At 31.0% G+C, this 55,088-nt stretch overlaps 10 protein-coding genes across 10 annotated transcripts; 5 read left to right on the top strand and 5 right to left on the bottom strand.

The window, feature by feature from the left end:
* The first annotated feature begins 921 nt into the window (after nt 1-921).
* Nucleotides 922-1,493, top strand: LOC129912394 (cuticle protein CP14.6-like). Its single transcript, XM_055990609.1, has 2 exons — nt 922-1,076; nt 1,167-1,493. Exons 1-2 carry the CDS (start codon nt 946-948, stop codon nt 1,360-1,362), a joined length of 327 nt encoding a protein of 108 aa, XP_055846584.1. The 5' UTR covers nt 922-945; the 3' UTR covers nt 1,363-1,493.
* Nucleotides 1,494-9,883: 8,390 nt separating this feature from the next.
* Nucleotides 9,884-10,421, bottom strand: LOC129912396 (flexible cuticle protein 12-like). The gene is made up of 2 exons (XM_055990611.1): nt 10,267-10,421; nt 9,884-10,201 (listed from the first exon to the last, which is right to left on the bottom strand). The coding sequence occupies exons 1-2, from the start codon at nt 10,395-10,397 to the stop codon at nt 10,006-10,008; spliced, it is 327 nt and encodes a 108-aa protein (XP_055846586.1). The 5' UTR covers nt 10,398-10,421; the 3' UTR covers nt 9,884-10,005.
* Nucleotides 10,422-12,467: 2,046 nt separating this feature from the next.
* LOC129912395 (flexible cuticle protein 12-like) lies at nt 12,468-13,060 on the top strand. The gene is made up of 2 exons (XM_055990610.1): nt 12,468-12,621; nt 12,720-13,060. The coding sequence occupies exons 1-2, from the start codon at nt 12,491-12,493 to the stop codon at nt 12,913-12,915; spliced, it is 327 nt and encodes a 108-aa protein (XP_055846585.1). The 5' UTR covers nt 12,468-12,490; the 3' UTR covers nt 12,916-13,060.
* A 4,214-nt stretch (nt 13,061-17,274) lies between these two features.
* On the bottom strand, nt 17,275-17,692 carry LOC129912392 (flexible cuticle protein 12-like). Its single transcript, XM_055990607.1, has 2 exons — nt 17,536-17,692; nt 17,275-17,480 (listed from the first exon to the last, which is right to left on the bottom strand). Exons 1-2 carry the CDS (start codon nt 17,664-17,666, stop codon nt 17,282-17,284), a joined length of 330 nt encoding a protein of 109 aa, XP_055846582.1. The 5' UTR covers nt 17,667-17,692; the 3' UTR covers nt 17,275-17,281.
* A 3,551-nt stretch (nt 17,693-21,243) lies between these two features.
* Nucleotides 21,244-21,809, top strand: LOC129912393 (larval cuticle protein 65Ag1-like). The gene is made up of 2 exons (XM_055990608.1): nt 21,244-21,397; nt 21,464-21,809. Exons 1-2 carry the CDS (start codon nt 21,267-21,269, stop codon nt 21,660-21,662), a joined length of 330 nt encoding a protein of 109 aa, XP_055846583.1. The 5' UTR covers nt 21,244-21,266; the 3' UTR covers nt 21,663-21,809.
* A 1,868-nt stretch (nt 21,810-23,677) lies between these two features.
* LOC129912391 (flexible cuticle protein 12-like) lies at nt 23,678-24,238 on the bottom strand. The gene is made up of 2 exons (XM_055990606.1): nt 24,084-24,238; nt 23,678-24,019 (listed from the first exon to the last, which is right to left on the bottom strand). Exons 1-2 carry the CDS (start codon nt 24,212-24,214, stop codon nt 23,818-23,820), a joined length of 333 nt encoding a protein of 110 aa, XP_055846581.1. The 5' UTR covers nt 24,215-24,238; the 3' UTR covers nt 23,678-23,817.
* A 3,066-nt stretch (nt 24,239-27,304) lies between these two features.
* Nucleotides 27,305-27,865, top strand: LOC129912389 (flexible cuticle protein 12-like). The gene is made up of 2 exons (XM_055990603.1): nt 27,305-27,459; nt 27,524-27,865. Exons 1-2 carry the CDS (start codon nt 27,329-27,331, stop codon nt 27,723-27,725), a joined length of 333 nt encoding a protein of 110 aa, XP_055846578.1. The 5' UTR covers nt 27,305-27,328; the 3' UTR covers nt 27,726-27,865.
* Nucleotides 27,866-29,721: 1,856 nt separating this feature from the next.
* LOC129912388 (larval cuticle protein 65Ag1-like) lies at nt 29,722-30,300 on the bottom strand. The gene is made up of 2 exons (XM_055990602.1): nt 30,146-30,300; nt 29,722-30,079 (listed from the first exon to the last, which is right to left on the bottom strand). The coding sequence occupies exons 1-2, from the start codon at nt 30,274-30,276 to the stop codon at nt 29,881-29,883; spliced, it is 330 nt and encodes a 109-aa protein (XP_055846577.1). The 5' UTR covers nt 30,277-30,300; the 3' UTR covers nt 29,722-29,880.
* A 3,921-nt stretch (nt 30,301-34,221) lies between these two features.
* LOC129912386 (flexible cuticle protein 12-like) lies at nt 34,222-35,083 on the bottom strand. The gene is made up of 3 exons (XM_055990601.1): nt 34,922-35,083; nt 34,664-34,866; nt 34,222-34,589 (listed from the first exon to the last, which is right to left on the bottom strand). Exons 1-3 carry the CDS (start codon nt 34,949-34,951, stop codon nt 34,388-34,390), a joined length of 435 nt encoding a protein of 144 aa, XP_055846576.1. The 5' UTR covers nt 34,952-35,083; the 3' UTR covers nt 34,222-34,387.
* Nucleotides 35,084-44,110: 9,027 nt separating this feature from the next.
* LOC129912385 (flexible cuticle protein 12-like) lies at nt 44,111-44,502 on the top strand. The gene is made up of 2 exons (XM_055990600.1): nt 44,111-44,238; nt 44,310-44,502. The coding sequence occupies exons 1-2, from the start codon at nt 44,111-44,113 to the stop codon at nt 44,500-44,502; spliced, it is 321 nt and encodes a 106-aa protein (XP_055846575.1).
* Nucleotides 44,503-55,088: the final 10,586 nt, after the last annotated feature.

The following is a 55,088-nucleotide window of genomic DNA, read 5'->3' as shown; positions in this document are numbered from 1 at the left end:
CGTTGCTTGAAAATTTGTTTCATTTCCAGTTATACAATTTATAAGGGAAATGAAGTTACTTGAAAAACTTCAAAAATGTGAATTTTTTTTTTTTTCATCCCTTAATTTTTTTTCAACAGTGTATTTGAGGATTTTATAAATAAATATCGATTTTACACTCATTTATATGGTTCAGATTAGTTCTGGGAACTCTTACATTTTCATTCATTTTTAAAATAGCCCACGTAAAACCATATCGGCCAAGAATAACCTAGTTCAGTGACCGAATTAATATTATAGAGATAATTTCTCTGCAATATATCTATTTATATTTTTTTTTTTTAATACAAAAACCAATAGAAACAAGTAGATAACGTTGATCACTTTAAACTAAATAATTTAATCTTTTGCAGATACTACTGGTATTATTATCATATTGCATAGGTACCGTTTCATTATGCAAATTCATATTCACAATATTCAATAATTTAGATGTCGAATTCTTTTGGTTTTTTTTTTTTTTATAAGGATTTGTTCATTACACTTATCGTTTCAGCATTTAATTTTGAGAAAATAACAATTTCTTTTTTTTTTTTTCTTTGATATGGAGAATAAAACACAAAACTAAATATAAGAAAGAACGGTAAAAAAAAACAAGAAAATAATAATCAGGATCAATAAATTTGCATTTCTTTTTTATTTTTCATATAAATTTGCATTTAAGAACACGTTTTATATTAGAAACAAATTCTTTTTTTTTTGGTTAATATTTTGTCTGTTTAGCTAAAGTTCATATTCAAATGCATATACTATTTTGCATTTTGCACTTTTTTCTAAAATAATTATGAATTAACTGGTTTAAGTCTTTTATTGCAAAATCACTTGAGCAAAAGTATAAAATGGATTGATAATTTCAAATTAATATCATTCAGTTATCTCAACGACAACTAAATTCTCAATCACAAGATGAAATTCGTTATTGTTTTCTCCGCTCTCTTCGCCGTTGCCATGTGCGCTTCAGTGCCACAGGATTCAGCTCACGCTGAAGTTATCCGTTATGACAACGACAACATTGGAGTTGAAGGATACCACTGGGCGTAAGTGTTTTTGCTCAAGTGTTTACTGTTAAATTTTAAAATGGAGTTTTTACTAAATTTTTAAATTTTTTTACTTTTTTCTCATTTCAGTCTTGAGACCAGCGATGGCAAGTCTTTCAGCGAAGAAGGATCTTTGGAGAACGTTGGCAAGGAAGATGAATCCCTTGTTGTTCGTGGACAATACAGTTACGTCGGACCCGATGGTGTCACTTACTTGGTCAACTACATCGCCGACAAGAACGGTTTCCAACCACAAGGTGCTCATTTGCCAGTTGGCCCACAATAAACTGATCTTGCCATGACAACTAGGACATAGTGCGTCGTTGAAATGTATTGATTGATCATTCGTTATCGATAATCGATTGGTATTTTTGACGATTTATTGAATAGTTTTTAATAAAACAAAACTGAATTAAATTAGTGTTTTCTTTCATTGAGCTAAATTTTGAATTCAAATTAAAAACGTGTGGTAACCTATAAACGCGTATTTGATAATACAGTTAATTTTCAGTATCAAAGAAAGTTGAACTTAGATTTGAAACAAGGATTTCTGTCTTTGAAACGGTAGTTTCTATCAAGATACTTAAAATAATGCCTGTTGTCATCCTAGTTTGACTGATCTTACCTTTTTTTTTTCTTGTTAACTACAATTCCAACTATTTTTGTTGTCAATGACTCCGATTAAACTCGATGATAGATTCTTGTAATGTCAATGTCGCAAGAAATTGACCTAATTTGCTAGTGCCTTCTTATGTTAACATCGATCTTAAGCTCTATTTCTTCCAAAATAAGATTGAAGAAAGGGCTTGATGGTACATTACCTTACCGAAACTGTGTGATGGTAACTCCAAAGATTGACTGTTCTTGGTGTATGTCACCCAATAGATCTGGATCAATTTTTGCGAAAATCTGGGTTCAGTCGGACACTGAGCTGATGTAACATCAGTCTTATTTTAGTTTTAAATTCTCTCTGTAAGCTACAAATTTTTGGCTTGCTTACAAAATTTTTTCGTTGTTTTTACTTGCGATATAATTGGTCCTATAGGGAAAGTTCAGGAATAATCAGATATGACATTACGATGATAGAGAATGCAGAAGTGGATCTCGCAATTCTGTCTGTCTCTATCTCGAGCTACAGCCTAAACCATTGGGGCGATTTGCTTCAAACTTGGTAGTTAAAGGTTTTTGGTGATTTCCTAGAGGGGCAATTTAAATTTTTTTTTAAACTAAAATCAACGGTAGGTACTTGTCATATGATTAAAATGGAAAATGTTGTTTTTCTCAAACGATTTTAATAAAAAAATACATGTAATGTTGCAAATAATATCGTACTTTTGAAATAAAAAAAAATATTTTTTAGACCGTTATTAACGGTACCTACTTGCCATAGAACAGTTTTTCTTGAAGTCTTACTTTTTCGTAAACGACACCACTGATTTCAATGCAAATTTTTGTATAAAAAGGTTTCAATAACTCTAATATTAAAAATAAGAAAAATGTATAAAAAAAAAATATTTTTTTAAATAAAAAAAAAGTTAAATTTTTTTTTGAAAAATCAAGTTTTTGAAAACGGCAAAATAAATTGTATTAAAACTTTCGTTTTTAGTTGTTGATTAATATTGTCCTCTTAATGGCTACTAAATGATTTCCTGAAAATTTTTTTAAAAATTTTCTAAAAAAAAAACTAAATATTTAAAATAATCATTTTTATCAAAAAATAACAAAACCGACTTCCATTAATCAAAACTGGGTTTTATGGTTTTTCTAATAGTTCCTATGGCTAAAACTGAACGAAATTAAAATGGGACCACATTGCAGCCACCACCTTTCCACTACAAAAAGAATTACCAAAATTGGTTCAATTAGTCCAAAGTTATGAGGTAACAAAAAAAAAATACAGACGAATTAAATACTTCGTTTTTGGAAGTAAGTAAAAAAGACGGCTCTAACTATTTTAAAAAATTTTTATCTCAAAGTTCCTTGTTGTACAAGAAATAGTCGTCAAACCGTTAATAAGTAAAGAGTTAAAATACTCACAACGCCGTTAATATTGTTTCAATCAACTTTTAATTTTGACACAATATTTTTGAGATAATTTGAATACAATTAAAAAATTTAAAAGAAATCTAAATAAAAAATTTAATGGAATTAAGAAAAAAAAAAGCAAAAGTGGATTTTCGGGGAAAATTATTTTCAGTTTTTTTTTTATTTCTTAGAAACATGATATTTATTAGAACAAGGTTATTTTCATTTGACTAAAACTTTTGTACTAAATCAATTAAAAAACGAACAAAAAAAACTTTTTTATAAATTTCATCTTTTAAACTTATTTTTACAAAAACTATTTGATGAAACAACTTGAGTCAAAAAAACAATATGAATAAATTATTAGATTTACAAAAATTATAGCACATTTTTGTAGATGCTTTTGTTTTTTTATTAACAAAAAAATTTCTGCCGGCTAATAGAAGAAAATATATCGTGGGCACAACGCCAAAACCACGAATCTGCAAAATTGTAGTTTTGAGAAAAACGGCTTCAAAGTTTTGGAAATGCATGCAATCTTATGGGAACTCGTGCTACAGAAATTAATATTTTAGGCTTTTAGGCAACAGATGGATGATTGGGGTCGAAGCAGTGGATAGAGGGATCGATAACAAGTTAAATGACGCATTAAAGTGAAAATTTCCATAAATGCAGATTCGCGGTTTTGGCTTTGTGCCGACGATATGTTTCAAAATATTTTTTTAGTCATTTGATATCTATTTGATGTTAAAAAAGTGCCCAAATATTTTTGGCCAGGTTTTAAATCAAAATACCGCACTGTGCATCGCTAGTAAAAATTTCTGATTTATTTATGCAACTTTGAAGTCGATTTGTTTTATAATTTAATTGATCTGTTAAAACGTTATGTTGAATAAGATCTTATACGTGAAATTTGTTTGTTCACTAGCTTCCTTAAACCTTAACCTCTCCTATGTTGGCTGGCAGTGTGTCTTCATTATCCTGAATGATTATCCTCAGAAAGGTGCCAGAAATGCAACTTGAATACTTCCACAATTTTGTGTTTTTTTTTTTTTTTTGACAGGATTATCTGTTTCGAAGACCTTCGTTCCAGTTTTAGAACTTGTTAGAAGTTTTAATTTTTGACGTGATAACGTCTTATATATCGATGAACCATGACAGCCACCACAAAAAAGTGACGCCATTTTCTCCCGTTCCACTCTCGCACTTTCGCAGGGCGGCAAAAATTTCAATTCAAAATTAAAAATAAACTATTAGAGATACAAAAATCTTCTATAGCTTATTTGAAAGATAATAACCTAAAGTTCAATACATTTGAAGGCTTTTTAAAAATTCTTTCATTTAATAGGGTAAACAGGGGTAAAACGGAAAGATGAAATTTGGGCTAAAATCTAAACGCAAAGTTGTAGAGAGTTGATTTTTGCTATAGATAGATGAGACTAATTTAAGAATAACTGCATTTAAGAAAAAGTTCTAAAATATTTTGAAACTAAGCTATAACGTTTTGTTTGAACGTTGTACACGTGTTGGGGCTATGACAAAATGATGATTTTGGGTAAGGAAATTTTTTTTGAAAATTCTAAAGGTGCCAGGTGAAAGATGAGAGAAAAAAAAATTAGGGGTCTAATACGGATTTTTTTCAAACACTTTGCGTTTCGAAATATGAATTATTAAAAAACACCTTCTTTTTAATGGGGTATTTTTGGGTAGTTTTTGATTTTTAGCTTTTTTTTGGAGAGTTCAAAAAATTCAAACTTATGGGTAATGTAGGTTTTGGCCTTATGCATACATGTGCAAAAATATCGTTCAGTGAGTTTTGACTGAATAACGGAAGAAACAAGTTTTTAAAAAACACGTTTTTTGATCGTTTTTAACCGATTTTCATCGTTTTTTGTTTTTATCTTTTTTTCTGTAATAAATACAGGAATTAAGTTTATGGAGTAATGATAGACCATGACCACGAATACATGTGTGCGAAGTTTCAATCATTTTCGTAAACACAATTTTGAGATAACGGTAAAATAAAATTTTCAAATTCAACAGGTTATAACTTTTGACCACGAGCAGATAGAAATTTTATTAAACTTTTATGAGCATCCTGATACAATTACCTTTCATTTGTTATATCACACATAACGGTACACTAACTACAAGCTACACAATGTTAAATCAAGAAACTTGCAAAAAACCTCAAAACACCAGTGGAGATCTGTTGCCCCCCGAACAGCCACCAGTGTGGGAAGTACCGTAATCTCAGTCTGGAAATTCGACATGGTTGACTTTAAAAAATTCTAACTTCTCTTGTAGGCATCTTTTAAACGAGATTGATACGTCATATGAAAGCTGAAATAATAAGCTTTCACATGGTATAGGTTGTCAAACAAAAAAATTGATTCCATAGCGTGAGAACATAAAAATAAATGTTTTTTTGCTTTTTTTAATGAAATTTGATCGAGTTCAAAAAATTCTAGCTCTTTTTGTAGATGTCTCATAGACCTGATCGATATATATATTTTGAGATCAGACAATAAGCTTTCAGATGGTATGAAATTTTATAGGGTGTTAGGGAAAAAATGGAATTAATGATGTGAGAAGATAAAAATTCATGTTTTTTTTTGCTTTTTTTGATGACAATGATTGTTTTCAATAAATTATTACTTTTAAACTTTTTGCGCATTGTAAAAATTTAAAAATAGTTTCATTCTTAAGAAGAAATACTTGGCTTTTAAATTGCATAATTTTTTTGTAAGCTTTTAAAATAAAAAAAAAATAAAATGCACGACTGGGTCGCACGAACTTGCTCTTAGAGTTAAAGTTGCTTAAATTTTTAAGACTTTTTATATAGAAATTTGGAAAAAAAATAAAATTCGTTTTTTAAAAAAATAAAATAAAATCTGAAATTAAATTGCCCTCCAAAACAAGTATGCAGTTTTGATTGATATATTAAGGTGCATTTTTGGACAAGAAATTTTTAAAATCGTTAGAGCCGTTTTTTAAAAAACTAATTTTTTATAAATAATTTTTTGGAAAAAAAGTTTTAAAATAAAATTGGTATGCCATTTTGTAGAAATCACTAATCAACATCAAAAAACAAAATTTCAAAAAAATTCAATGTCACGTTTTCGAAAATTTGATTTTTCAAAAAAAAATTTTCAAAATTTTTTTAAAAATCCAAAAATTATTTTTTTGGAAATTTTATTTTTGGTTTATATTCAAATTACATAAATGCTTCTTCACAAAAAGTTTCGTTGAAATCGAATAAGCAGTTTCGGAGATAATCGGATTTGAAAAAAATGGTTCTATGGCAGGTACCGTTAATAATGATTTTCAAAAAAAAATTTTTTCATTAGAAAATAGACCTTAGCTTAAAACTAACTCTTAAATTTTTTAAACAAAATCGTTGGAGCCGTTTTCGAGATATTTAAATTTTACTAAAATCGGTATATGACAAGTACCGTTATTTTTGGTCGAAAAAAATTAATTCCAAAAACCCCTCTGGAGAGTCGCCAAATAACGCTACATACCAAGTTTGACATTAATCGGTCCATCCGTTTAGGCTGTAGATCCTTATACAGACAGACAGACAGACTGACAGACTGACAGACTGACAGACTGACAGACTGACAGACTGACAGACTGACAGACTGACAGACTGACAGACTGACAGACTGACAGACTGACAGACTGACAGACTGACAGACTGACAGACTGACAGACTGACAGACTGACAGACTGACAGACTGACAGACTGACAGACTGACAGACTGACAGACTGACAGACTGACAGACTGACAGACTGACAGACTGACAGACTGACAGACTGACAGACTGACAGACTGACAGACTGACAGACTGACAGACTGACAGACTGACAGACTGACAGACTGACAGACTGACAGACTGACAGACTGACAGACTGACAGACTGACAGACTGACAGACTGACAGACTGACAGACAGACAGACGGACAGACAGACAGACGGACAAGTTGTATGTGGCAAGTTGCATGTGGCAAGCTGCATGTGGCAAGTTGCGTGTGGCAAGTTACATGTGGCAAGTTGTATGTGATAATTTCCATCTGGCAAGTTGCCAGAGTTGCAAAAAGCTCACATTTCAGCTCAGCTCAAATTTGAGCTAGGTACCATAGCTTAGCTCATTTGAGCTGAGCAGGAAGTGAGCTTAGCTGAAAGTGAGAGTCACAACTTCCAACGCCTATATCTAGAAATTTTTAAGAAAATGAAAAAATTTGTTTGATGCCAAAAGGTAGCGGGGACTCTAACCTACATATGGGTACAACTCTCATCCCTGTAGGTCCACGCGTTCTCAAACCGGGAGAACTTAAAAGAAAAAAAACAATAGGCACGATTCTGAAAAAATAAGCATGATGTGGCGGTTTAACATGGAAGGCGATTTTTAAAAAATTTGACAATGTGCAAAGCGTAGGCCCATGACACAAGCTATCATTTGACATCACTCCCGAAAATTGCTCTCAAGCGGTTTAGCTTCCAGGAGCGTTCAAAGATTCGGGGATTTTTCGAAAAAAAATTTTACCAGAACTTTCAAACGCGATTTTCTCGGAATTTTGAAAAAAATCGAAAAACCGGATTACACCACTATCGGGTAGCTGAGAATATAAGCTTTCATATGGCACCACTCCCCTGTCTCTAGATCAAAGCGTTCCAACGCCTTTATCGCGGAATTTTGAAGAAAATGAAAATAAAATTTTTGATGCCAAAAGGTAGCGGGGACTCTAACCTACATTTGGGTACAACTCCCATCCCTGTAGGTCCACGCGTTCTCAAACTGGGAGAACTTAAAAGTAAAAAAAAAAATAGGCACGATTCTGAAAAAATAGGCATGATGTGGCGGTTTAACATGGAAGGCGATTTTTTAAAAATCTGACAATGTGCAAAGCGTAGGCCAATGACACAAGCTATCATTTGGCATCACTCCCAAAAATTTTTCTCAAGCGGTTTAGCTTCCAGGAGCTTTCAAAGATTCGGGGATTTTTCGAACAAAAATTTTATCCAAACTTTCAAACGCGATTTTCTCGGAATTTTGAAAAAAAATCGAAAAACCGGATTATACCACTATCGGGTAGCTGAGAATATAAGCTTTCATATGGCACCACTCCCCTGTCTCTAGATCAAAGCGTTCCAACGCCTATATCGCGGAATTTTGAAGAAAATGAAAATAAAATTTTTGATGCCAAAAGGTAGCGGGGACTCTAACCTACATTTGGGTACAACTCCCATTCCTGTAGGTATACGCGTTCTCAAACCGGGAGAACTTAAAAGTAAAAAAAATAGGCACGATTTTGAACAAAAGGCATGATGTGGCGGTTTAACATGGAAGGCGATTTTTTAAAAATCTGACAATGTGCAAAGCGTAGGCCCATGACACAAGCTATCATTTGGCATCACTCCCAAAATTTGCTCTCAAGCGGTTTAGCTACCAGGAGCGTTCAAAGATACGCTGATTTTTCGAAATTAAAAATTTACCCCAACTTTCAAACGCGATTTTCTCGGAATTTTGAAAAAAGTCGAAAAACCGGATTGTACCGGAATTTTTTTTTATGATAAAAAAAGAAATATTTAACTAAAAAAATATAAACATATTTATTATTAAAAAAAAATAAAAAAAAAGAAAACGAAAAATTATCTGTTTTATTTATAAAAATATCCATGTGTTAAAATAATTCCATTAATAACTAGAACCAAACATCTTAAGCTATGGTGTTTTATAAAAGTTTAAAATTTTCAAATTTCATTATACTTTCCAAATAAAAATCAATGTATCCTCTCACCCATCACAGCTTACTTTACCTTAGCTCACCCAACAGCTCAGCTCAGCTCACCGACAGTTCAGCTCACCTAACAGCTCAGCTCAACCATCAGCTCAGCTCACTTTCAGCTCAGCTCAAATGAGCTGGAGCTATGGTACATAGCTCCAGCTGAGCTGAGCTGAGCTGAGCTGAGCTGTGAGCTGAGCTCAGCTCACTTTTGAGCTTTGTAGCAACCCTGCAAGTTTCATATTGCTACTACTAGTGCTGAAGCACACACAATTCTCATAAAATTACCATACCCCACATTTTATGCGCAATTCATTTACTTTCGTTAAGCGTATACCGTACGTTCTGAACCGCACAACATGTGTAAATTTCACAGAATAAATTGAAAAATACATGGACGCAAGGAGGATGAAAGAATTAATTTATTGTTCACTTGATATAAATGTAAAAAAACGAAGTGTGGATTAATTAATTTAATAATAGAAATTAAAAATATCAAATGAAATTATTTACATATACTGAATGAGAAGTATAACTTCAGTCGCGTGTACATAAGTACACACACTCTTTTTTTTTTTTTGTACGAATGCATAACTTGATATATAGTACCTATATCGCAAGTAATAATATAATGAGAAAATAAAAAAGGATTTTTTTTTAGCTTTTTCTTGTAAATTATGATTGTTTGAACAAGTAAACGCTTCAATTGACTCATTTTAAACAAAAGCACACAACCTGTTTTCTGACGACGTTGTCACGTAAAATTATCGTCCGTAAACCAGCCTTACAGACAACCTCTTTTTTTTTATAAAACCTTTCGTTTATTGCTTCCTTATCAGTATTAGAAAACGCATTAGAAATTTCCAAATAACCACTAATAACATAATAATAAAAATAAATTCTTTCTTAAGTGTGTTGAAAAACTGCACATGCATGTCTTCACTATGAAAATTGAGCTTGGTGATAGAAAGACGTATTTGTTCAGTTTTTTTATTTTTTATTTATTAAAACTATTCAATAAATCGTCAAAGAACCAATCGACTATCAAAAAACGAATGATCAGTCAGTATACTTCAACGACGCACTATGTCCTAGTTATGATGGCAAGATCATTTATTGTGGGCCAACTGGCAAATGAGCACCTTGTGGTTGGAAACCGTTCTTGTCGGCGATGTAGTTGACCAAGTAAGTAACACCATCGGGTCCGACGTAGCTGAATTGTCCACGGACAACAAGGGATTCATCTTCCTTGCCAACATTTTCCAAAGATCCTTCTTCGCTGACAGACTTGCCATCGCTGGTCTCAAGACTGCAATAAGAGAAAAGTACAAAAATTTAGTAAAAACTCAATTTTTGAAATCTCAAAATACTTACGCGTATTTGTATCCTTCAACTCCGATGTTGTCGTTGTCATAACGGAGGACTTCAGCGTGAGCTGAATCCTGTGGCACTGAAGCGCACATGGCAACGGCGAAAAGGGCAGCGAAAACAATAACGAATTTCATTTTGAAATTGAGAATTTAGTTGTCGTTGAGATAACTGAATGATATCGATTTGATCATATCAAATCCTATTTATACTACCGAATAAGTTATTTTGGCAGGAGAAGACTTAAACCAGTTAATGCCATAACCACTTTAGAATAAGTGCAAAATGCAAAATAGTTTGCATTTGAACTTTAACTAAGTAATAATTGTTTTTTTTTATATATTTTGTTTCCAAATCGAAACTTGTTTAAAAATGCAAATTTATAATAAAACTGCAAATGCAAATATTTTAATCCTGTTTTGTCATTTTGTGTTTTTTTCTTTCTTTAAGCATTTTTATCCACATGCAGTTATTTCTCTTTATTTCAAAGGAAAGTTTAAATTACTTCCGTTGTCTAAAAATGTATGAATATTTAAATAAGTATAACACAATTCATAACTAAAACAAAAAATAAAAAGAACTTAGATAAATTATGTATGGACAAGAAATGTAATATAGTTATTTGATCGTAAATCAACCGTTTGGTGTTAGATTTGAATTAATTCGGGTTGAATTAGTTTTGAATGTCATTTAGCATCTGTTACACTTTTTGTGTGTTTTGAGGATATAAAATGTTCGAAATAGATCCATCAAAAAAAATTAAAATAGTATCACAAAAAATGGTGTAGTAGTGCAATGCAGTTAATAGAGGCGTACCTTGAGCTGCCCGGGCCCCGGGACAAGGCTTATGTGGCGCATTTTTTTATTTTATTTTTCTTTGAAAGAAAATTTAATGTTCTTTTTCCTGGTTTAATCTCTTTTAAGTGACGAAAATGTATCTGTTCAAAGAGATAAACTTGTATTGTTAAATAACATTTTATAGTTTTTTTTTTTTTGCAAGAAATAAGACTTGCATTTTACAGTCGATAGTAACTGGTCAAGAAAGGAAAACAAATTCCTAACTATTGTTAGCTTTTGTACCAACAAATGGTTAACACAATTGTTTTTGTTGGCTAGAATAGTTAATTTCTATTGTAGTTAATACGAAAGTTAACACATGAATAGGCTAGATGGATATTCAATAATTAATAAAAAAAAAATTTGGAAATCGGGAACTGCCGCGGTTAAGCTATTGCATTAAATTTTTATCAACTTATGCAACTATAATTATTTATTTATTTTTTATTTATGTCGTAGGTACTTATTTTTTTTTCATAATAACGAAGAAAAAATAATAAAAATAATAAAATTTATTTTTTTCTTTGATATTAGGTACCTAATTCAAGTTTTTTCTTTGATATTAATTCAAGTTACAATAAATTTCAAAGAAAAAAGTGGTTGTCCATAAAATCGTCAAAAATAAGCCTTACCTATATTTCTTCGAAAGAATCAAACCATAACTAAAGCCTATGTACAGTACATATATGATTTGTAAAAACTATAAAAATGATTTCTTAAAATCACTCATTTAGTCCATTTTTTTATTTGACAACTTATGATAAATTTCATATTATTGAAAAGCTTATCATTTCACCTTTAAAAATTTGCTTCAACCTTATCTGTACGACACTTACAAAAATAGTTACAATTTTTTAAAGACAACCATGTAAAAATTGAAACTGAGATTACGGCAGCTGGTGTCAGCAAACGATCTCCCACAGGTGTTGTTCTCGCTCTTCTCTATCCATGAAAGCTTCGTACAAACGTGCCGTAAACATACACGTTAAGTGAACCACCCAAGTGGGTGGCGTCAAGTTTTTTCGTAACGAAATTTCTTGATAAAAAAATAAATAAATAATTATATGCAATAGCTTAGAACCAGTTTTTGGTTCTAAACTAGTAGCGCATTAAGTTATTCTAAATTTTTACCAAAAAAAGAAAAGTAACTAATTTATATTCAAATCAATTATAACTCGTAAAATTATATATAAAAATGCAATATTTATTATTAGTTTTTTTTTTTTTCAAAGTTGTATTTTATTTTAGTGCACAACAACAATGACTGGTTTTGCCAAAATTCTATAACTTAATATATGCGATTTGCTATAGATACTATTCAGTATAAAATGCAGTGCAGTGATAGTTAGTGTCATCATTCAGTTATCTCAACGACGTTAACTACAATCTCAAGATGAAATTCGTTATTGTTTTCTCCGCTCTCTTCGCCGTTGCCATGTGCGCTTCAGTGCCACAGGATTCAGCTCACGCTGAAGTCCTCCGTTATGACAACGACAACATTGGAGTTGAAGGATACCACTGGGCGTAAGTGTTTCGAAATGTTTAACACTTAACTTCAAATTGTTCAGCACTAAACTTTAAAATGGTTTTTAATAAATTTTTAACTTTTTTACTTATTTCAGTCTTGAGACCAGCGATGGCAAGTCTGTCAGCGAAGAAGGATCTTTGGAGAACGTTGGCAAGGAAGATGAATCCCTTGTTGTTCGTGGACAATACAGTTACGTTGGACCCGATGGTGTCACCTACACCGTCACCTACATCGCTGACAAGAACGGTTTCCAACCACAAGGTGCCCATTTGCCAGTTCCCCAACAATAAATTGACTAAACTTATTTGAAAGTTGCATCGTTGAAAAGCGTCTGCTGAGACCTGATTGATCGATTTATGATTGATTAGGATTAAAACACTGTGTTAACTAGTCAATATGTGAATACCTATAAGAAATATAAAAAAAATTCCTTTAAAAGAAAGCTACTTTTGTTTGTGTTTTTTCTTTACTGAAAAAAAAATGCTGTATTGCTTACAGCAAAATCAAAATGGGGCTCAGGAAAAATACCACCAGGTCTGAAACTTTCACCCATTTCCGAGATGGAATTATATATCTCATGAAAATAATATTCTTGAATGATCACAAAATATCAAGTGCTTTGATTAATTGATCAGTAATAGAAGTTACATAATTTTTTTTCAAAAAAAAAAAAAAAAAAAAAAATATATAACGCATACGCCAGAGTGACCCAAATTTACATAATTGGATATAGTTGAAATCCTCCTTCATTCTTTAAGACTTTTTTATCAAATGAAAGCAGATATAACAACATTATTGGTTTGATGACAAATTTTGCAGCCTAATAAATAGCATTACCAAAAATAATAATCATTTTTTTCAGAAAAAAATAGTCTCATATCTTAATGAACAAAAATAAGTCAATTTTTTTTTGCTGCGCTTTTACGGAATGTGACATAAGTTTATGTAAGATTTTTGTGTAATCTGCTACGATCACTCTTCCTGGAGTGCAGTGTCGAAAAATCACAATTTTTTATTTTCCCTTATTTTGTTGGCTAGTGAACATTGTCCATTTTGGGCTCATCAGTTAGATCTGTCGTACCCTTACTAAGACGCCTTATTTTGGTCGATGTTTACCGACACTATATAAAACGAAACGCTTTATAAATTTGGAGTTGAGGTCACTTGAACTTTAAAATTGAATTATATTCAATCGCTCCACTTAAAATAGAAATAATTTAAATAATTTTTATTATTTTTGTTATTTTTTTCTTCGTTATTATATCAGCCTGACCACGGGCATACATTTTTCTAAGGTCTGAATTTAAACAAATTCCCTTTGAATATTAGAATTCACAGTATATTCATGCTGTGAGTTTTATATAGTGTCGGTAAACATCGACCAAAATAAGGCGTCTTAGTAAGGGTACGACAGATCTAACTGATGAGCCCACTGTCGTGCCTGGGCGAAACGCTTTATAAATTTGGAGTTGAGGTCACTTGAACTTTAAAATTGAATTATATTCAATCGCTCCACTTAAAATAGAAATAATTTAAATAATTTTTATTATTTTTGTTATTTTTTTCTTCGTTATTATATCAGCCTGACCACGGGCATACATTTTTCTAAGGTCTGAATTTAAACAAATTCCCTTTGAATATTAGAATTCACAGTATATTCATGCTGTGAGTTTTATATAGTGTCGGTAAACATCGACCAAAATAAGGCGTCTTAGTAAGGGTACGACAGATCTAACTGATGAGCCCACTGTCGTGCCTGGGCGAAACGCTTTATAAATTTGGAGTTGAGGTCACTTGAACTTTAAAATTGAATTATATTCAATCGCTCCACTTAAAATAGAAATAATTTAAATAATTTTTATTATTTTTGTTATTTTTTTCTTCGTTATTATATCAGCCTGACCACGGGCATACATTTTTCTAAGGTCTGAATTTAAACAAATTCCCTTTGAATATTAGAATTCACAGTATATTCATGCTGTGAGTTTTATATAGTGTCGATAAACATCGACCAAAATAAGGCGTCTTAGTAAGGGTACGACAGATCTAACTGATGAGCCCACTGTCGTGCCTGGGCGAAACGCTTTATAAATTTGGAGTTGAGGTCACTTGAACTTTAAAATTGAATTATATTCAATCGCTCCACTTAAAATAGAAATAATTTAAATAATTTTTATTATTTTTGTTATTTTTTTCTTCGTCATTGTCCATTTTACTCGTTATTCAAGATCTTAAATCTATTTATTATTTATTTTTAAGGAAATTCAACCCAGTTATTTAGGTTTTAGGCGAAAATTATAACAATACATAATACCAATTTTATGGAATTTCACTGAAGTGTATTATGAACTTCAGTAAAGCCAAGTGTATTAAAAATAGTAGAATCGTATCGACTTTTGCAATCCAGTAAACCACTGCATCCAAACTTTAGCTGAAGCCACAAATTTTTTTCAGATTTTTCCCCATTGACAAAACTAAGAAGAATCTCAATTTTTTTTATTTTAAATCAATTTTTGAAAACGCACCAATGCATTTTTTGAAAATTTATTTTTAGGTGTCGATTAATATTTCTTTCAATGGTGTACCTACTAATATTTTTTTTTTTTTTTAATTTTAAAATTTTATTTAAAAAAAACAGCTCAAACCATTTTTATTTTTATTTTTTTTTTTTTAATAAAAAATTGTTTCTGCACATTAAATCACAACAAAAACATTACTGTTAAAAAAAAGAGCCTAGTTCTCCTTTGTTGAAATTCTAAAGCTTGGTTTTAAATAATTTGTATCAATTTAATTTTGATTGTTTACTTGACAATTTTTCTTTTAATTCCCGATTTTTAAAGCTATTTGAAAAATTGCCAAGTAAGCAATCAAAATTTAACTGATACAAATTTAAAGCCAAGCCTTAGAACTTGGAATACCAGCTCTACCATTCTACCAAATTACAAGATTCTACAATAAATCAGAAGTGCTTTAAGATAATTGATGAAAATTCAATAAGTAAAATTTTCAAATTTTAAATTTTTTATTTACATTTTAAAAACAAATGCTTTAAAAATTTTCTTCTATAAGTTTTTAATTAAAAAGTCCAGTCCTGTATTTTTTTTTTTTTTGCATTAGTGTATAAAGAATGTATTTTTGAGTCAAAGTACTTGGCTTTAAATGATTGGGTCGATTCACTTCAAACCAGGGTTGTAAAAAAACGTTTTTTGCAAATAAAAACATTTTGCATTAAAAAAATGTTATTGTTGCTGAAAAATATTTGTATTGAAAATTAAAATTTTATTGCAACTGAAAATTATTTGCATTAAAAATAAAATTTTTATTCCAAATAAAATATTTTGCATTATTTTGGGCATAAAAGAAATTTTCTGCATTAAAAAAAAATCAATGCAAAATGTGTTCATTAAATATTTTTTTAATGTTCGTCGAATTTCTTACAATTTTGTCTATTTGAAGATACATAAGGTTCAATATTATAGTTGAAAGCTAATTTATTGCCAAATAGCCAAAATTTTGAGATACACAACGAATATTTAAAAAAAATATGAATTTTGAATGCATGTAGTTTTTTTATTCCAGAAAATTTTGTATTTGTGGTAGTTTTTTTTTTTTTTAATGCGAAATATTTTCATTTGCATTTGTTTTTCAATTGATATTTTTACAACCCTGCTTCAAAATATGTATCTAGCGTTTGTTTTTGGGGACCCACCAGAAAGTTTTTCGGATTTAAATATTTAAGACCAATTTTTCCTACCCTAACAGGGTATTGTTTTTTTTTTTTTTATTTCTGACTTTTTCACAAACAACTATGTACATTGTACATAGCTCAAACATATATTGGGTGTGATAGTCGGTAAATGGACGATAATTTTACTCTTTTTTTGAATATTCATCGAATTTGAAAACTACATTTATTTTTGTGAATACAGGGTGACCCAAAAATCAACGTTGAAACAAAAACGGGTGATTTGTACATATGTAAGTCCTCACTTTGCGTCATAACACTTGGAGCAAAAAATGAAATACATGCGTATTGATTTTTCTTTATCATCTCATCATCATCATCTTTATCAAATATAAAAATAGAATCAGCAAGCGCTTCGTAACAAAAAATGCGCATTCAATTCTTTATCTTATTCGGACTACTAAATGGCTAGACGTGTTGATATGCTACTTCAGTGAACAACAATTTTATTTCCTAATTTGCATATTTCTTGGTTTAAACTTGAATCGCTAGCCGAAAGCAAACAACACAATGTGGCAGATCAAATTTTAGACAAAATTGCATAAAAAATACAAACGACCCAATATCTTCATTCGATCTTTTCCGCATATTGTATTATTTTGGGTAGATTAACCGAATTGATATTCAAATTTTTCTCATCAGATATCATTTCCTGATCTGTATTTGGATTAATTAATAAAAGCGCAGTATTTCATTTAGAATTCAAATTAAAAGGAAAGTAAACAATTTTTTAAACTTAGTTTAGATTTCTAGATCGAACACATTTTATTATTTCAGTTTAAACTTAACGATACAAAAATTACATACTATTCCATAAATCGTTAAACTTCCAATCGATAAAAATGATCAATTTACAGAGAATTTTAACGATGAACTAGTTCCAATAAAATTATTTGTTGTTGAGGAAAAGCTTACAATTTTGGTTCAACTGGCAAATGAGCACCTTGTGGTTGGAAACCGTTCTCATCAGCAATGTAGGTGACTGTGTAGGTGACACCGTCAGTTCCGATGTAACTGAATTGACCTTGAACTGAGATGGCTTCGTTTTCGGTACCAACGTTCTTCAAGACTCCTTGTTCGCTAGCAGACTTGCCATCACTGGTCTCAACACTGTAAGAATGAATCATCGTTAGCAAATATCGGTTTTTAATTATTTTAAACTTACGCGTATTTGAATCCTTCAACTCCAATATTGTCGTTGTCATAACGGAGGGTTTCAGCGTGAGCTGAGTCCTGTGAAACAGCTGCGCTCAAGGCAACAGCGAAGAGAGCGGAGAAAACAATGACGAATTTCATTTTGAGATTGGTTTCAAGTTAGCGAAGTTCAACTGACTGATGACAATGCGATGTCTTCGAACCAATTTATACAATTGCATTTAATAGCATTTCGTTTATTGCAAAACCAGTTGAATGTTAAATGCAAAAACAAAATGCATTTAAATCAGAAAAGAGGGTGGAAAATAGTTTAAGTAAGCCAAACTTAATGGTCCAGGCAGGTCTGTCGTAAATATATAACATTTAAAAAATCATTATTGTCATTCAAAGAAAAAACGTTTAAATCATTGAAATTGGAAACAATGTTTAACAACACTTAAATGTAAACTTTGTGGTAGTAATTTTAGTTCAATTTCTGTTGATTTTCTTCACCTTCTTCACCGGAAAAAATTACGCGTAGTTTTACAACTATACCTTAGCTTTTTGCTTTTTGCTAGGCACCACCACCTAGAACTGAAGAACATTTGAAAAACAAGCCTATCGAACTGCAGATGGTAAATTAAAAAAAACTAATGTACCTAGGTATCTTTTGTCATAAATTTTTGTCAAGAATTTGTCAAATTTGAGAAATAAATTAATTAAACATTGTTTTAAATGATTTTCTAAACAAAACCAAGTATGCCATTTGAATTTTTGTATAAAAAGAAATAAAAAAAAATTGAAATTTGTTGCAGCCGCTTTTTTTAAATAATTCCTTAAACATAGCATATAACAACTTTCTAACATTTTTCAATAAAAAAGGTTTGCCATTTTTAAGAAAATACATATTATTTAACACATAAAAACGAAATTTCGATAAAATTCATCAACCCGTTTTCAAAAAATTGATTTAAAAAAAAAAAGTGGTTGTCTGTAAAGCCGATTTACAGACGATGATTTTACGTGATAACGTCGTAAGAAAACAGGTTGTAAAACTAAATATTTCTTTTAAAGAATAAAACCATTTTTAAATTTTTGCAATGCGCAAAAAATATTAAAATAATTTATTCAAAACAATCATTTCTTAAAAGGGAAAAAATCACTTCCATCACCCAAAAATCCATTTTTTGATATATCAACCTATAATAAATTTTATATATGTGCGACGTCTACAAAAAGAGCTAGAATTTTTTGAACCCAATTAGTTTTCAATAAAAAAAAAAAAAACAAAAATATCAATCTTTTTTATCTTCTCACGCCATTAAATTAGCTTTTTTCTTTAACAACCTATATTAAATTTTATATTTAAGAAAGCTTATTATTTCACTTTTCATATGACACTTCAATAATATTATATGATGCCTGCAAAAAAAGTTAGAATTTTTTATAACCAACCATGTCGAAATTTCGAACTGAGAATACGGTACTTCCCACACTGGTGGCTATTCATGGACAACAGATCTCCATAGGTGTTTTGAGGTATTTCTGAAGTTTTTAATTTAACATTGTGTAGGTTGTAGTATATGAACCGTTATGCTCAATAAAGTTAAATAAAATTTATATCTGCTATAGATCAAAAGAAAGAACGTGTTGGAAAAAAAAACTTTATTTTACCGTTATCTCAAAATTGTGACTACAAAATTGATTAAAATTTTTCACAGATATAGTTTTGTCTATTATCTATCAACAGGATAAATTTCATTCATTTATATGTTAAAGAAAAAAAGATAAAAATAAAAAACGGTTAAAAACGGTCAAAAAACATGGGACAAAAAAAGTTGTTTTTCCCATTTGGTCAAAAATCATTTTAAAATACATATTTTGCGTATGCATGCGCACGGTCATAGACTACATCTGCTATAAGTTTGAGAATTTTTGAACACTACGAAAAATTAAAAAAAAATAAAAAGTCACCCAAAAATACCCCAAAATAAGTAGGTGTTTTTAAAAAATTAATATTTCGAAACGTAGAGACTAAAAAAAAATCTATATCAGACTCCTAATTTTTTTTGTTCAAATGAAAGAAAATTTCCCCTACCTATAATCACTACTTTGTCAAAGGTCTACCTCATGTTTTAGTTTTTAGAAAACCATTTTTAACTTGGTTTTGAAATTTTTCAGAATTTTTTAATTACCACTGTCAGTCTTGCAATAAATGTATCTATGGGTTAAAAAAAAAATTCAACTCTCTAGATACATTGTTGCGTTTAGAATTTAGACAATTTTGTGCAATTTTGTTTTACCCCTATTTACCCTATTCAATGAAGGATTTTTTTTAAAATCCTTCATTTGTATTCATCTTTAGGTTATTATCTTTTAAATAAGCTACAAAAAATATTTGTTTATTTTTAATTTTGAATTGAAATTTTTGCCGCACTGCGAAAAATTTCAAGTGGAACGGGAGAAAATAGTGTCACTTTTTTGTGGTGGCTGCCATGGTTTATCGATTTATAAGACGTTATCACGTCAAAAAAAAAACATATTGAAATATTAAAAAAAAATTAACACTAAAGTTTTTTAAAAATTTTCTAATTTTTAATATTACGGCTGCTCATAGTTATACCTAAAAAAATTTAGTTAATAATGGTATAGGTACAAAATATTTTTTTACTATTTAAAAAACTTGTTTTTGGTTTAGACTCTAGCTCGAAAGTCGAAATAGAGACAGACAGAGAGTCTCGGGACCCACTTTGTTTCGTATTCTCTATCCTCGTAATTGTAAACGTTCAATTTTTTACAAGTACTAAACGTGCTCTTAAGTACCTTCATATATCGAAAGCCAAAATAAAACAACATTATTTTTATAGCTTTCTTTGAGTTTGGAAGTTCAAATATACCTATATAATTTGTTTCGCAGGTTCAGTTTCAGCAATCAAACTATTGCGTGGTAATTATTTTTATTTCTTGTAAATAATTGCACTGGTACAATACAAAATTCAAACAAAAAATTGAAATGCGTGTTAATTTCGTATGAATGTTATAGCCAAATAGCTGATATAAAAAAATATGATTATCAGATCACTGTGGACTGTGGCTATCACCTTATACAGATCAACAATACGTGTTGAAAACTTTTTAGGCATAACCTTAACCAATCAGATCAATGAGTTGCCTACTTCTTGTTACCAAGACAATGTTCCACGTGTTTTTTTTTTTTAAATACAACCGAAAATCTTCTTACGGATTATCAAAACTGGAAAGGATTTTATAAGGTTTTTATTTTTAACAATTTATCAACAAAACCTGTCCCATCTCCCATCTTCTTACTTAATGACATTTTTGTTGGTGTGTTTTTAAAACAAAACCTGATAGATCAAAAATAATGTTCTGTTGTTAATATTATTTTCTTTTGCAGTTTATGCATGAACGAGTTTTAACGGCTTTATCAAATTATGGAAAAAAGTTTTTTTTTTATTTAATAAAAAAAAAACAAGGTTGAAGCGTCAGAGTCAGATACTATCAACTTTTTGAATATTTTATTAGAAAATGCAAAAAGTCTGCACACTAATCTACAAAGTTATTCAAATGCACAAAGTTTTTTTTTGCACTATAAATTAAATGTTATGAATTCGATTAAAAGTTTTATGCTGATTGTCAGTACGATCGCAAAATGACATTTGAAAATGCGAATGTATAAATTGGTTGGTGAAGATGTCATTGTCATCAGTCAGTATCACTAGCTAACTTGAATCCAAACTCAAAATGAAATTCGTCATTGTCTTCTCCGCCCTCTTCGCTGTTGCCTTGAGCGCAGCTGTTCCCCAGGACTCAGCTCACGCTGAAATCATCCGTTTTGACAACGACAACATCGGAGTTGAAGGATTCAAATACGCGTAAGTTAATAAGAATTTTAACATCGCACTTAAACAACTATTCTAACAATCATTTATTTCTTTTAGTTATGAAACTAGTGATGGCAAGTCTGCTAGCGAACAAGGAGTCTTGAAGAACGTTGGTACAGAAAACGAAGCCATCTCAGTTACTGGTCAATTCAGTTACATCGGAGCTGACGGTGTCACCTACTTGGTCACCTACCTCGCTGATGAGAACGGTTTCCAACCACAAGGTGCTCATTTGCCAGTTGAACCAAAATTGTAAGCTGTTCCCCAACAATAAATAATTTTATTGGAACTAGTTCATCGTTAAATTTCACTGTAAATTGATCATTTTTATCGATTTAGAAGTTTAACGATTTGTTGAATAATTTAATTTATACTGTAAGGTGTTAAAAATGGAGCAGTAAAATGTGCCGATTAAAAAAAAATACTCAATCAAACTCATGCAGACTATTTATTTTTCTGTTTTAGCTACGTAGCTGAGAAAGTTGTTTTAAATTTCAATTAGCAAATAATGCATTTCTGTTTTCTAAGATTCGATATTGTTAAAGTGCTTAAAAAAATACTTGTTGCTGATGATAGTCATATTGTAATTATCCAATTTCAGGGCCTCTTAACACACAGAAGACTTGCTTGCTTGGTCTTTTACACCAACCGAGGGGTATTAAAATAAAAGTTATGGTTGTGATTTTAAATGTTGAAAATTGGTACTCTGACTGAAGAACTATGCAATGTCAGCGAATGTAATTTTTGCGATGGCGGAACGTTCTAAATATCTTGCTTAGTTACCTACAGCCTCAGAGACCTTCAAAAATTTCTCCCAGTATATCTTCTGTTGCACTCCTATTGGCAAGGTCTTACGAGTTCGCTTGATCACTTATAGGATTTTTCGAATCTATTTATAACGAAAATCAAAGAGTTCTTGGCTAAATTATATCCCTATATTCTTCCAGTGTGTGGTGTTAAAAAACAATTAATTTAAACTCTTAAAGTCTGTTTACTCAAAATGGAGGATAGAATTCGGACAAAATTTTTTCAATTACATGGCAGGTTGCTCCAGAAAAAATATTGCTCCAAATACAAAATATTCAATTTTGGGAGAGTTTCATGTCTCTCATTTTGCTCGAACTTACGCGAGTCCAGTAGAGGCCGAGTATTTTTTAAATTTTTTTGACGATGTCGATAGTTAACATAGTCCAAAAAATTGAGTTGCTGGACAAAAGAATTATTTCGGCCACTCACGTGAGTTTGGCAAAAAGAAAAGCTCACCTTAATGGTTTTACTAGCTAAGGAGAATAACTATTTAAGAATGTGCTCATAAAATATCTTTCAAAACTTTTTCCACTACACGATTGCAAAAAAAGTTCATTTAAATGCAAGTTAAAAATTAGTATTAAGTGCTCAGTGAGGCTTAATTGTCGGTAGTACGCGTATAAATTATATATATAAATTTCCATGTTTTTTTTTAAATTAACGTTGTTGCGGCCAATAATAACAAAAGACTACTCTGACCCTTATCATTTTCAACTTTAATTATTTTTAGAGTTTTTAGTTTAAAACAACTTGTTATACTGCCACATTATCATTTTTAAATGTATTAATAAATTTAATTTGCATATAAGATTAGCCAGACATACCTCTTAAAGTCGGCCACTATATTTAAAATAATATTTAGTCAATGTACTGATTTTTAAATGTTCTCCTTAGGCCCAATTGAGCTATTCGGACCGAATCCAAAATAGAGATTTTAAAATGATAAGTGATCGGTCCATTACAGATACAAAATACAATCTCATCTCTTGAGCACTGCGACTGCCGGAATAAATCAAGTCTGTCCTTATTGTATAGGTATTAAAAAAAAAGTTCAGACAAAATAGCTAGCTGGAGATATTTTTTCATTAGTCAAACTACAAAAATCTGGAATGCATAACCCCTCTCAGTTTTTCCATCCCATTTAAAATTTTAGAACTTTAAAACCAATATGCATTGATATCTCCTTTTAATTCCTTGCTTCTTATTTTAAAGCTGTATTATTAACTGTATTTGCATACATGTTTCGGTACATAAGGTTACCCAAAACCATTAGCCCTGAAATTTTGGAACTAGCCAAAATCCGTAAGAAAATGCATAATATCTATCATTTTGGTCCAGCAACTTGCAACCTAATCTGTACTGCTTGTAGTTGAACTAAAATCGTTTCTTTTTTTTGTCAATATAAATATTTAATGATTCTTATTTGGTGAAATAAAATTCCAAATTTTCTTTTAACATATGTATTTTTTATTTCGATTCTTTCAAAAGCTATATCCATTTGTAAGTTATCGAGTCAACCAATTGACAAAAAACGATCAATCAGTAAAACTTCAACGACACAAACGCACCATTTCCTTCAAGCGATGATCACAAGATCAATTTATTTACTTGATTTCGGGACCAACTGGCAAATGAGCACCTTGTGGTTGGAAACCGTTTTGGTCAGCGATGTAGGTGACGGTGTAGGTGACACCATCGGGTGCGACGTAGCTGTATTGTCCACGGACAACAAGAGCTTCACCTTCCTTGCCAAGGTTGCTCAAGACTCCTTCTTCGCTGGCAGACTTGCCATCGCTGGTCTCAACACTGAAAGTAAATTTTAAAATTAAACCAAAGTTCTAAATCATGTGCATCTGATTTGAAGACTTACGCGTATTTGTATCCTTCAACTCCGATGTTGTCGTTGTCATAACGGAGGGTGTCAGCGTGAGCTGAGTCCTGGGAGATAGCTGCGCTCATGGCAACGGCGAACAGAGCAGAGAATACAATAACGAATTTCATCTTGAGATTTGGTTTGTAGTTGTCGTTGAGATAACTGAATGATGACATTCTGATAGCATCAATCCATTTTATACTAACGAATTTGATACAGTTTTTGGCAATCTAAACCAGTAAATTAATTCATCAGATCAAGTGCGAATATGCCAAAAGTTGTAGGAATGCAATTCTTATGGTAATAAGTTCAATTCACAAGCATCCGAATTGGCAGTTAAAGTATAGATAATATTGTTGCTAGAAGCAAAATATTATAAGTCTATTTATAAGTGGTTTTGTGCAAATTAGAAAGAAGCTTTATGAACTTTTCGGTGTGCTTTGCTTATTATGCGATCGATGCATTTTTGTTTGTAGGGTTATATGAATGGTATTTTTCAAGATATACCTACGAGTAGTTTGTATCAATTGAGAAGTTTAGGTTGGATAATTGTTTAAACAAGTTATGAGTTTGTAATATTAAGATTTTTTAAGATATCATTCAAAGAATTCCAGATGGGGACAGAGGGTTGCCATTGCCAGGTGTTATCACAAACAAAAATTAAGACAATAAATTAAGAACAACTGGATTGCAAACAAGACTGAAAAAAGGTACCGTAAGAGCATTTGCTTATATACAAACCTACACTGCGAGAAAAATCGCAACGTAAAATGAAATATGTTGAACTTTGACTCAATGTTGAAAATAACTTCTTAAAAACGACCCTTACTAATAGATTTTTATATTATTCCATTGAATGTATTATATTAATGAGAAAATTTCTATAGGGATACATACCTTAGTGCATCAGTTATTCTTTGCTGACGATGGAGCCATCATAAGTGAAGACCCGATATCCCTGCAACGAGCACTTGATGTATGGGTGGATGTTCTAGAAGGTAGTGGGTACCGCATAAGCGCGAAAAAGACAGAATACCTATGCTGCCCATTTTCTGATCCACACAGGCCTATTCCTGACATTTATTTGAATGGTGTAGTGCTTCCCAAGTGTGAAAAGTTTAAATATCTGGGGTCTATGATAAATAACGAAGGTACTTGGGATGACGATATCAATCATCGCGTAAGCGTAGGGTGGATGAAGTGGCGGAAAAATTCTGCTATCTTCTGTGATCGAAAAATGCCCCCTAAGCTGAAAGGTAGGCTCTACACCGCAGTTGTGCGTCCAGCACTCACATACGGTTCACAATGTTGGACAATGTACAAAAAGTATGAGAGTAAGTTAACGGCAGCTGAGATGAAGATGCTTCGCATGACAGCAGGAGTAACAAAGCTTGATAGAATTAGAAGTACGAAGATCCGAGGAAGCCTTCATGTTAAAAATACCATCTCCCAAAAAATTGAACACGACCGACTCAGTTGGTATTGCCATGTTCAAAGGAGAGATCCTGAGAACCCCGTCAAAAAAGCAATATCATATAACGTTCCAACACGAAATAAAAAGAAAGGTAGGCCTAAAAACTCCTGTACAAGCAAATGCAAAAACACCAGCATTCAGTTGGCCTCAGAAACGGAACAATACAAAACCGGGAGGCTTGCCGCTGATTTCTGAGGTCAACCCGGCGAACCCAACAGGCGGATCACTAGTGTGAAGCAGTAACGTGGGAAGGTTATGATCCCCTCGACATCGAGATCATAACAGCGCCGAGAAAAATGAAGAAGAAGACATACCTTATAAAATATGTACAAAAATAGTATTTCAAATTTTAAAAGAATCAGTTCAGTAGTTTTGAAGTTATGAGGCTTTGAAAACGTTAGATTTGAGATATAATGCATTCAGTTAAAAATTAAAAAAAAAATGCGAATACAAAATTTTAATGCAAATAAATAAAAAAAACAACATGGTTTCCCGGGAAAAAAGTATGTTTCAGTTTTCTTTTTAAACTTCTTAGGATCTTTGATTTTTATAAAAATGAATTCTTCAGTATTTGACTTAAAACTACCAGGTCATTAAATGATGATAAAAAAAGGTCCATAATATTGAAAAATTTTATACAGAATCCATTAATAAACGAACAAAATTTTTTTTACTTGCTCGATAGGGCAAGTATTGGTTTCGTGTCGAAAAAAAAATTGAGGTTTTAATCAAAACCAACATTACGATGATGGAGAATTCCGAAAAAGTGGGTGCCGCAATTCTGTCCGTGCGTCTGTGCGTCCATCTGTACACATTTCCACAGCCAAAACGGGTGGATGGATTTTCTTCAAATTTGGTAGAGATGATTTTTATGGAATTCTGAAAGTTGGTTTTTTTTGGTTTTTTTAAAAAAAATACGATATTATGAATTTCCCGAAAACGGCTCTAACGGTTTCGATTAAACTTTGTATACGTTATATTTAAAGCAGTGGCAATAAAACTGCATTTTTTTTTTCTCAAAAAATTCAAATAACAAAAAAAAAATGTTTTTCATTTAACAAAATTTTGCCCTAAATGTCGGTTTTTCCCCAATATCAATTTTTTTTTTAATTTAGATCCAACTTTTAAAATCTACAAGTAGACTAACATAAAAGTGCTTTGAACTGCAAGAGCAAGTACGTGCGACCCCAGTCGTGCATTTTATTTTTAAATTTCATTTTTAAAACTTATTTTCTCAAAAACTACTTACTGAAACAACTTATAGTGGAGTAACTAAAGACAAAAAATTGGCAATATTAGAGAACCCTCTCAACTAGAAATAAGACTCCGACTTATGTAAGTGATAGAAATATTAATATTACAATCCCATAATTAGTTTAAATAATTATTTTAACCAAACTTCTCAATTGATACAAGCTACTCGTAAACAAAAATGCATCGATCGCATAATAAGCAAAGCAAGCCGACAAGTTCATAAAGCGTCTTTCTAATTTGCACAAAACCACTTATAAATAGACTTATAATATTTTGCTTCTAGCAACAATATTATCTATACTTTAACTGCCAATTCGGATCCTTGTGAATTGAACTTATTACCATAAGAATTGCATTCCTACAACTTTTGGCATATTCGCACTTGATCTGATGAATTAATTTACTGGTTTAGATTGCCAAAAACTGTATCAAATTCGTTAGTATAAAATGGATTGATGCTATCAGAATGTCATCATTCAGTTATCTCAACGACAACTACAAACCAAATCTCAAGATGAAATTCGTTATTGTATTCTCTGCTCTGTTCGCCGTTGCCATGAGCGCAGCTATCTCCCAGGACTCAGCTCACGCTGACACCCTCCGTTATGACAACGACAACATCGGAGTTGAAGGATACAAATACGCGTAAGTCTTCAAATCAGATGCACATGATTTAGAACTTTGGTTTAATTTTAAAATTTACTTTCAGTGTTGAGACCAGCGATGGCAAGTCTGCCAGCGAAGAAGGAGTCTTGAGCAACCTTGGCAAGGAAGGTGAAGCTCTTGTTGTCCGTGGACAATACAGCTACGTCGCACCCGATGGTGTCACCTACACCGTCACCTACATCGCTGACCAAAACGGTTTCCAACCACAAGGTGCTCATTTGCCAGTTGGTCCCGAAATCAAGTAAATAAATTGATCTTGTGATCATCGCTTGAAGGAAATGGTGCGTTTGTGTCGTTGAAGTTTTACTGATTGATCGTTTTTTGTCAATTGGTTGACTCGATAACTTACAAATGGATATAGCTTTTGAAAGAATCGAAATAAAAAATACATATGTTAAAAGAAAATTTGGAATTTTATTTCACCAAATAAGAATCATTAAATATTTATATTGACAAAAAAAAGAAACGATTTTAGTTCAACTACAAGCAGTACAGATTAGGTTGCAAGTTGCTGGACCAAAATGATAGATATTATGCATTTTCTTACGGATTTTGGCTAGTTCCAAAATTTCAGGGCTAATGGTTTTGGGTAACCTTATGTACCGAAACATGTATGCAAATACAGTTAATAATACAGCTTTAAAATAAGAAGCAAGGAATTAAAAGGAGATATCAATGCATATTGGTTTTAAAGTTCTAAAATTTTAAATGGGATGGAAAAACTGAGAGGGGTTATGCATTCCAGATTTTTGTAGTTTGACTAATGAAAAAATATCTCCAGCTAGCTATTTTGTCTGAACTTTTTTTTTAATACCTATACAATAAGGACAGACTTGATTTATTCCGGCAGTCGCAGTGCTCAAGAGATGAGATTGTATTTTGTATCTGTAATGGACCGATCACTTATCATTTTAAAATCTCTATTTTGGATTCGGTCCGAATAGCTCAATTGGGCCTAAGGAGAACATTTAAAAATCAGTACATTGACTAAATATTATTTTAAATATAGTGGCCGACTTTAAGAGGTATGTCTGGCTAATCTTATATGCAAATTAAATTTATTAATACATTTAAAAATGATAATGTGGCAGTATAACAAGTTGTTTTAAACTAAAAACTCTAAAAATAATTAAAGTTGAAAATGATAAAGGTCAGAGTAGTCTTTTGTTATTATTGGCCGCAACAACGTTAATTTAAAAAAAAACATGGAAATTTATATATATAATTTATACGCGTACTACCGACAATTAAGCCTCACTGAGCACTTAATACTAATTTTTAACTTGCATTTAAATGAACTTTTTTTGCAATCGTGTAGTGGAAAAAGTTTTGAAAGATATTTTATGAGCACATTCTTAAATAGTTATTCTCCTTAGCTAGTAAAACCATTAAGGTGAGCTTTTCTTTTTGCCAAACTCACGTGAGTGGCCGAAATAATTCTTTTGTCCAGCAACTCAATTTTTTGGACTATGTTAACTATCGACATCGTCAAAAAAATTTAAAAAATACTCGGCCTCTACTGGACTCGCGTAAGTTCGAGCAAAATGAGAGACATGAAACTCTCCCAAAATTGAATATTTTGTATTTGGAGCAATATTTTTTCTGGAGCAACCTGCCATGTAATTGAAAAAATTTTGTCCGAATTCTATCCTCCATTTTGAGTAAACAGACTTTAAGAGTTTAAATTAATTGTTTTTTAACACCACACACTGGAAGAATATAGGGATATAATTTAGCCAAGAACTCTTTGATTTTCGTTATAAATAGATTCGAAAAATCCTATAAGTGATCAAGCGAACTCGTAAGACCTTGCCAATAGGAGTGCAACAGAAGATATACTGGGAGAAATTTTTGAAGGTCTCTGAGGCTGTAGGTAACTAAGCAAGATATTTAGAACGTTCCGCCATTGCAAAAATTACATTCGCTGACATTGCATAGTTCTTCAGTCAGAGTACCAATTTTCAACATTTAAAATCACAACCATAACTTTTATTTTAATACCCCTCGGTTGGTGTAAAAGACCAAGCAAGCAAGTCTTCTGTGTGTTAAGAGGCCCTGAAATTGGATAATTACAATATGACTATCATCAGCAACAAGTATTTTTTTAAGCACTTTAACAATATCGAATCTTAGAAAACAGAAATGCATTATTTGCTAATTGAAATTTAAAACAACTTTCTCAGCTACGTAGCTAAAACAGAAAAATAAATAGTCTGCATGAGTTTGATTGAGTATTTTTTTTTAATCGGCACATTTTACTGCTCCATTTTTAACACCTTACAGTATAAATTAAATTATTCAACAAATCGTTAAACTTCTTAATCGATAAAAATGATCAATTTACAGTGAAATTTAACGATGAACTAGTTCCAATAAAATTATTTATTGTTGGGGAACAGCTTACAATTTTGGTTCAACTGGCAAATGAGCACCTTGTGGTTGGAAACCGTTCTCATCAGCGAGGTAGGTGACCAAGTAGGTGACACCGTCAGCTCCGATGTAACTGAATTGACCAGTAACTGAGATGGCTTCGTTTTCGGTACCAACGTTCTTCAAGACTCCTTGTTCGCTAGCAGACTTGCCATCACTAGTTTCATAACTAAAAGAAATAAATGATTGTTAGAATAGTTGTTTAAGTGCGATGTTAAAATTCTTATTAACTTACGCGTATTTGAATCCTTCAACTCCGATGTTGTCGTTGTCAAAACGGATGATTTCAGCGTGAGCTGAGTCCTGGGGAACAGCTGCGCTCAAGGCAACAGCGAAGAGGGCGGAGAAGACAATGACGAATTTCATTTTGAGTTTGGATTCAAGTAAGCGAGTGATACTAACTGATAACAATACAATGTCTACAAACCAATTTATATACATTCGCATTTGTTAGCATTTCCGAAAGTGCAAAACCTGTTGAAATGATATTTTGCATAGCAACTTAGCAATGCAAAAATGATTGCATTTAAATTAAACTATACAAAATGTTAGATATTTTTTTATCTTTTTTTGTTTTTAGTTTTTGGCTATCACTGTTTTAAGTTTATGAATTAATTTAATTTGATTAGTGAAACTGAGACATTATTTAACATTTATTAATTCATTAAAAGTATAAGTCTTTCGTAGACATGTTCTGTAGTTAGTTTGAAAAGTCATGCAAGATTTCTAGCCCGGTTATTAAAAAATATTAATAAATACCATTAAGTTTATGCAAACTAAAACTATAAAATAAAGGCATAATTTTCATTTCATTTTTACTCATAGACCGTGAGCAGGCAGCAGATTTCAGCAAGGTGGACCATTTATAGCGATAACAAACATGTAAGTCTGCCGGCTTGTACCGGCGCTGATTCTGAGAAAAAGTCCAATAACAGTGCAGTTTTTTTTAAATGATTACACTGGTCAACAAGGTTTTTGTTACAGACACCAAGATATACTTTTTCTCTTTTCTTCTTCGAGAAATCTAAAGTTGAAATCAAGGTGTTTGGTATATCTCGAAAAGTTCTTTGCCAATCGCTTTCAAACTTTGACACAACGTTCCATTTAGAATCTTGCAAGTTTTTATATTTGCGAAGGTGGTGAATCGCGGTGAGATACATCAAAGCGTGACCGTGTCAGATAGTTATACTAAATAATTACTAGTGAGAAAAATATAATTTTTTTTTCTTGTTAAAAACAATATAAGAACTCACAGGAATGTAAATAAAACGTTGTGTCAAAATTTGAAAGCGATTGGCAAAGAACTTTTCGAGATTTGCTATTAAAAGCAAATGCACATGATATACACCAAACACGTTGATTTCAACTTTAGATTTCTCAAAGAAGAAAAGAAATATTTAAAAGAAACCGATTTAGAAAAACAAGATTTAGTTCTTTTATAAACCGTTACAAATTTATTTATAACAAATAACCTTTTGGCTAAGAAATAATATCGAATACTGGTAAACAGTGGCGTACGTTGAGTCGCCGGGGCCCCGGGGTAAGACTAAATTTTGGGGCCCCTTTGATATTTGGGGGCCCCTTAGTTACACAAAAAATTACGTATACGCCATACGTTTTTTTTTGTATGGCTTATTTATTTTAATGTTTTAATATGTTCGTAATGCACTTTGCTATACTTACTTAAAATGTCTCTGATAAAAGTAGTAAGCACTTGTACTAGGGGCCCCCAAAATTAAATATTTAGAGACTCCCAAAATAAACATTTTTTAGCTAAGAATTGATAGTTCTTGGGGCTTCTGTTCTGAAGTAATAAATACATATTTTATTTTCCATCATCAGACATAATTTTTTTCATTTTGGGGCCCCTGAAAAATTATTTTTAGAGCCTCAAAATTAGGTGCTTAGAGGCCCCTAAAATATAATATAATTTTTTTGGAGCCAAGAACTAAAAGGTATTGGGGCCTCTGATCTGAAGTAATATTCGTAATGCCACCAATAACGTAATGTTTTTATTTTGGGCCCTGATGTATTTATGTTGGGGCCCCTGAATTTATATTTAATTTTCCATTTGATTGTTTTGAACCACTTTTGAAGATCGTCAAATATTATTTTTTTGCTTTTTTGGGGCCCCTAATGTATTATTTGTGGTGGCAAAGATTTTTCAAGTAATATTTTTTGTGGCCCTAAGATAAAATTATAGGTAACTTTTCTTTTAAAAAAGCAGTTTATTTTTTTTTGGTCCCCTGGGGTAACCTTTTTTTAAAATCAATATACATATATTGTGTGGCTACCAATGCATTATACATTACACTGAATGACATAATTTGTCTCCATTCGTAACTCAATTTATGCTAAGAGTTTCCTTCTCTGCATTGTCTCCAGTGGGGGCCCTGGGGTCGGTCGGGGGCCCCGGGGCACCGCCCCGCTTGCCCCAAGGGAGTGTACGCCCCTGCTGGTAAAAAGCGTAATTTTCACTTTTCTAACGGTATTATTTCAAAAGCGTGATGTGATAGAATTGTTCTGACTTCGGATTCTCTCAGCTCAGCACCCAAAAAACATATAGAAAAGTATTTATTTTGGTGTCTGTAAGAAAAACCTTGTTGACCAGTGTTATCTTTGTACATATGCAATTTGGGTTCTTTGGCGTAAGATATAATATTTTGGCCAATTTTTAAAGAAAAGTCATTAAATTTGGTAGACTGAAGAATATTAGCATGAAAAAACTAATAATAAAAAAAACTTTTCTTTAATTCAAAATGGTGGCTCCAAAATGACGGGAAGAATAAATGTTTAGATAGAATTTTCTTTTTCAAAAAAGTAGGTATATAAGCAAAGAACGTTAGCTGATCTTGGATATTCATTTAAAACAAAAAAAAACTTTACAAAAATATCTCTTTAAGTAGTTTTCAACTCCAAACAAAGTATGTATGCCATTTAATTTTTTGTATAACAAAGAATTTTTAGAAAAAAATCGTTGGAGTCGTTTTTTTTAATTATTTTTTGTATACAAATATTTTCAAAAATGTTTAAAAAATTTTTATGTCATTTAAAAGAAAATATTAATACAAACATCGGGACAATGTTTTAATGTTCATTCGTTCATTTTCAAAAAATTGATTTTTGAAAAAAATTAAACATTTTTTAAAATACAAAAACTATTTTTTTTTAAGTTTTTTTTTTAACGTTAATCTTGGAATTACTAAATTGTTTTTGTAGAAAAAATTTATTGAAAATGGGTCGTGTAGCTTAGGGGAAAGTTAGATGTCAAGAAAACGGTTCTATAGCAAGTACCGTTAATGTCCAAAAAATATTTTTTTTTTCCAAAAGTACGTAATTTTAATGGCCACGTTACAGAAATGTTTGTTAATCAAAACCGTTAGATCCATTTTTGATAAAATCAATCTTTTCATTTTGTTCATATACCTAGCAAGTATCGGGTCAGTGATTTTTTTAAAATTTGTTTTTTATGGCTCGGTTTTATTTTTTCTCAAGAAAAACATCCCAATTTTTTTCTTTTTTTATTGTTTGATTTGTATTTTTAAAACAGTTTGTCAAAAAACGGCTCCAAAATTTTTTTTTAAATTTGTATTATTAAAATTCTTTGTTGTACTTTTATGATGCTAAAAAATTATGTTTCTATCATAGAGACTGAGAAAAATTAAAAAAAAAAATAAAAAATAAAACAACATAACCTCAAAAGTGTTGTCCTCGCTGAAAAACAGTGCATGCACAAGAAAAGATATTTATATTACCTACAATTTTGGTTAAGTCACTTATTCGATCAAGCCAATAGTTTGGGAGATATAGACCAATTCGCGTTTTTCAAAATGGCGGATTTCGCCAGGGGGTTGGCGTCCCGAAAACCAGGACTTAAGCTTTTCTAATACCCCTCTTTCAGATTTGAAAAATTCAGCCGTCCTGTATTTCATTCCACAAAATGCCTGTTTTTTTACTAACTTTCCTGTATTATTCAAATTAATCTTTTATGATTTTTTTTTTAACATAAAAACCTTTAACATTCGGGGCAACTTTGCAGATATGTACGTACAACCCAGACAATTTAATTTATTGACAATTCATTTACTTGTTATAAACCAAGCTCAATTCAAAGATACGGGCTAGAAGTAAAATTGTTGCATGAAATCTCCCAGTTCTGGGCGAACAACTGGATTTAATTTATATGTTAAAGGTCTTTCTCTACAGAAAATGAAATGACTTTTTGTATGCTAGCATTGGTCTTCAAACTAAAAGCGAAAGCTTTTTAATTTTTTTTTACATGTCTATATAGTTTTTTTCAGTATCATTTGTCAAAAGAAAAAGATTTTTTGCATATTTTGTTTATTGTTTCCTTAAAATCAGAATGGCATTAATTAAACAAGTTTACAATTGTCGAGCAACCAATTGATACAAAACTATCAGTCAGTGAACTTCAACGGCGAACTATGTCCTAGTTGTGATGGCAAGATCAATTTATTTACTTGATTTCGGGACCAACTGGCAAATGAGCACCTTGTGGTTGGAAACCGTTTTGGTCAGCGATGTAGGTGACGGTGTAGGTGACACCATCGGGTGCGACGTAGCTGTATGATCCACGGACAGCAATAGATTCGCCTTCCTTGCCAAGATTGTTCAAGACTCCTTCTTCGCTAACAGACTTGCCATCGCTGGTCTCAAGACTGAAAATATTTTTATAGTAATAAAATAGTTAGAACAGATTTTAAATCATTCGTTTTGAGATTTTAAAACTTACGCGTATTTGTATCCTTCAACTCCAATGTTGTCGTTGTCATAACGGAGGACTTCAGCGTGAGCTGAATCCTGTGGGACGGAAGCGCACATGGCAACAGCGAAGAGAGCAGAGAAAACAATAACGAATTTCATTTTGAGATTGATTTTTAGTTGTCGTTGAGATAACTGAATGATGACATTCTGATTGCATCGATCCAATTTATACTATCATCGCCCATTAGAATTTGATACAGTTTTGACAACCTGTTCAACTACTTACCGTTAGAACCCAAAAATAATGCAAGAACATTTTTATGCATCTCTTAAATATACCACATTAAATTGCTAATGGAGAAATTTCAAGTTTTGCAAAGTCACTTTTAAGCTAACGGATTCATAATAATTCACATTTGTTTTTTTTTTTACTTAAAAAACTAGAACTTCATGTTTTGACATTAAAGTCAGAGAGGTAGTGTTGTGAGTGAGTTGTCAAGTGGTAGTAATTTGGTCAAACAAACCATAGCCGTTATTTTTGCTTTGTAAGTCTTGTAATAAGCTTATTTACTTTTTTATTTACTATCGATAATATTTTTTATTACTTAAAAATCCCCGATCGAAGTAGTGAAAAAGTTTGTATCTTATTATATGTATTTCATTTTTTTCTTAATTGCCCTTTTTTTTAAAAAAGTTTTTACTACCTAAAACTTTTTAATATTTTTGAAAAACAACGCTATACCACAAAAAAAAAAAATTTTTTTTTTAGTTAATCTTCTGCTTAAGAAAACCTTAATATTTTTAATATTTTGATTACTTAAACGGTTCTGATCAAAAACGAGCTTTCAAAATCCAAAACCATGCTAAATTCAAAATTTTTTTTTGCAAAACCTAGACTCTGATGAATAACGGAAACCTCGATTTTGTAGCTGTTAAAACTTCATATTGAAATACAAAATGACTGAGAGAGATTAAAGGGCTAAGCTACAAGCATTTTTTTTATATATTCGATTGATAAAAACTCAACATTAAATATTTATTAAATTCATCGTATAGTAGCAGAGTTAAAAAATTAATCAGAAGAGAAGATGTTGTCAAATTTTACAAACGTTCTTGGTAACACACACCAAAAAAAGTCTGATAAATTATATAGAACGGATGTGATTTGCTGAAAAAAAGGATAATAAATTGAGTTAAAAATTTATTGTTTTTTGAAAATAATTTTTAATTAAAAAGGTTTAAATAAAGGGTTATACCTTGCTTCTAGCATACTCTTTAGCCCATGACCATGATCTTTAAAAAAAAGTCTTTCCCGCGCCAACTCGGTTCTATATTAAATATTATAGTATTGGCATATAGCTACTTTAAAAAAAAAATTAAAAGTAAGATTCCTAAAACGGAGGGTTTTAAAGAAATACAAATTTATTTGTGAAAATACTTAAACACATGGATTGTCACTAAGCATTAGCAATTATGTTAAAAACGATTAAATATGCTTTTGTTTCTAAAATAAAATAAATTTCATTAAAAGTAAAACTTCCACTACAAATAAAATCATTTTGTATAAAAAAATGTTATTGCAAATAAAAAATTGTCTTCATTGAAAAAAATATGAATGCAATATGTTTGCTTTAAATATATTTTTTTTTAATATTCGTTGCATTTCTAACAATTTCAATTATTTGATTTTACATTAGCTGCAATAATATAATTTAAATAGCTAATCAAAAGTCAAATATTCAAAATTGTATGAAATTCGACGAATATAAAAATTGATTTTTTTCAATGCAGAAAGCTTTTTATTTGGAATAATTTTTTTTTTTTTTTTGAAATTCAAAATTTTTAATTTTAGAAACAAAAGCATATTTAATAATTTTTAACATTATATTGATAATATTATTCAGTTACAATAAATATTTTTTACCTAGTGCTTTTCAAATAAGACCCTAACGCCCCATGAAATAAAAACAGACAGTGCTTCTGCCCGGAAGGTAAGTTCTTTCTTTCCAATGCTTTGGCTGGATTAGGTAAAACAAAATTTCAAGAAAATTTATGGACTCATTTTGAAAAATGTATTCTTAAAAAAAAAGATTGTATTTTTAAATGCCAATATGATATTTTTCAATTTAAAAAATGAAAGTGTTTTGTACAAAAAATTAACTTGAAACCAGTTAAATCGCTTCTATGCTAAAATAGAATTTTCGATCTTCATTGCAAGTTGCAACATTCAAAAAATCCGCAGTTGACATTTTTGTATACTTTTTGCAGTAGGTATCATCTGTTGAAAAAATAAAACAAGACTCAAATTTGTTTGAATATTTTATTCAATTCCAAATTTATTTTTATTAAAAAAATGTTGACCCTTCATTTTCAATTTGAGAAAAAAATAAATACTATCTCTAACCATGATTGCTCAACTTATTCAAAATTTTTGGGTACAGTACTCTTTAACCACATACCTACATATTGACATCGAAAGTGATAAATCAATTCAAAATTGAAACTCCCACAGCCATTAATCAGTATCCAACCAAACTTATAGTGATTCATCTCTATTTCCGCATAATATCTTAAGCAAACTTCAAATATTATTTAAAAAAAAGCAAAAGTGAGAAAAAAATCTTAAGTTAAATCCGCCAACCTCTATCGATCGAATACAGGGGCGGATCCAGGATTTTTTTCTGGGGGGGGCACAAGGGACGGGTTGGCAAAAAAAACAGCAATAACAGTTAGAAATAAAGTGAAGTACCATACGACTGACTAACAAGCAGAAAATTTTAACGACCCACAGTGGTCTAAAACCTGTCCAAAAATATTTAGGCACATTTCCCACATCAAATAGGTACCAAATGACCAAAAAGTTATTCGGAAGGAAAAATTTTCATTTTCTTGTTACAGTAAAAGCCACTTAAGTGCTAACCCTCTTACTCCTGGATTAGCCGGAAGAAAAAAAATATAAAAAATCAGAAAATGCATGTACAATTCTTTATTTAATTTTTTGACTTAAGTTGTTTCACCAAATAGTTTTTGAGAAATTAAGTTTTAAAGATGAAATTTAAAAAAAAAATGTTTACGTTTTTTAATTGATTTTGTATAAAATTTTGCAATATTATGGACATAATTATACCATTAGTTAATGACCTAGTAGTTTTTAGTCAAATACTAAAGACTTCATTCTAATAAATATTAAAGTTCCTAAGAATAACAAAAAAAACTGAATCATACTTTTTTGCCGGGAAACCCAGTTTTGTTTTTTTTTATTTGCATTAACCTTTTGTAACCCAAGGTCGTAAATTTAAAAATTAATAAGTCAATCGATTGGCCTTTATCTTTAATAAAACACGTATTTTTTTTAAAATTCAATAAAGTCATTATTTACTTAGTTATTTCGATATTTTGGGAGTAAAAAAAAAGTTTAAATAATTTATTTTTATATAAAAATGCAAAAATTCAAGCAAAAAACTATCTAATATTAATTTTTAGGCACTTTCCTAAAATCCAAAAATAAAACCCCGTGGGGTTTACTAACAAAAACTATTTTTTTTCTGAATTTCGTAGTTTTTACACAAATTAGCTTATTTTCAAAAAAAGCCCAACTTTCAACATTAACTGTCAATTAAAAACTATTGGTGCTATTTATTAGAAATTTGAAGTACTATTTCGATAAAGCAATACTTAAAGATTATAATATTAGAAGCTTCAAAAGAAAAAAAAAATAGTTTGTAGAGCTTTTATGCAATCTTTTTCGGTTTGTTACAGAAATGTCACATGGGTCTACAAGGGGTTAAATTGTTTTATACCTCAAGAATATTGTGTTCAAATTGTAGGTCTCTTGGAGCCAAATTGACCAAGTTATGAGTATTTTAATACTTCCCTTAGGAACGTTTTAGTCTTTTAGTCCAGAGTTCAAAACTTTAAATCGTTATCCCCACAACTAATGTCTTCAACGCCGGTGCTCCTCATAACTTCAAAACTACTGCACCGATTTTTTTGAAATTTGGAACACTATTTTTTTACATATTTTTAGAGGTATCCCTGGAGAAATTTTCTCAATAAAATAATATTTATAAAAATGTATAAGTAAGGGTCGCTTTTGAGGAGTTTTTTTTCAAGGGGTCTTTATTTTCGGGGTGCAAACTTGGGCAAACTTCTGAAATGCAAGTTTGTTCTACATATCCAGCAGTTCTATAATATATAGTTTATGCAATTTTGTGACGTGTTCCGCTATTTTAAAAACACTAATGTTAAAAAAAAAACAACGAAAAAAGTGCAAATTTTTTGACCCCTCTGTATGAAAAAATAGAGTTGCATATACAATTATTTTTTTTATATCATTCAATGTCATTCGATGTTCATATCAAAATTTTTCAATAAAATCACTTTGAAAATTCACTTTTTTTAAATCGAAAAAAAAAAATTCGTGTGTACCCAACAAATAGCCGTTTATTTATTTGTGAGGTGGAGCTATTCATGGGAAAGGGATGCAACAATCAACAAAATTCGCATTTTCAGCCAGAAATAGACAAGAGTTTCACTCAAGTTCTTTCTGTTATTATTCATATATTTTTAAAACTCTTATAGTTTGATTTCCTTTAAGTATGAACTTTAAGTTCTGGGGGGGGCACGTGCCCCCGTGCCCCCCCCCTGGATCCGCCTATGATCGAATAAATGGAACGCATGGGTTATTAAGTTGAAGCTTAGTAAGCCAATGTCTCTTCGTCTTGTGTTTAATTTGTTTTATTTATGTATCTTCTTCTGTCATATCTTTTTTGTGTTTTTTTTTTTGTCACGGCCATCACCATGCAGCACAAGAAAACAAGCTGCAGATACAAGCCAAACCAAAAATGTTTTGAACAAGTTTTGTTTGTTTTTTTTTTTTATTAATTTCAAATTATGTAATTTTTTATCGACAACGGCGGCGGTCGTCTCCATTTCATTTAATTCTCGCATTTTTAATCAGCATTGATAAATCAAGGTCATTAACAAAGATCAACCCACATTGTGAGATTTTAAAATAAATTTCGTTTTTTTTTTTTGGTTGACTTTGAATTAATTTTTTTATTTTTAAGATGAACTGTAGATTTGGGTTTGCATTAAACTTTTTTTCAGCGTAAGGGTTAACTAAGTTTTAATTTAAAGGAGAGGTATACTATTAAAAGAACATTTTTACCAGATGAGGGCATAGTTATCAAAAGATTAATTCCCTCAATGCTCCATCAAACCTCTAGTTCGTACCTTAATCTTGTCAGGGCAGATGATGAATGATGAGCTTTAAACGCAATGTCAAGCTATTGATATGTAGGTAAACGACAATGATTTGTATCTTTAACACGTTCGGGGGACGTGAACTGAAGAAGTATTGCAAGTTTTTTTGTATTTATGAAATTCCATCTGTTTAATTTGCACACATGGAGAAGACAAAAAAAAAAAACTAGATGTAGGATGGGATTTACCAGTAAGCTGCAAGGTAGTGCAGCTTTTTTTCACAGAAATCCATTATTTTTTAATTCAAGCGAAATGGTAGTTTGAGAATCAAGACAAATGGATGCTTATCACGAAGGATGTACATTTTTTTATTTATTCGGCTAAATAAGATTTTAATGAATCATTTATGTTGTTTGGAATGATAATTTAAGAAGGTCGTTATTACGTGTGAGAGAAGATAACAACTATTTCGAGTTTGGTGCTCAACTCTTTTGTTTTAGTGGAAGTGTTTACTGAAAATATTTGCATTGACTGATTTGTGTAGTTTTTTTTTTATTCTGTTGGAATAATACTTATTGTTGAACTGTAGTTTATAAAATTTAACAATTCAATGATATATTTGTCAAAGATTGAATAAAAAACAAAATACAATTTCTCTACATACAATTTTCTGAGAGTGATGCAATTATTCAAAGAATTAAATATTCCTATGACACTTTCTTTATCATAAAATAAATAAACAAATTAATTAATTATAAATTCCATACGCTTCAAAATATCAAAACTTGTTTCACTGTTATTTTAATAAAATTGAAAATCCAATTTATATTTAAGGAAGTCGCAAAAAAAATTTAAATATTCTTCAGATATATAACAAGTATTTATGTTCTAGACAGGAAACCAAAAACTTCAGTAGGTACCTATATATTAAAATTTGCTATATTTGTCTATAGACTTGTGTTGGACATTTAAAATTGCATTTCCAAAAAAATATCAAAAATATTTATATTAATGTATAATGTTATGTTATTGAAATATTTAAAAAGGAAATAAGAAAAATTGTATGGCATTTTATTGCTGATTTGTAAGAATATAGTGTCATTAGAGTGGTCTTTGATATCGATGAAATGTCCGTAACAAAAAAAAATGGCTATTAAAAAATAAAAAAAATAATGGTAATAATTACAATATTGTGGTACATTTTGCTTTAAGTCAAACATCCATTCTTTATTTTTTTTGATTCATTAATCAATTCGTTTTGATTTTAAGTTTTTGAAAAATTAGTCTTCACTCTCAGATTTGAAAAAATCAGCTTCCCTGTATTTCGTTTTACAAAATCTCCGTTTTGTAGTTAACTTCCCTGTATTTTCTCAAAATCTACCTGTGTTCATTTTTTTTCCTAAAGCCCTTCATAAAAAGTATTTATGAAGTAAAATTAAGAGTTTGAATAGTTAAAATAAGTCCACAGCCGAAAAAATACTACAGTGGAATTTCTAAAAGTCGAACTCTCAAAATGGAAGGAAAAAAAATGAAACAAAAATTGGATACCTACTATTTAATACGCAAAGATCTCAAAAAAAAATTTCGACTTTTAGAGACTTATAGACTTAAGCAAGTTCGAGTTATGGAAGTTTGACTGTATTTTGGCCTTTCATATCTCCGACAAATGAAATAAATTAATTTTTTTTTATGTGGAAATGTTTATCTCGTGATTTTGAAAATGTGTCATTTTTCAAAAAAAATTACCGACTATACATTATATAATTTTTTATAACAAAAACAAAATTTTAGCAAGCTCTCCTGGGTAATGCAATTACCTACATATCCAAATATCATGAAATTTGGTCAGAATACTTACAATGCAATTTTCAAAATGTATCATCTGCCACTTTCAAATCAAAATTTGGCCTAGAACTTTTAGCCACTCATAAAAACCTTTAAAATGACTTCTTTTTTGCAAAAAGTAAAAAGATAAAAAACTACTATTCATAAATTTTTTAAATAGTATCTACATGTGTCATTTCTTAGATTTTCGTTGTCATACATCTTTCCTTTAAAACTTTAAAATTTTGAATTTTTGAAAATCGTTGATCAAGACTTATCAAGCACAAAATATTCCTCGAAATTCGCAAATAGTTTTTAAGGAATAAAATTTAAAGTTTAAATAATTTATTTTTGTACACAAACGTGCCTTCCTAAAAGCGAAAATAAAACTCTGTTGGTTTAGCGAGAAAAACTATTTTTTACGAACTTCTAAGTTATTACACATTTTTGCTTATTTTTATGAGAGCCGAACTTTTAACTTTAACTGACAATTAAATAATTTTACTGCATTAATGCAAAAAATCATGTTATAAGCTTAAAAATAAAATAAATACAGCTCATACAGCTTTTGTGGGATCTTTTTAGATTTGTTACTGAAATGTCACATGGCTACAAGGGGTAAAGAAATTTTTACTCTGAAAGCAAGATTTTTAATGAATTAAAATGCTAAAAAAAAAAACAAAAACCCATAGTTACTCCTTTAATAAAAAATATATTAAGAAATAAAAAATATTAATCAACTAAACCAATTTCTTGGAAACAACATATCTAAAAGTGACCCAATCTTGAATTTGGCATCCATCAAGCTTGGCATTACCTTTAGTAACTTATTAATACTCAGATACATGCCGCTTTTAAACCAAACTAAAAGATATTCATTCATTATTTTAAATGCAAACATTTTAAACACACCCTTCCCAAGCAAACCAGTTACTAAAATTATGAATTCACCTTAAAGCGCAAAAAAACATCAAACAAACAAATTACCTTCCATCAGACTAGAGGGTGGATTATATTTATTTTGTTTCATTTTTTTTACATTTTAATAAAACAAATCTGACCCATTTTCAAACCAACGTCCATCTTTTGATTGATTTGCTTCAGACAAAATATCTAATTAACACATTCCACAAAGTCCAAACCGAAAAAAAAGAGATGATTGTAAGTCCTATCAATCATCACTCCACTTTCCAACTATTATATTGTGTTAGCGCAAATATTGAGCAAATGCCTCAAGCTGTGATCAGAGAGACTCTATGATCCGAGTTGGTACATAAGTCTTTTAATTAAACAAGTGAACATCAATATAATCAACCTTCAACAAGCAATATGCAGATTTTCGTTTTTTTTTTTTATTTTAATTTGTTTAAGAAAATAAAAGAAGCAGTACCCGCAATAATACGTAATAAATTGTGGTAGCACTATTATATTATTAGCACTGTGGCACATCACGCATTGTTATAGACCAAGTTTAATTTCTTTGTATTCCTATAAAATTGTATTCTTCTTTCAAATAAATCCCACAGAATACTAAATTTATTTATTAGCAAAACCATTATAAGTTTGAATCGTAAGTTGAAGGTCATTTGAAGCCATAAAGCATTTTTCGTCAATCAAAATAAAAGAAATTTAAATCGCACGAAGGGGTCGTAAGAAGTTGCTTTTTATTGGAAAACAATTGATAAATGTATCAAAGTAACTGGGGTTTTCCCCGTACTTTTCTTTATCAAAATCCTTAAAGACGTTTTTAAGAATACCTTCGTTTTGAGTCGTTTTACGTAACTGTGAGAAATAAGATTTAAATGAATCATTTATGTAGTTTGGAATAATTATATTAAAGAAGGTCGTTAATGGGTGTGAGAGAAGTTAAAAAAAAATCGAGTTTTGTGCTCAACTCTTTTGTTTGAATGCTGATAATATTTTTATTGATTGAGAAATTTTTCTTTTAGGAATCTGATGTCTCAGTTTTTGTTTGTCCAATACTTACCCTTTAAAGCCAAGTACAAAAATCCAAAAATACAGAAAAGATAAAAAAAATACCGGGAAACGATGAGAAACAAATAAAAATAAACATCTTCGATATTACGATATATCACAGAGTTTATTTGGTATTTTTGGACATTAAGAGTGAGGGAATCATTTTTAATGTTTTTTTTTTTTTTCTTTTGCAGATTACACCTTAAAATCCATAAAAAAAAGTTGGTACGAAGATTACCACCGAAATCTTGTTTCCCGAATTTCGTATGAATTTTTGGCGGTCTTTTAGCTTTTTTATAATATTTTTTATCCCCACAATCAAGCTTTAATGGTTTACATCGTGATTGGGGATAAGTTTTCGGTATAAATTAAGAAGATGCGAAAGTCTGCACATCATTCAGCAATTACTTACTTGCAAGTTAACATACCATACCTTCAATAACCATCTCAACTAAATTCAAATTTCAAAATGAAATTCGTCATTGTTTTTGCTGCCTTCTTCGCCGTAGCTTTGGCTGCTCCCTTGGACAGTGCCCAGGACGCGCAGATCCTTCGTTATGACAACGATAATATTGGAGTTGATGGATACAATTACGCGTAAGTTAAAAAAAAAATGGTTATGGATTTGTGGGATTTTCATCATTATCATCAATTTCTTATATTTCCAGTGTTGAAACAAGTGATGGTAAATCAGTTAGCGAACAAGGAGTCGTAAAGAATGTTGGAACCGAACAAGAAGCTATTTCTGTCCAAGGTCAATACAGCTATGTCGGACCCGATGGTGTCACATACACTGTAACCTACATTGCTGATGAAAATGGTTTCCAACCACAAGGTGCTCATATTCCACAAGCAGCTTAAGAATGTTTGTTTACATTGAGTGAATAGATAGTCATCATCAGGTTGTTAAATAAAAAAAAAAAAATGTTACCTCATCACTTTGACCAAACAATTAACATAGACTGATTTATTGGTCATAAAGTTGAAGTTCTGTTAAATAGTTTAAGTTTTTGTATTGAAATAAAAAAAAGTGAAAAAATGTGTTAAAATCTAAAAGAAATAGTTTTTTTTTATTGGTCAGACTTTACGACACGACTTCTGAGACAATTATTTATTTGTTTTGCAGAATCTTCTTCGATTTTATTTGTTTTTTAAGTGTTTTTGTTTGGGGTCTATCTACAGCTACTGCAAGAATTATTTTACTAAAAACCGTGATGTTGATAAATATGACAGAGATTTTAAAACTTTAATCAACAAACCTAGTACGCTGCTGATCTGTAACAAAAAATCCTCTATAAAAATGACGCAGCAAAATCGTAACATCGTAAACGAAAAATTTTATTCTGCTCTTTGTTCTGAAGCACGCGCATTTGTTTGTGATACTCTATATAAATATTTGTATGCTTAGATTTAGCGAGCCCTTCGTTGGTTTGGTGTAAACTGATCAAATAACACAAACAAATAACAGCATTTTTTAACAAAAAAGCATTAATAACTTTTGTATTTACAGCGTCAAAAAAAAAAGTTGTATAACAGAGTTGTAGAAAATTTTAAGGTGAACAATCTTTTTTCGGAAGGTCTCAAAACTCAAAATTTGTCTTTTCTTTTGGTTTTTTTTTTTACTTTTTTTGGCTTGTAACTTTTTTAATAAAAAAATGTCCTTAGCATAAAAGACGCGAAATTTAATTGTCTACGGTGGTACAAACTACTGGGTCGAATTATAAATGCACTGGACTATGACGAAAAATTTCGGTCGTTTGATGCATTATAATTAAAAGACAATCGTATCCACACCGCAAGTCATAAGAAAACTACTGAAATCAGTGGGCATTGGTTATTATACGAATATTTTCTAAACGGTTAAAGCAATCAATTTGATTCCAAGGAATTTTTTATAGAACGTTTAAGCCCCTACAAGAATATATCTTGCTAATTTGCAAATAATGAATTTTCAGTGAATAAGAAAATTTTGAAAAGTAAAAAATGTTTTTATAATTTTTTTTTAATTTGACCTCGAATATCTTTAGAATGGTTAGATTAATTAAAAAAGTTACCAAGACCTTTTTTGTGGAACAATCTATTTCCTACAAGAATATGTCTTGCGCGTTTGATTATTATAATTTCACAATTTGTTACAAAATTAAGAACAAAAAACGAATTTTGAAGGATTTTCTCGATTTTTGGACCTCAAATATCTATTAAACAGTTAGATAAACGAAAAAAGTGTACGAGGCCCTTTTTGTAGACCGTTCAATTTCCTACAAGAATATGTAAAGAAATTTGCTAAAAAGTCGAGTTTTAAAAAAATGATTTTTTTTTAGTAGAAGCTTGATGTAAAAATGGAAAATTGCAAAGCGGAGGACCTTCCTATTAATATTAAGAGCTCATATTTTTTGTTTATATTCTAGAGGTGTCTAGCAATCGATTTTTCAGAGTACCAAATCAAAAAAAAAGAATTTTGATTTTTTTGACCCACCCTAAGATACATACTTGTGAAGCAAGTCGTGAATCCATACAAATTTGTATTTTCTGTTCACCCGTGAACGTTCCTCTGTACCTTGGTGGAGAAAAAGTGGAGAGTTTTGATTCACGAGCAAAATGTATACGGGAATGTCTTTTACACAGATGAATTAATTAAAATTTTAGTATGAGTTTCTGTACCTACTTTATATTTTTTCGAAGAAATAAATTTGAAAATTGAAGAAAAAAGGAATGTGTGTATTTTGTTGATTGTGTGCGTATTCATTAGATAAATAAACTTGAAGTCTGTACCAGCGATGAATGTCAAATGTTCACAAGAATCATTATGTAATCCAAATAAGAAAAAATCTACAAAGTATGTAAGTAGTGTTTTTCTTGCGAACTATAACTCATACATCCTTTCAACATTTAAATTAAATTTATTTCATTGAGAAAGCAAATGAAAAAATTCAAATATTCAAACTTCGATGCCAACGTCAAATTCCTTGCATACTTGTCAGATAAATACATTTAAACATTTTGAGAAATAATATCGTTTTTTTTAATATCCTAAAACTATACTACAAAATTAAGACATATGGCAGTTTTAGGAGTAACCAAAATGTCAAACAGTTACTTTATTGAAGTCTACTTTCAGGAGTTAACTTCAGATACAGTGAGTCAATCTTTCAATTAGAGGAGAGAAGAAATTCCAAACATAGAAACTTTGCAAAGCTAGATTAAAAAGGATGTATCTATAGACAGGCAATAACTGATTCAATCTTTTGTTTGTTTTATGAGTTTGCACTACAGTCACATATACTTGCTCTTTAATTTCAAGTTGCTCAGATTTATTGAAACATTATATCATACAAATTGAAAATGTAAGCAAAAAAGAGTGTGTGTACACATGTACACGCGACTGAAGTTATACTTCTCATTCAGTTTTATGTAAATGAATTTCATTTGATATTTTTAATTTCTATTATTAAGTAATTAATCCCCACTTATTTTTTTTACATTTTTATCAAGCGAACAATAAATTAATTCTTTCATCCTCCTTGCGTCCATGTAGTTTTCAATTTATTCTGTGAAATTTACACATGTTGTGCGGTTCAGAACGTACGGTATACGCTTAACGACTTTTTTTCAAAATTCCGAGAAAATCGGTTTTGAAAGTTGGGGTACATTTTTTTTTCGAAAAATCCCCGAATCTTTAAACGCTCCTGGAAGCTAAACCGCTTTAGAGCAATTTTTGGGAGTGATGCCAAATGATAGCTTGAGTCATGGGCCTACGCTTTGCACATTATCAGATTTTTAAAAAATCGCCTTCCATGTTAAACCACCACATCATGCCTTTTTTTTCAGAATCGCGCCTATTTTTTTTACTTTTAAGTTCTCCCGGTTTGAGAACGCGTGGACCTACAGGAATGGGAGTTGTACCCAAATGTAGGTTAGAGTCCCCGCTATCTTTTGGCATCAAAAATTTTATTCATTTTCTTCAAAATTCAACGATATAGGCGTTGGAAGTTGGGGGCGCGAAAAAACTTCTGGGAGCTGAACGCTTTGATCTAGAGACAGTGGAGTGGTGCCATATGAAAGCTTATATTCTCAGCTACCCGATTGTGGTATAATCCGGTTTTTCGATTTTTTTCAAAATTCCGAGAAAATCGCGTTTGAAAGTTGGGGTAAAATCTTTTTTCGAAAAATCCCCGAATCTTTGAACGCTCCTGGAAGCTAAAACGCTTGAGAGCAATTTTTGGGAGTGATGCCAAATGATAGCTTGTGTCATGGGCCTACGCTTTGCACATTGTCAGATTTTTAAAAAATCGCCTTCCATGTTAAACCGCCACATCATGCCTATTTTTTCAGAATAGTGCCTATTTTTTTTTTACTTTTAAGTTCTCCCGGTTTGAGAACGCCTGGACCTACAGGGATGGGAATTGTACCCAAATGTAGGTTAAAGTCCCCGCTACCTTTTGGCATCAAAAAATTTTATTTTCATTTTCTTCAAAATTCCGCGATATAGTCGTTGGAACGCTTTGATCTAGAGACAGGGGAGTGGTGCCATATGAAAGCTTATATTCTCAGCTAGCCGATAGTGGTATAATCCGGTTTTTCGATTTTTTTCAAAATTCCGAGAAAATCGCGTTTGAAAGTTGGGGTAAATTTTTTTTTCGAAAAATCCCCGAATCTTTGAACGCTCCTGGAAATTAAACCGCTTGAGAGCAATTTTTGGGAGTGATGCCAAATGATAGCTTGTGTCATGGGCCTACGCTTTGCACATTATCAGATTTTTAAAAAATCGCCTTCATGTTAAACCGCCACATCATGCCTATTTTTTCAGAATCGTGCCTATTTTTTGAAGTGAAAACTTCTTTAGTATCGTAGTGATTTGAAACAAAATGAAACGAAAACGCGACACGACTTCAACTTGTTATAACTTTTTTGTTTTAATAGATAGATGAATGAAATTTGTACTGTAGATAGGTAATTAAATAATATATTATTGTACAAAATTTCAATTAATTTCATATGTAAAATTCGGAGATAACGGTAAAAAGATGTTCTTTTCGAACACACGTTATATCTTTTGATCTAGTGCACATACAAATTTGATTTAACTTTAATACGCATGCTGCTAACATAACCTTTTATTTGATATATCACACATAATGTTACGTGCTCTACAAGTTACACAATCTTAAATTGAAAAAAATTTAAAAATACCTCAAAACACCTGTGGAGATCTGTTGGCGATGACCAGCTATCAGTGTAGGAAGTACCGTAATCTCAGTCTGGAAATTCGACATGGTTGACTTTAAACAATTCTAACTTCTCTTGTAGACATCTTTGAAATAAGATTTATACATTATTATACAAGGTGAAACAATAAGCTTTCACATGGTATAAAATTTTTTATAGGTTGTCAAACAAAAAAATTGATTTAAAGCATGAGAACATAAAAATAAATGTTTTTTTTGCTTTTTAGATGAAATTTCATCGAGTTAAAAAAATTCTAGCTCTTTTTGTAGATGTCTCATACACCTGATCGATATATATATTTTGAGCTAAGACAATAAGCTTTCAGATGGTGTAAAAATTTGTATAGGTTGTTTGGGAAAAAATGGATTTAATAGCGTGAGAAGATAAAAATACGTGTTTTTATGCTTTTTTTGATGGAAATTGATCGAGTTCAAAAAATTCTAGCTCTTTTTGTAGATGTCTCATAGAACTGATCGATATATATATTTTGAGCTTAGACAATAAGCTTTCAGATGATATAAGATTTATATAGGTTGTCATATAAAAAACATGGATTTGAAGGTGATAGAATAAAAATAGGTAGATTTTTTCTATTTTTTTATTTTTGCAAGAAAAATGATTTTTTAAGGTTTCACTTCTACCACGTGTGAATTGCACACATGATTTTTTTTTTTACTTTTAAGTTCTCCCGGTTTGAGAACGCGTAGACCTACAGGAATGAGAGTTGTACCCAAATGTAGGTTAGAGTCCCCGCTACCTTTTGGCATCAAAAATTTTTTTTTCATTTTCTTCAAAATTCCGAGATATAGGCGTTGGAAGTTGGGGCGCTCACTTTCAGCTCAGCTCACTTTCAGCTCAGCTCAAATGAGCTAAGCTATGGTACCTAGCTCAAATTTGAGCTGAGCTGTGAGCTGAGCTGAAATGTGAGCTTTTTGCAACCCTGGCAACTTGCCACACGCAACTTGCCACATGCAACTTGCTACACTCAACTTGCCACATACAACTTGCCACATACGACTTGCCACATGCAACTTGCCACATGAAACATGTAACTTGCAACGTGTTGTGTGTTTTATGTTTGCCGTACTGCGGCGTACTACATTTTTAAATACTAAAGTACTGCCTACTCTAAAGGTGAAACGACAGCCCTGCTACCCAGGGTGATCGCGTCATAATCCCTTTGACATTCTTGTCAAAAAGTAAATTTTCATACCCACCCTCCCATAAGAAGTATAACTTCAAAAAAATACTATATTTGCGACGTTCAGAGTTATAATGGGTCAAGTCCACTTCTATACAAAATAAATATGTTTTATCTTAAATAGAATGAAAGAAAGAAATTCTGAAGGCATAGATCTATTGATTTGTGAAGAACTTTTTGTCAAAAGATCTTTTAGTTCCTGAAAAAGCTTCACGAAATTCTGTATAATGCATTAATTACAAATGTACTTGACCCATTATTATTCTAAACGCCTCATTTGTCCAATAGAAAAATATAAACTAATTTAAGCTGAAGGAATAATATCGGCTATATTTCTTCTCTTCAGATGCATTACAAAAAAAAAAAATTGGAAAAAAATTGTTAAAACAATTACTGGATTTCGAGTAAAAATCTGGAAACAAAATCTCAAGAAAAAAAAATACGAAAATGGAAGTAGGAATTTCGACTGGATTCTGATTGCAAAAAATAACCTTTTATATAGCTTTTTATTTCAGAATTTAAACTCATATCTGTAAACCAAAACTTGTTTTGAGACTTAAGTCTACAGATTTCTGCATCTGCATATCTGCCTCCGAATATTAGAAAAAAATGTTTGGATGCAAATAACTCAGCACCCAGACTTCCATGAAACTTTTAGTTTTAAATAGAGCTGAAAGAGACCTTTCTTTTGATGCCTCACTCGATGAATTTATAGGAAACTTTTTAAAATGCTTTTTACTTGCGATATAGGTAATATAGGGCAAGTTTAGGATTCGTAAAAAAATCGAACTCGAGATAACAATTTTACATGACATTACGATGATGGAGAATGCCAAAAAACTGGGTCCGGCAATTCTGTCTGTCTGTCTGTCCGTCTGTCTGTCTGTCTGTCTGTCTGTCTGTGTGTACCTCGAATGGAGCGATTTCCTTCAAACTTGGTAGTTAACAGTTTTGGGTGATTCCATAGAGGAAAAATTGAAAATTTTTTTTTAGGACCAAAACTAACGGTACCTTTCATACATTTTTTTCAAAAACGGCTCTAACGATTTTGACTAAAATTTTTGTGTGTAGTGTAACACATAAAAGTTTCCTTTGGAAATAAAAAAAAATTTTTTTTGAACCGTTATTAACGGTACCTGCCATATGGTTATTTTGATTTATGAATTTCTCGTTAACGACAAAACATTTTTGTACAGAAACGTTTAAGCTATCGTTATTTAAAAAAATTTTAAATTTTTCAAAAAACACATTTTTGAATTTTTAAAAAATATTTCAAAATTTTTTTTTTGAAAAATCAATTTTTTGGAAACGGGTTGGTAAAAAATTTTGAAATTCCGTTTTTATGTGTAAATTATTTATTTCTTCAAAATGGCATACCAACTTTTTTTTTGAAAAATGTTAGAAATTTTGTATACAGTTTTCAAAAATGTATAAAAGTTTCCAAAGTTGCAGTTAGATCGCAAAATATTACAATTTGAATTCAACAAAACACGGTTTTTCAGAATAAAAAACAACCAAAAATAAACACATTTTCTCAAACTGTTATTTGTTTATTTTTCTTTAAACAAAAGCTTCTATTTTTGTTTGTATTTTTGCTCTGAAAATCCCTGTTTTGTTGAATTAAAATTGTAATATTTTGCGATCTAACTGCAACTTTGGAATCTTTTATACTTTTTTGAAAACCACAATAACAGGGAAACTTTTTAAAATAATAAACCATTCTCACACTGTACAATTTTTTTTGCGGTGTTGCTCTCAAATAAAAGTTAGAAATAGATTTTTTATAAAACTTGAAACTGTTAGTTAATTTGCAGCGAAATGGCGTATGGAATAAAAAATATTTTGATTAATTAATTGTTCCTAATTATTTGGCAATGTTTTCGTAAAAGAATTTTAAAAAACAAAAATCAATGATGGGCGTAGGAAGCAAAATACTGTTGCAAAGTAGGGATTTTTCGAAATTTCACAAGAATCGCATTAAATCGAAAACCGTAAGGATTTGGGATGAACAAGTTACTAAATTCTGAGAGCCCTTAAGATCCCCTATCAGCGTACTTCGTTTGATCCATTACTTTTGGGACACCCTGTATATAAAAAATAATTTTTTTAAAAAACGGCTCTAAAGCTATGATTACACAGTCAACGAAATTGGTCAACGCGTTGACTCTCTGACGTAAAAATGACGTCACAATCTGTCCCAAGAGTGTCACGTCGTGTGATCGTCAAGGAAACTGCTGTCATTGCGTTGACGGGTCCGATGACACTCGCGGTGACACACATTTTTGGGTCAACGCATTGACTATTTTCGATGACCGTGTAATCTCTCTATCAATGCCATTGGGACGCGTTGACGGAATTTTAGGACTGAGTGTCATCGCAATGACCCTGTCCCAGCGTTGACGGGGCAGAATTTAATACCGTGTCATCGTAGCAGTTTGACAGGATTTTTTGTATTAAAAAAATTGGCACGTTCAGGAAATATTAGGGACTAGATATTTAGGCTACTTCATTTTCTGAACGAAAATAAAGGTTAATTGACTAAATTTGTTTGGATGTCAAATATCGAAACTTACCTAAGATTTTTACAGATCGCATGGGGCAGACACCAAATTTCACTATTCTTTAATAAATAAATAATATAAATTATAACCGATAGGTAAAGCACTTTTTACTCGTTTTTCAAACAAATAGATTTAATTTTGCTATAGGTCGTTTCAAATCAAAAGTCCCATGGAAAATTGAGCAAAAATAAAAAAAACTCGTTCGCTTACTGGAAGGAAGCATTTATGAGGCAGCTGAACTTTTTCTAAAATTACGATAAAATAATGAAGGACAGTTCTTGAAATCCCTATTTTAATTAATTGATCCGTCTGTGAGATTCACTGAGTAAGCCTCAGAAAGCGGAGGCAAGTCTCCCGGGCTTGCATCACTCCATATCCGCGGACATTACAAAAAAACATACAATTATTTAATTATTTATCATTTGAAGGCAGTTGGGATAACTTTGCCGAAGATATTGTTATAGGACTAGGTGAAGATGGACCAGAAATGTCCAGTTTACATCATAGCAATTCATAACTTAAAATTCTATTCACATCTTTTCATTTGTATAATTGGGCAGTAAATATCTTATTTTTATTTTTCAATTATTTTGGAGTCGTCACCATAGAAATCATTAAAAAACAAATTCAGATTTTTCGTTTGTTGATTTTTTTCTCTAGCATTTCTTTCATTCAAACAAGCATGAATTGTTGTTATTTTTGAGTTGATTTGTCGCAATGAGCCAATAAAATTGAGTTTTTTGTTTATTTGCTCTCAATTTTATTGGAAGGGAGAAAATAAACTCTGAGTCAGGACTTTTGATTTGAAACGACCTATAACGTAATTCATTAATTAAAAACAATCATCTGTCATGTTGACAAAAAAAACTTTCCTAAATGTTTAGGTAAAATTTTCTTGCCTAACTTTCCACTCAGCTTTCCAATAAAATTACCTAAATTGGAATAATTTTTTTTGACAGTTGACCAATCAGAGAGCGAGAAATTACCTAAATATTTAGGCCTTAACGTTTCTGAACCTGCCCAATATTAAAATTTAAAAGCTGACATAATGGCAAAAACATTTTCAATTTTACGACGAGTTCGGTTCAGTCGATATCAATTTCAGTGTGTTTTCTGTTTTCTTCATATTTTTGTCTTTTTGTTTTAATTTTCATTTGATATGAATCGGCGATGGTTAAAATAAATAAATCAAAGATTTCTTAAAAATATCCAAAAGTCCTAAAAATTAAAACAAATTTGAGAAAAGTGATGTTTCCAAAAACAAGAAATTACCACCAACAAAAGATCCAGAGAAGCTCCCTGACACCAAAAAAGCAAGTTACGACAAAACCCAAAATAAAATCCAATCGAATAAACGAGCAGTCAGCTTGACTGCTGCCGATCAAAAGAAACACAAACATGAACAAACTCCTGCAAATCCTGACGATGACGCTGAAAATTAAGTGAACGTACCGCTGAACAACTTGCAGAAAGTGAGAAGCCTGAAAATATCAAAGAGATACTCATAGTGCGACAAAAGAAAAAATTCAAACACCAACAACGATTAGAGGAACAAAAAAAAAATGTCCCAGCAAGTAGATAGCTCGTAATCAAGAATATCTACTCAAATGGAAAAACAACCGTGACGATTTTAAATTTGAGAACCTTCGACAGATTGGTATCCAAACCACAGTGTTTGATGAAACAAAAATTAGCGCTGAACTTTGGCCAATCGCCTTGGAATATAAATCTGGGTCTAAAGGAGCGGCTAAGGATAAAATTACAAAAGCTACCAAAACAGTTTTTGATGAATTAAATAAGGAAGCAGAAAAAGCGGATGATGGTGGAAACCTGATAACATCATCGGAAAAATATCGAAGAGCGCCAGAGTTATTAAAAAGTTTTGATTTTTTTTTATATATAAATGAAAATATATTATATGTACATTCATTATATAATTATGTATAATTATGTACATAGGTAGGTACTGTATATTAATAAATTCACAATATTTATTTTATTTTTGTGTCAAACTGTGTGATCATCTATGTTTCACGAGTCAACGCGTTGACACTGATAAGTAAACGTCACGTTGACACGCCTGCGCGTCAACGTAATTTGGGACAACATTGACGCAATAGGTTCAATTGTGTGATAGTCAATGTTTTATTCATTGACACTGTGAACGTTGACGGTGAGATGACAGAGAAAATATGGATTTTTCCTGACGTCAGAGAGTCAACGCGTTGACCGATTTCTTTGACCGTGTAATCATAGCTTAACGATTTTCGAAAAAAATTTTCTAAAAATTCCTTTTTATACAAGAAATAAAATGGCATACTTATTTTTTTGTAAAAGATCATTTAAAACGGTATTTAATTATTTATAAAAAAAGATTTTATTTTTTTTTTCCACTTATGAAATTCCGTGAAAATATCATATACCTTATTTTGTTCAATGAAAAGCTTTAACATTAGAGT

Source organism: Episyrphus balteatus, chromosome 2 (assembly GCF_945859705.1).
Source record: "Episyrphus balteatus chromosome 2, idEpiBalt1.1, whole genome shotgun sequence".
Taxonomy (NCBI): Eukaryota; Metazoa; Arthropoda; class Insecta; order Diptera; family Syrphidae; genus Episyrphus; species Episyrphus balteatus.
Note: the sequence above shows the minus strand (reverse complement) of the source record. Positions and strands in the feature narration are given on the sequence as shown.

Coding starts and splice junctions, on each gene's coding strand:
- LOC129912391 (XM_055990606.1), bottom strand. CDS start 24,214: ATGAAATTCGTTATTGTATTCTCTGCTCTGTTCGCCGTTGCCATGAGC. Junction 24,020..24,083: donor GTTGAAGGATACAAATACGC/GTAAGTCTTCAA, acceptor ATTTACTTTCAG/TGTTGAGACCAGCGATGGCA.
- LOC129912392 (XM_055990607.1), bottom strand. CDS start 17,666: ATGAAATTCGTCATTGTTTTCTCCGCTCTCTTCGCTGTTGCCTTGAGC. Junction 17,481..17,535: donor GTTGAAGGATTCAAATACGC/GTAAGTTTAAAA, acceptor TCATTCTTACAG/TGTTGAGACCAGTGATGGCA.
- LOC129912395 (XM_055990610.1), top strand. CDS start 12,491: ATGAAATTCGTTATTGTTTTCTCCGCTCTCTTCGCCGTTGCCATGTGC. Junction 12,622..12,719: donor GTTGAAGGATACCACTGGGC/GTAAGTGTTTCG, acceptor TACTTATTTCAG/TCTTGAGACCAGCGATGGCA.
- LOC129912396 (XM_055990611.1), bottom strand. CDS start 10,397: ATGAAATTCGTTATTGTTTTCGCTGCCCTTTTCGCCGTTGCCATGTGC. Junction 10,202..10,266: donor GTTGAAGGATACAAATACGC/GTAAGTATTTTG, acceptor CTCTTATTGCAG/TCTTGAGACCAGCGATGGCA.
- LOC129912393 (XM_055990608.1), top strand. CDS start 21,267: ATGAAATTCGTCATTGTCTTCTCCGCCCTCTTCGCTGTTGCCTTGAGC. Junction 21,398..21,463: donor GTTGAAGGATTCAAATACGC/GTAAGTTAATAA, acceptor TATTTCTTTTAG/TTATGAAACTAGTGATGGCA.
- LOC129912385 (XM_055990600.1), top strand. CDS start 44,111: ATGAAATTCGTCATTGTTTTTGCTGCCTTCTTCGCCGTAGCTTTGGCT. Junction 44,239..44,309: donor GTTGATGGATACAATTACGC/GTAAGTTAAAAA, acceptor TTATATTTCCAG/TGTTGAAACAAGTGATGGTA.
- LOC129912386 (XM_055990601.1), bottom strand. CDS start 34,951: ATGTTCTTGCATTATTTTTGGGTTCTAACG. Junction 34,867..34,921: donor ATTATTTTTGGGTTCTAACG/GTAAGTAGTTGA, acceptor GGGCGATGATAG/TATAAATTGGATCGATGCAA. Junction 34,590..34,663: donor GTTGAAGGATACAAATACGC/GTAAGTTTTAAA, acceptor AAATATTTTCAG/TCTTGAGACCAGCGATGGCA.
- LOC129912389 (XM_055990603.1), top strand. CDS start 27,329: ATGAAATTCGTTATTGTATTCTCTGCTCTGTTCGCCGTTGCCATGAGC. Junction 27,460..27,523: donor GTTGAAGGATACAAATACGC/GTAAGTCTTCAA, acceptor ATTTACTTTCAG/TGTTGAGACCAGCGATGGCA.
- LOC129912394 (XM_055990609.1), top strand. CDS start 946: ATGAAATTCGTTATTGTTTTCTCCGCTCTCTTCGCCGTTGCCATGTGC. Junction 1,077..1,166: donor GTTGAAGGATACCACTGGGC/GTAAGTGTTTTT, acceptor TTCTCATTTCAG/TCTTGAGACCAGCGATGGCA.
- LOC129912388 (XM_055990602.1), bottom strand. CDS start 30,276: ATGAAATTCGTCATTGTCTTCTCCGCCCTCTTCGCTGTTGCCTTGAGC. Junction 30,080..30,145: donor GTTGAAGGATTCAAATACGC/GTAAGTTAATAA, acceptor TATTTCTTTTAG/TTATGAAACTAGTGATGGCA.